At 35.0% G+C, this 72,089-nt stretch overlaps 1 protein-coding gene across 1 annotated transcript; it reads right to left on the reverse strand.

Moving 5' to 3' along the window:
- Positions 1–24,497: 24,497 nt before the first annotated feature.
- LOC126004250 (intraflagellar transport protein 81 homolog) lies at positions 24,498–57,281 on the reverse strand. Its single transcript, XM_049770713.1, is given in 3 exon segments — positions 24,498–24,588; positions 56,552–56,970; positions 56,972–57,281. Coding segments are annotated over 3 exon segments (810 nt in total). The 5' UTR covers positions 57,272–57,281.
- Between the last annotated feature and the right edge of the window lie 14,808 nt (positions 57,282–72,089).

Here is a 72,089-nt window from a genome sequence, read left to right on the forward strand (position 1 = left end):
ATACTACCCAAGAGAGAAACACCCAGTAAAATCACTGAGAAGGCAGATCATGTGAAGATTTCTTTTTTTTTGTCTATCCTTTTGTGATTCTTTTTTTATTTAAACAACTTTATTACATGCATGATTGTGTTTGGGTTTCAGTCATGTAAAGAACACCACCCATCACCAGTGCAACATTCCCATCACCAATGTCCCAAATCTCCCTCCTCCCCACCCAACCCCCATCTGTACTCTAGACAGGCTTTCTATTTCCCTCGTACATTCTCAATATTAGGATAGTTCAAAACGTACTTATTTCTCTAACTAAACTCATCCCTGTTTGTGGTGAGCTTCATGAGGTGAGCTGTAAATTTCAGCTCTTTTCTCTTTTGGGTCTGAAAGTTATTATTGCAAGAATGTCTTTCATTTTTCTTAAAACCCATACATGAGTGAGACCATTCTGCATATCTCTCTCTCTCTCTCTCTCTCTCTCTCTCTGACTTATTTCACTCAGCATAATAGATTCCATGTACATCCATGTATAGGAAAATTTCATGACTTCATCTCTCCTTACAGCTGCATAATATTCCATTGTGTATATGTACCACTGTTTCTTTAGCCATTCATCTGTTGAAGGGTATCTTGGCTGTTCAGAGTCTTGCTATGGTAAATAGTGCTGCAATGAATATAGGTGTAAGGAAGGGATTTTTGTACTGTATTTTTATATTCGTAGGGTATATTCCTAGGAGTGGTATAGCTGGGTTGTATGGGAGCTCAATTTCCAGTTTTTGGAGAAATCTCCATATTGCTTTCCATAAAGGTTGAACTAGATGGCATTCCCACCAGCAGTGGATAAGAGTTCCTTTCTCTCCACATCCTTGCCAACACTGCTTGTTCTCATTCTTTGTATTGTGTGCCAATCTCTGGGGTGTGAGGTGGTACCACATAGTTGTTTTGATTTGCATCTCCCTGATGATTAGTGATGTGGAGCATTTTTTCATGTGTTTTTTTGGCCATATGTATTTCTTCTTTGTCAAAGTGTCTGTCCATTTCTTCTCCCCATTTTTTGATGGGATTAGATGTTTTTTTCTTGTAAAGTTCTGTCAGTGCCTTGTATATTTTGGAGAAGAGCCCCTTGTCTGATGGGTATTGGGTGAATAGTTTCTCCCACTCAGTGGAGGGCTCTTGTATCCTGGGTGCTATTTCTTTTGAGGTGCAGAAGCTTCTCAGTTTAATATATTCCCATCTGTTAATCTCTGCTTTCACTTGCTTGGAGAGTGTAGTTTCCTCTTTGAAGATGCCTTTAGTCTCAATGTCCTGGAGTGTTTTACCTATGTGTTGTTCTATATATCTTATGGTTTCGAGGTCTTTCATCCATTTGGATTTAACCTTTGTACATGATGTTAGCTGAGGGTCTAAGTTCAATTTTTTGAAAGTGGCTAGCCAGTTGTGCCAACACCACTTGTTGAAGAGGCTTTCTTTGCTCGATTTAGGATTACTTGCTCCTTTATCAAAAATTAGGTGATTGTATGTCTGGGGAACATTCTCTGAGTATTCAAGCTTATTCCACTGATATGAGGGCCTGTCTTTATTCCAATACCATGCTACTTTGATAACTATTCTTTGTAATACAGTTTAAAGTTGTGGAAAGTAATTCTTCCCATATTCTTTTTCCCAATGATTGCTTTAGCTATTCTAGGGTGTTTATTGTTACAAATGAATTTCAAAAGTGCCTGATCTACTTCTTTGAAGAATGTCATGGGTATCTTTAGAGGGATAGCAATAAATCTGTACAATGCTTTGGGGAGTATTGCCATTTTAATGTTAATCCTGCCAATCCATGAGCACGGTATGTGCTTCCATTTCCAAGTGTCCTTTCTTATTTCTTGGAGCAGAGTTTTATAGTTTTCTTTGTATAAGTCCTTCACATTTTTAGTCAAGTTGATTCCAAGGTATTAGAATTTGTGTGGCACTATTGTGAATGGGGTTGTTTTCTTAATGTCCATTTCTTACTTATTACTATTGGTGTATAGAAAGGCCATTAAATTTTGTGTGTTAATTTTGTAGCCTGCCACCTTGATATATGAGTCTATTGTTTCTAGACGCTTTTTTGTAGAGACTTTAGGGTTTTCTAGGTAGAGTATCATGTCATCTGCAAACAGCAAGAGCTTGACTTCTTCCTTTACTATCTGTATTCCCTTGATATCTTTTTCTTGCCTAATCACTATAGCAAGTACTTCCAGTGCTATGTTGAATAGGAGTGGTGAGAGAGGACAGCCTTGTCTTGTACCAGAATTTAGAGGAAAGACTTTCAGTTTTTCTCCATTGAGGAGAATATTTGCCTCTGGTTTGTGGTAGATGGCCTTAACTATATTGAGAAAGGTTCCTTCCATTCCCATCTTGCTGAGAGTTTTGATCAAGAATGGGTGTTGGACTTTGTCAAATGCTTTCTTTGCATCTATTGATATGATCATGTGATTTTTATTTTTTCTTGTTGTTGGTGTTGTGTATTATGTTGATAGATTTACGGATGTTAAACCAGCCTTGCATTCCTGGGATGAAACCTACTTGATCATAGTGGATGATCTTCTTGATGATGCATTGGATCTTATTTGCCAGGATTTTGTTGAGGATCTTTGCATCTGTATTCATCAGTGATATTGGTCTGTAATTTTCTTTTATGGTAGCATCTCTGTCTGGTTTAGGTATCAAGGTGATGTTGGTTTCATAAAAGCTATTTGGAATTGTTCCTGTTTTTCAATTTCATGAAAAAGTCTTGCCAGGATTGGTAGAAGTTTCTCTTGAAAGGTTTGAAAGAATTCATTAGTAAATCCATCTGGGCCTGGACTTTTGTTTTTGGGCAGACATTTGATTACTGTCTTAATTTCCTCAATAGTGATGGGTGTGTTTAGATATGCTACATCCTCTTTATTCAACCGTTGAAGATTATAAGAGTTCAAAAATTTATTCATTTCTTCCAGGTTTTCATTTTTAGTGGCATAGAGTTTCTCAAAGTAGCTTCTGATTACCCTTTGGATCTCTACAATATCAGTAGTGATTTCTCCTTTTTCATTCCTAATACAAGTTATCAAGTTTCTCTCTCTCTCTCTTTCTTTGTTAGTTTTGCCAGTGGTCTATCAATCTTGTTTATTTTTTCAAAGAACCAACTTCTGCTTTCGCTGATTTTTTGGATTGTTTTTCAAATTTCCACTTCACTAATTTCTGCTCTCACCTTTGTTATTTTCTTCTGTCTCCCTATTTTTGGGTCCTTTTGTTGAGTACTTTTTAATTCTATGAGCTGTGTCATTAAGCTATTCAGGTATGCTCCTTCTTCTTTCCTGATGTGTGCTTGCAAAGCTATAAATTTTCCTCTCAGTACCGCTTTTGCTGTGTCCCGTAGATTCTGATAGTTTGTGTCTCCATTGTCATTTGTTTCTAGGAAGGTTTTTATTTCCTCTTTGATTTCATCTAGGACCCACTGGTTATTCAGTATTAGGCTGTTTAACTTCCAGGTATTAAAGTTTTTCTTCTGTGTTCCTTTGTAGTTCAGATATAATTTCAGGGCCTTGTGGTCAACAAAGGTAGCCTGCAACATTTCTATCCTCTTGATATTATGGAGGTATGTTTTGTGTGCTAGCATGTAGTCTATCCTGGAGAATGTCCCATGTACATTAGAGAAGAATGTGTATCCAGGCTTCTGGGGGTGGAGTGTCCTGTATATATCTACTAGGCCTCTTTCTTCCATTTCTCTTTTTAGGTCTAGTATATTCTTGTTGGGTTTCAGTCTGGTTGACCTGTCAAGTATTGGCAATGCCATGTTGAGGTCTCCCACAATTATTGTGTTGTTATTGATATTATTTTTCAGATATGTCAACAATTTTATTAAATATTTTTCTGGCCCCTCATTCAGTAAATATATGTTTAGGAGAGTGATTTCTTCCTGCTGTACCTATCCCTTGATTAATACAAAATGTCCATCTTTGTCCCTTACAACTTTCCTAAGTATAAATTTTGCATCATCTGATATTATTATGGCCACTCCAGTTTTTTTTATGAGTGTTGTTTGCTTGGATAATTTTCCTCCAGTCTTTTATTTTGAGTCTATGTTTGTTCTGACTATTCAGGTGTGTTTCTTGTAGGCAGCAGAAGGTTGGATTGAGTTTTTTGATCCATTTAGCCACTCTGTGTCTCTTAACTGGTGCATTTAGTCCATTAACATTGAGAGAAAGAATTGTCCTGGGAGTTAGTGCCATCTTTATATCAAAGTTTGTTGTGTCTGTTGATCAGTTTTGTCTTAAAGTAGGCCATTCAGTTTTTCTTTTAAGAATGGTTATGAGTCTGTAAAGTTTCTGAGCTGTTGTTTGTCTGTGAAACCATGTATTGTTCCTTCAAACCTGAAAGTGATTTTTACTGGGTGCAGTATTCTAGGTGAAGCATTTATTTCATTGAGTTTTGTCACTATGTCCTACCACTGCTTTCTGGCCTTGAGTGTTCTGGAGACAGGTCTGCAGTAAATCTCAAGGATGTTCCCTTGAATGTACTTTCTCTTTTCGATCTTGCTACTTTCAGAATTCTGTCTCTATCTGTGGGATTCGTTGTTGTGACTAGTATGTGTCTTGGGGTATTTTTTCTGTAGTCTCTTTTAATTGGTACTCTTCAGGCATGCAGGATTTGATCGCATGTATTCATTAGTTCTGGTAGTTTCTCTTTAATGATGTTCTTGACCATTGATTCTTCCTGGATATTTTCTTCCCGGTTATTTTCTTCCCGAGTCTCTGGGACTCCAATGATTCTTAAGTTGTTTCTGTTGAGCTTATCATAGACTTCTATTTTCATCTGTTCCCATTCTTTGCGTAATTTTTTCCATTGTTTGATCATTTGCTTTAAGGCTTTTTTCCAATTTCTTCTGCTGTATGGAGTTTATTCATCTCATCTTCCAGTGTACTAATTTTATCTTCACCTGCTGTTAACCTGTGGGAAAGCTCAACCATGTTTTTCTTCAATTCATCTACTGAGTTTTTCAGACTTGTTATTTGACCTGAAATTTCAGTTTGGAGTTTTCTGATTTCTATCTTCATATTCTCTTGATTCTTATTACTGTTCTCTTCTATACTTTCATTGAGTTCTTTGAACATCTTCCATATTGCGACTCTAAACTCCTTATCTGAGAGACTGACTAGTTGGTTGGTCATGTTCAAGTCATCAGAGTTTACATCGTCATTCTCTATGTCTGGCGCTGGCCTGCATTGTTTCCCCATTGTCACACTTGTATTGTGGGTTTTTCTACTTGTTGTGGTTGTATTCATTGGCTCAATAATGTTCACGTCCGGGAAGCAAACCAGAGTGGCCATGCTCCTCTGGCTCCACCCTTTCTGGGCTTGTAAACTCACCTCCAGGAAAGGCTCCAGGGAAGGCGAGCCGTCCGCAGATGAGCCACACACAGGATGAAATCAGGCCAAAAATGGAGCACAGCACATTTACAGGCAGATAGGGGTGCTGGCCCATGTGAAGATTTCAATGGAGATAATGTGTATTCTAAAACTGAAAGGTGTATATAGGTTATTTTAAGAAAAAGGTCAGGGATAAAGATTTAGAGATGAAGAGATTTCAGGATATGGAACAAAATGCTCAGAGGCTCTGAGACTATTTTCTAATTTTTATAGATGATATCTATAAAATAAGTAATACATATTATAATATAATAAATTAAATTTGAGCAACATAATACTCCAGGAAACAAAGAATTTAAAATCCAATAAAGAAACTGATTTTGAGAAGACTTAGGAGTCAAATCATAGGGCATATGGCAAAGGTCTCTTAGGTTTTATGTGATCAGCTCAATCTTTGTGTCCAGTCTCTCTCACAAGTCATATACTCAAATGACTAGTCAGTTGTTTAGATTTGCTAAATAGTTATTTAGTCATTATTTTTCTTCTTCAACTTATTCAAATATTATTAAGGAAATATTTTAGAAAGTCAGTCTGTTTGTATACTCCCTAAAAATATTGGCAACTCAGTGGCCAGGAGAAAATTCTAAGACAATCCAATAAATCAATATTGATTTACTAAATTTAGTAGCACAATATTCTGAAGTCAAAACTATTACTTTGCTATCATGTTATATGATACAAATTAGTAACTATTTTACATTGCAATAATTGGGGAGAGGCAAAAGTAACCTATGCTTCTAGACTACATTGAAAATATACTTGTGAGGCCGGAGAGATAGTATGGAGGTAAGGTGTTTGCCTTGCATGAAGAAGGACAGTGGTTCAAATCCAGGCATCCCATGTAGTCCCCCAAGCATGCCAAGAGTGATTTCTGAGTGTAAAGCCAGGACTCACCCATGAGCGCTGCGGGGTGTGACCCAGAACATCCCAATATATATATATATATATATATATATATATATATATATATATATATATATATATATATATATATATATATATATATATATATATATATATATATATATATACTTGTGGTATATTTATACTTGTGGTCCTCTGACACCTAAATCTTGTAATTTCTAATAGTAATAGCCATATATCCAAGAAATAATTTAGTCACTTATTAATGGCCTCACTTTGGATATTAGAGTACTCAAAAATAAAAATTATAGATATTTAAAGGTATACATACTAATGAGGAAGAAAAGTCATTGGTTATGTTTTCAGGACATAGGGGTTAAAGGTAAAACAGAGCCAGAAAATTGACTCCAGTATGTCAAACAATGCTTCTTATCTGTGAATTAACCACTCTGAGAATTACAGTCCTTTAGGCCCTATAAATCCTGTTTCGCCTTGGTTAACACAGGAATAGAAATCAAGGAATACTTTATTCTTTCTCTGGTCCCTACTCAATGGAATGGTGACTGATCTGGCTTTGTCTCCTCTATCTCACGTTTCAGGATGATTCAATGATCTGGAATTCCAAAGAAACAGTCTACTCCCAACTCTGGTGATCTGTCTCGTGGATTCAACTTTAGCTTCCAAGTCACCAGGGCAGCCTGAATTCCTGGGATTCTCTGGCTTTTCCTTGTCAGAATTTGGTCATGTATTGAAGTGCAATCTCAGCTCCCTGGCAGTTTTCAGTGCCTGCTCCATTTCATCTATATTTACTTCACAGACTTCTGACAGGTCATTCTCTGCACAAAACCACTGGAAACTGGAATCTGAGGAAACTATGAAGAGCTCTCTCTGGGGAATAAAGAGAAACCAACAACACACAAAACAAATCTTACAGCAGAGCATTTGGGGGAATGTTCTTGATTGTGATATTCCCTCTCTGCCATATCAATTCCTTTGGTCTGTCATCTTGTTTCTTCCCAAGGAGATGCTAACTTAGCAATAAAAAGAAACATAAACAAGGCAAGATTATAGATCTTGAGAAATATGCACCAGGCTTCTAGATTCCATATAATATATGATAAGTAGTTTTCTAGTTATATCTAAAAATTAGCAGCTTCTTTTTTGTTTTTGTTTGGTTTAGGGGCCACATCTGGCAGCTCTCAGGGGTTATTCCTGGCTCTGTGTGCAGAAACCGCTCCTGGCAGGCCCAGGGGACACAAGGGATGCCAGTATTGAGCCTGATTCCTTCCCAGGTCTGTCCTGGGTGGGCCACATGTAAGGCAAATGCCCTACCACTGTGCTATCACTCCTGCCTGCAAATTAGAATTTTCTTGATTGCACAAAACTCACCTTTAAAATAGTGTGGAACAAAAAACCATTAAGTGGTATGAAAGGACCAGGGTCTTTCAATTTCACCAAAAAACAACTATGAAGTTATATATTCTTTCCTTATAATCAGAGTTTATAACCTTATAACTTCAAAATCAGAACGCCAGCTTTGCATTTGCGAATACTCGTCAAGATAAAATTTTAGTGTCCCATCATTATTATGGTTCTAAAAATGCTCCACTTTCTCTTGACATCTCAATAATAAAGACAAGAAATTAGAGCATAATTTTGTATAAGAGTATATTCTGGGCTCATCTCAATGCATACTGGTGACATAAGAGAGTCTACCATTGAAAGAGTAAATGATAAAGAAGCTTTCTACATGATTATAAATTAGTTTTTCTATGCTAAAATTGTACTTTGAAGTATAAATATCCAGGGGTTGGGGAAAATATAAATACCCAAAATATAGATAATGATTCCCTTGTGGTTAGGTTAGGGGCTGGGTAGTTAAGTTTGGCATCGGTACTCTCCTTGGGGATATTGTTTCTTTATCACTAGGGATGTCTGAGTTGCTAAGCTCACCCAAGATTAAAAGTGTTTCCAAACAGCCTTAGTGTGCACATAGGTCAGAATTTGTCCCAATGGGACAGCTGGTTTTTAACTTCAACCCTTAATCAGTCTCCTCTGGGGCACTGCCATGTCACAGTTCCATGAACAACATTATCAAGTTTGAATTTTGCCCTATGGCTGCAACAATAGACTTTTGACCTACTACATGTTTTAACTTTTTAACTAAGTCACGTTTTGGGTTTTTGGGCTATTTTCAGGTGAGTTTTTTTTTTTTTTTTTTTTGAAACATGGCATGTACTTTTGGTTTTTGTTTTATGAACATTTTGGTAAAATAAAACCTTGGCATTCACCTTTTCTGACCTCTTAGACTATATTCCCCATTTCTTATGGCCAGGTAACTTCCAGACTTTTGACTTAGAGGAAATTTTAAGAAATATTAGGAGCATAGAGATTGATGTTCAATATTATAGAACTGTTCAACCTAAAATTCTAGGAAGAAGACAACAGAGGAATAAAGTTCCTCTGCTAATGTTCCTTAAAGATTCTCATTTCTCAAGAAAACATGACTTCCATCTATTTGAGAACATCTATTTGAGAAACTCCAGTTTTTTCATTATATAGCTGTTCCATATTTTAGGTCTTTCAATAAAATTTATTTCGGGGTGTTAAATCAAAGTGATTGGGTGGGCAGCCTAACTCTGACATCAAGAGACAGGAGAATAAGTTTGTTTAAATCTGGAAGTTGAAGTTAGAGTTTTTAATTATCTGAAAATTATTTTATGATTAATCCTTAACTGGAAATTATTTGAAGAAAATATTCAAATATACATTAGAGTGTGGAATGTAGTAGTTTGATAGTAACCAATGAAGGAAGGACAGAAGACATTAGAGGGGCTAGGGTGCCTTGGCTGATTCCCATTCTAAAATATTTAATAATATACAATTATTTATAATCTCTCCATCATCCCTCGGGCTGGAAAAACATGTGTCAAGTCATTGCTAGCAAAATAAATGATAGATATCGAATATATAGATATATATAGATGACACATACATAAACATATGGCAAATCAAACCATATATTTAAATAAAATATCTCTTAATTCATTTAAAAAGTGTAAAGCTCTACATATTTTCGATTGGAAAAGGCAAAGTAATAAATGAGAAAGGGTTGATTAAGGTCATCAGATTGAGATAGTCTCTCAAGCTGACTTGCATAATTTCATTGATGTCAAAAATCAACCTCTAATTCAGGAAATGGTTAGAAGATGAAATTCAGAAAGTAAAGCTGTTGAAGTTGCAGAAATTCATGGCATCCCATTCCTAAGAACATTGGGTCATCACACAGACAACAGGAATTTTTTTTTCTTCACTCGATCACTATTTTTTTCCCTCTCTGCTAGGTCATCTCTTTTTGGAAATCCAATGGAACTTCCTTTAAAATTTAAAACATTTGTCCAGGGGGCCAGAGTTATAGCACAGTGTGTAGGGCATTTGCTTTGCACATAGTTGATCCCCAGCATCCCATATAGTCCCTGAGCCTGCCAGGAATGATTTCCGAGCACAAAGCCAGAAATAACCTGAGCACTGCTGAGTGTGGCCCCAAAACATTAAAATATTTGTCTAGATATATTTCTGGTCTTTATTCTAATTTAAAGATAAGCTTTAGCAAATTATCAGTAAACCGTTCCTATTTATTCACTCATCACCACCTTGTCACCTTTTCATTAGTACAGAATCTTTTCACTATTGTCAGTGACTTCTACAAAAAAAATACAAAAATAAACAAACAAAATACAAAAACATGTGTCTCTTCAATTCTTTTTAGAATTTTGTGATAATGTCTTATGAATAAGACTTTCCCCTCAGATTCTGGTCTCTCTTAGCCTGTATTTTCGTTCATTACCTAAACTTAAACAGCTTGGTCTTCCTCATGATTTTGTTTTGCACTATACATCTTTCTTTTATACAAATTCTTCTAATTACATTTACTAATTCCTCTTTCTTCTTCTTCTTCTTCTTCTTCTTCTTCTTCTTCTTCTTCTTCTTCTTCTTCTTCTTCTTCTTCTTCTTCTTCTTCTTCTTCTTCCTCTTCTTTCTTTTTTCTTATCTTTCTTCTTCCTCCCTCTCCCTCCCTCCTTCCCTCCCTCCCTCCCTTTCTTCGTTCGTTCATTCGTTCGTTCGTTCGTTCCTTCCTTCCTTCCTTCCTTCCTTTCTTTCTTTCTTTCTTTCTCTTTTTTCTTCTTCCTTTCTTCTTTCTTCCTTTCTTTCCCTCCCTCCCTCCCTCCCTTCCTTCCTTCCTTCCTTCCTTCCTTCCTTCCATCCTTCCTTCCTTCCTTCCTTCCTTCCTTCCTTCCTTCCTTCCTTTCTTTCTTTCTTTCTTTCTTTCTTTCTTTCTTTCTTTCTTTCTTTCTTTCTTTCTTTCTTTCTTTCTTTCTTTCTTTCTTTCTTTCTTTCTTTCTCTTTTTTCTTCTTCCTTTCTTCCTTTCTTCTTTCTTCTTTCTTCTTTCTTCTTTTCCTTCCTTTCTTCCCTTCTTCCTTCCCTCCCTCCTTTCTTCCTTCCTTCCTCCCTTCCTTCCTTCCTTCCTTCCTTCCTTCCTTCCTTCCTTCCTTCCTTCCTTCCTTCCTTTCCTTCCTTCCTTCCTTCCTTCCTTCCTTCCTTCCTTCCTTCCTTCCTTCCTGCCTTCCATCCTTCCTTCCTGCCTTCCTTTCTTCCTTCCACATAGTTCCTAAATAAGCAAGCAACATTTTTTTCAACTTTCCACCTAGCCTTGCTCCTATCTACCACTCATTTTTCTTTTTCTTTGGGACAGAGTTGTTCCTAAATAATCTTTGAGGTCCAGAGGGCTGAGTGGTGTGGCACTGCCAGCAATCTTTTCTAGCCATGCCATTGTGAGGGTTAGGGTGGTGTTGTATAGATACCATGTACCCAAGTTATACTCAAGGGATCATTTGATAAATATATGGTAGGTATCAAACTAAGGTAGGACACATGCAAATAATGCACATTAAATGCTTCACAATCTCTCTAGCTTTGGTCATTCTTTTAATTCTCAATGTGTGCATCTTTTTCTAACAACACTCACCATCTTATTCTAAATTACTAGAATAATTTCCTAAACTTATCAAAATGTATCTAGCTCTACTATTCTTTCTGATCTAATCTTTGCATAGCCATTTGAATGGCTGTGAAAGAAATGTAGCTAAATAAACTTCTGGTTAATCTTCAATGATATCTTTGGCCAAATTTCTTAACACAAGCTACAGAGTACTTTATTATTTATCTTTTTCCACTTCTCCAGCATATCACCTCACAGAAGTACAAAAACTTGAAGGCTTCTTTAAATCCTGATTATTTACCAAATATCATTTTCAACAAGAATAATGGTGATCACCAGACAGAATCTTTTGGTGATCTTTCCAGCATCATAATTGTGAGAAATAAACATTTCTTTTGAACTAAATAATCTACGGCATTTATTTTATTTCAGGGACTCTGATACAAGGTTATTTTCAATTTATTTCACTAAACTGTACACCGTACTCCTAATTAAGGATTAGTCATATTGGTATAGCCACAAATGTACCAAAAAAAGTACATGGTACTACCATACAGTCTCAACAACATATAAATACTTGTTAGATGAATAAATAAAAAGTGTCTTAAAGTTTTTTTGGCTTGTTTTTGTTTATTTATTTTTGTTTTTTGGGCCACACCTGGTGATGCTCAGGGGTTACTCATGGCTATGCGCTCAGAAATTGCTCCTGGCTTAGGGGACCATATGGGACACCAGGGGATCGAACCATGGTCCATCCTAGGCTAGATCATGCACTCTGGCCCCAATAGTGTCTTAAGTTTTTAAAAAGTATCACAAAGTAGTTTTATCTTTTAAGATTACTTTAAATATTTAAGGTGTTTTTATACATTATTATATTTGATGCTCCTAGAGATAAGAATGAATAAAATGATTATTTAAATTTATAGAATAAATTAACTCAAATGGCTTCAATTACGTAAATATGATTACAGGGCTAGTACATTTTTAAAATGAGAATTATACTGCACACAAATGTATCAAATAATCTGGTTTTTATGAATAAGCATACACATAATATATACTTGAATGCAGGCATATCAATTAGTAGGATAAGCATGGTAGATATTGTCATTCATTTAATCCAGAATATAGCTTTATAATATATATAATCATAGTTTTATTCATTCAAGAATGATGAAATTATATATTTTGTAATCTATTGAATTACAAAGTTATTCATGATAGAGGCTCAGGCATACAATCTTCCAACATCAATTTCACCATCTGTGTCCTCTTTCATCAACCAATATTCCTAGTTTCCCTCCCCAACCTAAAGTACCTCTAAGGCAGGCATTTCCCCCTTTAGGCACTTCGGTTTACAATACTGTTACTCATATGGTATTATGCATGTCACTTTTCACCTTTGGCACATAATCCAGATTCAAAATGATGACTTACCTCCATCAATGTTAGAATAGTCTCTTTTCTGACTTAACGCATCATTCCCATTCTCACCCCAGTGGTAAGTTTTCTATTAAGGACAGTTTTCCTGCTCTCGATTTCCTATTGCCTTTAGGATTAAGTTATTTTCCTCTTATGTTTAATTATATACAGAATACAAAAACAGTCCAGAGACTGGAAGACATTATTTTCCCATCACTTATCCAAAAATGGGTTCAAATCTAAGACAGACAAATAAAACACTGGTAGAACTTTACAAGGAAAAGGCATCCAACCCCACCAAAAAGTACTGAGAAAACAAGAACTTTTTCAAATAAGAAATACAAATGGCCAAGAGCCATATTTAAAACTGGTCTATATATCTAACCAACAATGGAATGCTCAATTAGCAATAAACAGCTTATAAACCTTTAGACAATAGGGTTGTTGTGAGATACAACGCTTTTCAAAATTTTTCTTTTAATGAAGTTTTTCTATAATTCCATTCCCATTAAGTTACACCAAGAAATAGTAAATAAATTATTCTTACCTGCCAAGAGGCAGTCTTGGGATCTTGGGAAACTGGAGACAATGGTAGAAGGACTGTTACACTGGTAGTGAGAATGGTGTTGTAATACTAAATGCTACAAATTATTATGAACAATTCTATAAACAATGGTGTTTAAAACATTAATAAAAATGAGAAAATTTTCTCACACCACAGAAATTGGAACTCCTCAAAAAGAATCATGGCTAGTTTTCACAGAGAGGCTGGAGAAAAAGAACTCATATTCACTGCTAGTGAGAATGTTGACTGGTTCAGTCTTTTTGCAAAATAATATGGACATTCCTCAAAAAAAAAGGAATTGAATTTATATATGACCCAGCAATTCCACTCCTGAAAAAACACCCTGAGAGTCATTGCAGGAAAGAGATTTGAACACTTATGTTCATTGCAGCACAATTGGCAATAGTCAAATTCTTGAAACAACCCAAGTGTTCAATAACAGATAACTATGGTATATATACACAAAAGATAGTAGTAAGAAAAGATAAACTCATGCAATTTGTTGTTTATCAATAAAATTGGAGAATATGATGCTGAGTGAAATAAGTCAGAGGAAGAGAGACAGAAAACAATGATTTCACTCATATGAATAAATTAACTTTGGTTGAGATAATTTCTCCAAAAATATATTTAATGTAGGATAACCAACTCTAGATTTATGTGATTTTGCATTTCAAATTATTATGCCATCTCCTAGAATTTTGTCTTTTTTAAAATATGGAGATGTGTTATAAGTACAAAATATTATAAAATGACATCATAATTATGCCATTCTTGATTTATGATTAAAAGATTAATCAGAGATGAAAAATTATGCCTTTTAAGTATCCTATCATTTCTCTTTATCTCACTAGTACAGATAGCTAATTTATCATTTCTATGTCTGTATGCATTCCTAAACTTTACTACATATGCATATAGGTATTGTTGCTAATGTGTTATATAATCTTATCATACAATCTAACTCATCTTTGTAAATTCCTTAATAGTTCAAGATATGCATATTTGTGAATATATTTTTCTCATTTATTTTAGCAGTAATTTTAACGTAAGTCTGTTTTATTTTTTTCAATATGTGCATTTTTAAGTTTATTTAGAAAGTATAAAAGCTAAAAACTATAGTATACAATATGATGAGAAATGCAAAAAATCTTAATTGTACACGAATTGAGAATCATTAAAATGAGATGTATGTTATGTGCTTGTGTTTTAGAATTGGGAAAGCAAAAGAGAACTATATTAAAAGAATATTACATGTAATACTATATATAAGAATTATATCTCTAACCTTTTTTAATAAAAATATTTTTATTTATGCAATTCTTTTTTTAATATATTTTTATTTAAGTAACATGATCATATTTGGGTTACAGTCATAACTAGAACACCCCCCTTCACCAGTGTAACATTACCCACTCCCCTTTCTATCCCCTGCCTGTATTTGAGACAGGCATTCTACTACAGTAATTTGTTTTTAAGTTCAGTAAGTTGTATTTTTTTTTCCTTAAAGGATAAGAGTAAAAAAATATAGTAAAGGTGTGATAGTGGCAATCGCCGTTGTTTGCATAGGTCCAGAAAAATGGGGAAAATGGAAAAAACATTCTTGACCTGATTACAAAAAGGCCTCACCCCAGAAGTTTATTGGCATAAGACAGACTCTGGGTTCCAGGCATACCAGTCTATCCAACTCCAGTCATTCTCAAGGTCCTGGTGAAACTTTTTCACACTTTAGCTACTGTTGGTATCAGATTCTTATATTTAAAGACTCTGGATTCTGTGCTTTTCTTTCATCGATGTCAGGCTGATGTGGAGCATCCTCTAGTTTCAGCATTAAATGCGGAGCGATCTGCCCTGCATGCAGCATAAGTCTGTTTTATAATAAAAAAATGACAATTGCAATGTTTGGGGGGTTAAAATGTCTCTATTATTCTAATGACCTTCTAGCCTTATTTTCTGCTATGATACCAATTCTACCAATTCCCTCCATTTTCATGGTGTAGACCCTAATATACATGACTTTTACATTGTAGTCTCCTTGTAATATTCTAAGATCCCACAGACAGACCTAATGGATTCTATCTGGAAAACTTTGTTCTTACCCTTGAGTAAAAAAAAGTGTAAGAGGAAGTATAATTTATAATATTCTACATTATCCCCCTCAATATATTAACATAGCATTTGGGCTGAAATCATGTTATTGCCTGTTTATTGTCAACACTGATTCTAGATTTAATGGTTAAAAATTTGACATTAAGCAGACCTTTGGAAAATGTCTAGCAATCCAGAAACTTCGCAAGGTTCGCTGATGTAAGCAAGAGTCCTTGTGGGGATAAAAATCTATTTCTGGCATATTATCTTAACCTCATATACAGTCAGTCCAAACCCTGATAAGATTTTGAAGGTAATATTTTTCATAATTCTTTAAGGTTAAAAGCCTTTAAATGAGTCTTGCTAACTTGTCAATTAAATAATTGCTGCAAATAATCAATCAGCGGGAGTGTTTTGACCAACTTAAATTTTCAGAAAAATGTGAGTCAAAGAACCAAGGTTGTCCTTGTGACATGCCTCAGAAAGCACCAGAAAAAGCAAAATATATTATTTTTATAGAAAAATAAATGTATAAAATGTATGCACCTAAATTCTCCTTCAAAAGTAGAATCTGAGCTCTGGAGATATCATTCATTCAGAAAACATATGATACTGCTTCATGCATAGGTTAATCAACAAATATGTTATCCCTATTTCTATTGAGTAAGCTTTGTAACATTTTATCTATCTGTCTATCTATCTATTATCATCATCTATCTATATTTGCACATGCTGGTCCTGTTAAGTAAAGACAGTTGAATTATGATTACTTGTCATTATCTTAGCTAATTGGCAGTATCTTTGTCATCAGGCAGCTCTCTTACATTTATATATTTGTAAAATATAAAGATTAAAATTAATTATGAGCAATTTCTTTTAACTACAAGCTAGAACTAAGCCCTGTTTGGATTTTCAAAAAATTGCCTTCACTTAGCATAGTAACATTAAGTTTAAGTTCAGATCTGTCACAAAAGAAAAACAAAGAAAAGAGAGAAGAAAAATTTCCACCCACTTTAAGTAAATTAATACCAATATAAGGAGATTCCAATATGAATATTCCTCTAAGGAAATGTACCAAATTGCTGTTTAGGGCATGTCTCTGGAAAGTTTTTTAAAAGTTAAGGAACAAACTGACCACGGGAATGGAGACATGACAAGAAATTCTGGGAAAGTTCAGGGCTCTTCCTAAATATCCCCCAAATCAAATAATGAGAATGCTTAATTCCAAAGAGTTGCAGGTGGAAATGTGAACTGACATTGGGCACCAGTGTTTGCTCTTGTTTGGGGGCTAGTTTCACACTTAATTCCCTAACTTCTTCCTCCATAATTGGCCCTCACCCTCTCCCTATTCCATGCAGTCAAAAAGACTAATAATGGAATGTTGATTCAGTGATCTCATTTCAAGGCTTGTCTATTTAGACACAATAATTTGAAGAGGAAATAAAACTAGTCATATTGGGAAAGGAAAACTAATAAAAAGGTTTAAGTCAGTCACTTAAAAGGAATAAACTGAATTCAATCTCTGTTTCATTCCCAAAATGGTTTGTGCATGTAGGCCAAGTCTGGGTAATAACACAAGTCCAAAAATTAGGATTCTGTTCTTGAGTGACTCAACATTAAGTTGAAAATCTCTCATATTGGGGTCTTTCACTAATCGCACATTTGCAGTCATTCTGAAATAGAATGTTGGCAGCTGTCTCACAGCTGGTTACTATCATGGACTGGTGATGACACAAGGAAGTGGCAAATAGTCTTAATGAATTTCAACTGTCAGTTTGATGAGGGAAGAAGAATGCAGCACAAAAAACATCCAGGTTGGGGAAGAAACTTGAGTTGCTTCCTCAGGCATATAAAATAATAACCCACAACCTGGGTTGATTCTCTTATATTCACAGGAAAAATGTATAAAAGTCTTATATTTTAAAGACAAAAATTTAGCTTTTATACATTTTTCCTGTGAATATAAGAGAATTAACACACATTGAACATTCACTGTGTGTCAACCATGGTGCTGGAAGTTTCACACATATTTTCCTATTAGATTAGGGCAAGAATCCACTCATTTTGGATTCATACTCAGATGAACAAGGTTAATTTTTAAAAGGACAACCTGAGATTAACTTTGGTGATCAAATGTCATAGAAAATAGGTAGCTTTTCCAACATTCATACATAGAAATGAAATTTTGAACTTGATATAAAATGACAATACTTATTGGTGAGAGGGACAAAAATTTCATCAAAGGTAGTAGACTACCTTTGACTAAAATTAATTTAAAATATTTACTCTGTGAGACACTGGTACATCTGATATCCAGATTGTTATATTTCTTTCAAAACAGTTTGTTATAAGTATATTGTTTAGGATTCATATGGGAGATGACAGTGATGGAGAAAAAATAAAGAAGTAATGGGTCTTTTAAACCATCACAATTAAAGTAAAGGAGGAGGAAGGTTATAAACAAATAACTTGTAACCTTTATAGAAATTTTCCAATAAAAGTTCCTAGTCAACAATTATCTAGTAATAATTCTGACATTTAATAGATAAAATAAACTAGGTAAAGAGACTTGCCCATTTTATATATCTAGCCAAAATCTGGATACTCTTTCTTGAATTCAATGTAGATTCTTCTACACCACTTGAATCAGTAATGTGCCAAGCTAGTTCTCAAAACAATTCTGACAATTAATAATTTCATTAAAAATGTGCTCGAATGTATTTTAATTTTTTAATGTAATGGTTGACCAGTTGTTTATTGGCTTCTATCAGGTCTTTTGGTCAGCTTTATGTAGATATAATCTCTAAGACTTATTTCATCACATAACTAATAATTATGTAAATGTGCATTATTCAAAATAATTTATTTGAGAAGAGTCACTCAAAATCAAAGATTGTAAAGATTCTAGTAACTAAATTTGATGACAGTGTCAGCATTTTAACAACATGGTTGTGAAAAGTCACAGGTCAAATCATCTCAAAGCGAGTTAGATAATGAAAAAGGGTATGCGGTGTTGACATGCCTATAGATTAAGATAATCTTTATTAAAATAAAAACCAAAGGCATTAGGAAATATTTATTAGTGGCTATTATGCAATTTATGCCTTGGATTTTCTCCCAAACATTACACTATCATTAAAGTATACTCAAATTGCATAGATGGAATATTTTTGCAAGATCAAAAATTAGTGTATTTTGCATTTTATATTGGAACTATTGCCCGTGTTTTAAGTATGTTGGTCTCTCTAAGTATGAAGTAGATGCACTTGTATACTGAGACTCTGATAGATTTGAATGAAATAAACATTTGAAACTTCACCTAGCCCCTTCCTATTATCCTTGAAACTGTTCACTGACTCATGATTTTGGACTATAAATCAGGCAACTTTGCTAAAAAAAAAATCGATGTCGTCTGAATGTATTGGATAGTAACTATTATCTTGTATAATTATCTTAACTGTCAACAGTCTTTGATACTAAAGGCCCTAAATTCTAAAGTTGCTATGATTTTAAGAGACATAATTCATTGCAGAGACTTTTAAAATTCCTTGGAGAAAATATAAAGTGAAGTGCTAGAAGATTAGTTATCTAAGTAAAAGACAAATTTATGCCTCTGCTAATAACACAAGCTAAATGCTACTTGGAAAGAAATGAATGACTACAAAGAAAGGTAAGTTTTTAAGCAATGATTTTGTTTAGGCACTTTAATTAAAAAGTTATCCACAATAGAGTTTCAGGCATATAATATTCCAATAGTAGATCCACTGTCAATGCCAACATCCCTCCATCAATATTCTTGGATTATCTCCCATTCCAGCACAATATATTGTATCTATTACTTTATTTAAAGACCATGTATTCTTTATTTAAAGAAATGCATAGTTACACAGAATAAATTTACCAAAATACCATAACAATGTAAAACTCCTTCCACCATTACCCCAGATTCCTACCCATTCTCAAATCTGTCTTCTTGGCAGACATAAAATAATATTTTTAATAATAATATATTTTAATTTTTAAATACCATAATAGTGAAGTTTGTGGGGCCGGGCGGTGGCGCTCGAGGTAAGGTGCCTGCCTTACCTGCGCTAGCCTAGGAGACGGACCGCGGTTCGATCCCCCGGCGTCCCATATGGTCCCCCAAGCCAGGAGCGACTTCTGAGCGCATAGCCAGGAGTAACCCCTGAGCGTCACTGGGTGTGGCCCAAAAAACAAACAAAAAAAAAAAAAAGTGAAGTTTGTGAAAATTAATGAATCAAGGCCATTAAATTATTGTCAGAAGGTTTGCTAAGTGATTTGTTGTTAGTTGATTTTCTGCTTTTTTGTTTGTTTGTTTGTTTGTTTCTGAACATTTAAATCTATGTTGTAGTCAAAATTGGTTCCTACTGGAATAACAGTACTGAAAATATATGGAGATTTTTTGTGGTTCATAAGCTCTCAGCTTTGTATATAATTCTGCCATTTTTGTGGTGTAGTTACAGCTTCCAGGGCTTCTGGATGTACAAGAAGGCAGGGGGAGGGTATCTGCATCACTACAAAAAGTTCAGGAGATGCCAACCAAAATACCTGCATACGTATAGTTTTGGTCAGTTTGGCATCTTTGGTGAAGAAGTTGGCCCATTGGCGAAGCAGTAGTTGTGGATATAGCTGATATGGTTTCAGCAAAGTGAATACTGGTCCACTCTGTCCTCCCAACATTGCTATATTTAGCTGAATGGCCAGTGTAACCATGATTTTTTACAGCTTGGTTTATATCTCCAAGAATAGAGCATAAGGAGTGGGTCAAAAACAGACATAGCTACTGGATTTGTAAAGCACACTTTTTAAATTAAATTAAAATTTAGGGGCCGAAGAGTTGGCACATTTGCTTTGCATGCGGCTGACCCAGGACAGACCTCATTTCGATCCCCCAGCGTCCCATATGGTCCTCCAAGCCAGGAGTAATCCCTGAGCATCACCGAGTGTGCCCCCCCCAAAAAAAATCCCAAAAAAGTAAATTTAAATTAAATTAAATTGAGTCCTATGCTTACAATATTTAATTATTTAAGTCCCATGATTATAATAGTATGGCACTGTAGATATATACAGTATTAAAGCTTTACATATGTCTACATTATCTAAGACCCTTGATCCATATCTGTTTACATAATACCTTCCATTTTTCTGCTTTCTCCTTTCTTGACCTTTGATTTCTAAAAATATAAGGTCCAAAGATTGCCCTACCTTTGGCACCTTGTATGACCTTCCCTTGTCAACTTTTTTCTATTTTTTCTATCCCAGATGAGATCATCTGGTATTTTACCTACTTCTGACTTACTTCATTTAATGACATTCTCCAAATTCAACCAGATTTAATTTAATTGTATGTTGTTTCTGAGGACTCAATTTACCTGATGCAGAAAAATTTGGTAAAATATACACTTAAAGTAGGGAATACTATCCTTCAAATGGTGAATATTTGAAAGCTATCATCAATTTGGTGAGATATTTTCTTGATGATAGTTTTAAAATAAAATGACAATATGATTGCTATCCATACTAACATTTATTAAAGTTTAGATGATTCCTGAGTTTTTCTTAAAGCACTTTTGGAGAAAAATAGGTCACTAACTGAATAAATGATCATATTGGTCATGTCCTGAATCTGACAAGTATACTAACATTGCTGTGTGCATTTATTTAGCTGCAAATTAGATTAAAAATAACCTAAGTTTTTTAAATTATGAATTAAGTTAACATTGGTTAACTCATTAATAAAAGTAAATGTGATTTAATATTAGTGTAAGCTAACGTATGTAATTAGTATGTTAATGCTATTAAAAGTTAAAATAGCATGCTGGAAGAAAATTACATTTATACATAAATTGTATAAGCTCACTTTTAACTAGTTCTTTACTCACTTAGTACCAGTACTTTCTCTTGCCGCCTACCTCATCATGCTGCTGGATGCCTATTTTCATGTACTCCTATGTGTATTTGACCCTTATTTACATGATCATAAAACATTCTTGAAGGCAGAGTCCATATCTTTTACTTCTCTGAGTTTCTCACATGACTTACTCATTAGAGGATTGGTGAAAAATATATACTGAAATGCATTGACTTGATTATATTTGCAGACAAAAAATGTCAGTTAGGCATATTTTCCTCACTGTTACTTTGATGAGATGACCCAATGTCACTCAAGAATTAATAAAGAGGTATAATGATCAAGATAACTATAATTAAGGCATTAAATCTTATAGGTTGCCATCTTAAGTATATCCAATATTTTGTACTCAGTGAATTATGGGGGGAAAGGACAAAAGTCAAGAATACATGTGGAGCTATCTGTCAGTTAATGGGCCTTGAAATTCGTATTATGACCATGATGATCAAGTTATTTTTTAACGACTACTTCAATAAGAATTAGATTGAAGGGTGGGTATTCAAGTTACAAATTGTATTGATATATCATGAAGGGAACATGCTGCCAAAATATTTACTTTCTATTAACTTATTTGCCTGATTTGATATCAATAATCAGCACTATAACAAACTAAAACTTTGGGGAAATTACATCAATACAGAAAATAATAAATTGGACAAAAGTATTGTTTAGCAGAAGCCACCATGATATGCCACTATCTAGTTGCTAATTTTTTCTCATCTATAAAGAAATAGGTCGATTATCACATGATTGTACTGTCTATCTTATATTTTTGGTAATCCTACCCTTCCAAAATCACCAAAAGCAGACGACAAAGTAAATGACCATATGAAAAAAGTGAGATCAAGAAAAGTAAAATAAAAGGATGCAATTTTTAAGGTAGCAAGCAGTTAAGCCTATGTCTAGCAAATGACTGTAATAACACCCTACCAAAAAAAATAATAAGATGTCAAATTTCTATCTTCAGCTGCCATATGTAAATTTATGAAAGTCAAAATATAAATGTGAAAAGCATATGATAATTTTTGTATGGGAAAAATCTCTTACCTAAATTATTATTTTATCACATAGACATGATTGAAACTCTGGAAAAATAGTACTTAAAGTAATTTTATTTTTTTGAAATAGGAAGTGGCTAATAGCTCATGTATAATGATTTACATATCACTTTTTAAAAAAAATTAAACAGAGGAACATGAATACCATAATACCTGGGTAGCTATCAAGAATATTCTTGCTTTTGTTTTGTGAGGATTAAACAAACAAACAAACAAGTAAAATCTTCAAATAGAACATAATACATTGTAAGCATTCAAGAAAACAGCTATTATTATTCTTGCTCCTTTTTTTTGGTATCTCCATAAATTCCCAAATATTCCCTAGAGAGGTGGATTGAAAAAAACTCTTTCTTATTAACTTCTTTTCTCGAAATTTGCCCTCACTACCAAATTTTCCCTGAAGCAAGTTAAAGCTCTAACTAGAAAACAACATTCAAGTCTTTTTTTTTTACAGAATTTTACAACCAAATTTAGCTTAAGTAATGCATAATTCATTTTAAAATGTTTATATTTGGTCTAAGATAGAAAGTCAGTTACTAGCTGTAGTGATATTAATTATATAAAAAATTACACTTATCTTTCCATTTAGTCTTTTATTGCTAAATCAAATTATTTATTTGTTTAAGTAAATCTGTCTTCTTACTGATGAGAATCAAATACCTTAAGATTAATTGTTTTAAAAATGCTTTTGAATTTTAAATATTTTGTAACCTAACATACAAAATAGACATGGCACTGACAGACCTTAGCAAGACAAAAACATCTACTCCCATCAAAAAATGGGAAGAAGAAATGAACACTTTGTCAAAGAAGAAATACAAATGGCCAAAAGGCACATGAAAAAGTGCTCCACATCACTAATCATCAGAAGATGCAAATCAAAACAACTATGAAGTACCATCTCATGCCACAGAGATTGGCACACATCACAAAGAATGAGAACAAGCAGTGTTGGCAGGAATGCGGAGAATAAGAAACTTATTTATTGCTGGTGGGAATGCTGTCTAGTCCAGCCTACATGGAAAACAATATGGAGATTCTTCAAAAAACTGGAAATTGAGCTTCCTTATGATCCAGCTATACCACTCCTAGGAACACAAAAATACAATTCATAAAACCCTTTCTCACACCTATATTCATTGCAGCGCTATTTACAATAGCCAGACACTGGAAACAACCAAGATGCCCTTTTGTGACTCCACCCCAGATTTACATGTAACTACCTGCAAGACCTGCCCATTCCTAGAGGGGTCTTGGGAAGGTTAGATAAGGCCTTTGACAGAAGGGATTAAAGAATTTGCCAGCAGGGAGTCAGAGGAAAGATGGCTGAAAGAAGTTAAGACGCAGAGCAAGCTAAGAATGGCGTGTGCTTAAATGGTTATAATATAGGACACACATGTGGGTCAGGGCCAATAAAGATGGTATCTCTCTGGAAGCCTCCCTGTGAGTGAGTTCTATACCCGCTGCTTTCCTGGACCCAGATACCCGCCAGCTGAAGGGGGTTGCAGAGCCACGTGGCCTGGGATGGCAGAGAAAGGTCCCTCCATGTGTCCACCACCATCCAAACCCATCCTAAGGGCTGTAACTCTACACCTGGCACCCTGAATGTGGATTTGAATCCTGGACCCAAGAAAACAGCAATTATGGTGAGATTTGTGCTCTTTAGTTTGATTTTGGCTCTTTTCAGATGGAGTCAGCCCAAAGGGTTTGGCCACGTGCAGCCATGTTCAAAGATGGCCGTGACTCCTTCTGAGGACAAAAATATCAGTAAAACAGGGGAAGTGAAAACTTGTGTCACTCCCACCTGAAGCCCAGGAATGAGACTTTGTTACAAGAAAAAAAAAAAAAAAAAAAAAAAAACTCGGACTCCTCAAAGACTGATAAAAAGCCTAGATTGGAAATGGAGAAAAAAGACTGTATTAAAAAAAGGACTGATTTTCTGAGAATGACCTTCAGCTTGAATTTGGACTTTGGCTTTGAAAATGTCAGACTGGACTTTTAGTTTAAATCATTTTGAACTCTACAACCAGACGCGCCTGATGCATGGCCAAAGCGACAAAGAGCTACACTTCTAAATTCTGCCCGCTTGCAGAGACAGCAGCTGTAGCTGGTATCACTCTTCAGCAATTCAGGCTGATTTCACTGTTGCTGGCAGCTGGGTGGGGCAGAGATGCAACTAAGCACCCTAGCTGCAGAGGACAAGCTTCTGCTCAGACCAGAGGCAGCAGCGCTGCGAAACAGTAACAGCGAATACAGCCCCAAAGTAGCTGCAGGACTTGGGACCACATGGTCAGCAAAAAAATGGCTCAAGCAAACCTGCCTGCAGGGGGCTTAGACTCCCTGGCAGTGAAACCACATGGTGAGAGCAGTGTAGGACAAGCTCAGTGTCTGCACATTTGATTTCAGGTGAAGAAATTTCACAATTGGTGTTGGTCATGGGAAAAAATTAGGTAGTAGTGTAAAAAATTTTAAAAAGGGGGAGTAATACAGCCTAGCCCAAATAAAAGATCTGCTTTCTAACCACCTACATCTAACTTTATTTTGATTAAGTCATTTTCTTTGTGATTTAAATGTGCTTTATTGTTTTCCATAGTTAACGTTTCCATTGGTATAATGTTTTACTGTGTATTTTAATGTATTAGTCTGTTTTCAAAATGTATGTTCTGTATTTATGCTTTTGTGCTTGTGTGTAGGGAAGGTTAATAGGAACAAAAAGTTCCCCCAAATAGTTTAAAGGTATAGGAACAAAAAGAAGTTCTAGGATAGTGCTTGGTAAAAAGCATTGAAAAAAGAAATTTTTTAAAGTTACAGGTGTATGGTATATTTTGAAGAAATGTTATGTTTTTGAAAAGGGCTGGTATGTTAATTTTCACTTTATTATATTGTTGCTTTGGAAATATTACCCACCTTTGGCTAAAGGTAGAGTCAGGATTACAAAACCTTCATTTACATTTCAGAGAAGGGGGGAGATGTGACTCCACCCCGGATTTATGTGTAACTACCTGCAAGACCTGCCCATTCCTGAGAGGGGTCTTGGGAAGGTTAGATAAGGCCTTTGACCAAAGGGATTAAGGAATTTGCCAGCATGGAGATCAGAGGAAAGATGGCTGAAAGAAAAAAGACACAGAGCAAGCTAAGAATGGCGTGTGCTTAAATGGTTATGATATAGGCCACACACTTGGCCCAGGGCCAATAAAGATGTTATCTCTCTGGAAGCCTCCCTGTGAGTGAGTTCTATACCCGCTGCTTTCCTGGACCCAGATACCCGCCAGCTGAAGGGGGTTGCAGAGCCACATGGCCTGGAATGGCAGAGAAAGGTCCCTCCATGTGTCCACCACCCTCCAAGCCCATCCTAAGGGCTGTAACTCTACACCCTTTAACAGAGAAATGGCTAAAAAAAAACTGTGGTATATATACACAATGCAATATTATGTAGTCATAGGAGAGATGAAGTCATGAAATTTTCCTATAAATGGATGTATAGGGAATCTATTATGCTAAGTAAAATAAGTCAGAGGGAGAGAGATAGACACAGAATAGTCTCACTCATCTATGTTTTTTAAAAGTAAATACATTATTGTAATAAGCCCAAAGACAATAGAGTTAAGGGCCAGAAGGACTGGCTCACAATATGAAGCTCACCACAAAGAGTGGTGACTGCTGTTAGGGAAATAACTACCCTAACAACTAGCATGACAATGTTAATAAATGAGAGAAGTAGAATGCCTGTCTCGAATACAACAGGGGAGAAGGAGGGAGATTGGGGGTGGGAATATTGCACTGGTGAAGGCGTGTGTTCTGAAACCCAACTACAATCACGTTTTTATTTATGGTGCTTAAATAAATATTTAAAAATAATATATTTAATAGAACATGATTTAATATAGTAAATGTGACCATTCTTTAATTCCACTATATACAGTACCTTCTATAAGAATAGGTATTGTCGATGGAGATAGAATTAAGTTTTGTGGGGCTGGAGAGAGAGCATGGAGGTAAGGCATTTGCCTTTCATGCAGAAGGACAGTGGTTCAAATCCCGGCATCCCATATGGTCCCCTGTGCCTGCCAGGGGTGATTTCTGAGCATAGAGCCAGGAGTAACCGCTGAGTGCTGCTGGGTGTGACCAAAAACCAAAATAAAATAAAATAAATTAAATAATTTAGGTTTTTGATGCTTGGATATAAATTTCTAGGAGGAATCTCTGAAAGTGAAAAACCTTAGATACCTACCACAATATTCTCAAGCTTGTAAAAACTCAGGACTCAGTAAGGTTAAACATAAGGTCCAGAGTTGGGTCCCTAGAACTTATGCCCCTTCAGCAGTGCTGTGGTATTGTCCTGTTGTGTCCTAGCACCACTGGGCCCTAGAAGTTTAAAAATCAAGGCACTTAGAATACAGACTTTTTGCAGTGGCAACTAATTCCCGATTTTACAAACAGATACTCCAAACTTGTCTCCTTCAGACAGAACATATAATTTTGACCAAGCCACATAGCTTATAGTGCATCTTTCAATTATGCTACATTATATTTTTTAAAAAATTATCATTTGTCTAATAATTATTTTATGTGTTTTGTTTTTGTGCATGCGTTTTGTTTTTGTTTTATGCCTAGTGATACTCAGATCTTACTCATTGTATGTACATTTAGGGGTCACTCCCAACAGGATCCAGGGGACCATATGTGGTACTGGAATCCAATCTGGATTTCCTGCATGCAAAGCAAGCTGCAAGCCCATTGTACCATTTTATCCAACCCCAAACCTATTCATCTAAATTGCTTGTATTTAATTATTGGCAAAATGATGTCTTCTTCAAAATTCAACTCAAAATCTTCTCATCTATGTCTTTCTTTTTTTTCACCTTTAGGCAGTATAAGTGATATGTAATATTTCAATTGTTGGGCTAAAGAAATATTACAGATGGTAGAATGCTTGCTTTGCATGTGGCCAATCTAGGTTCAATTCTCTGCATCCAATAACCTGAGCACCTCCAGAAATAATTCCTAAGTGCAGAGCCAATAATAATCCCAGAGCATCATGCTTGTGGCCTAACAGTAAAAACAAACAAACAAACAAATTTCCAATGTTGAAATATAACAAAATTTATATGCCTACATTTCCCTTTTTATACATTATCAAATTTTTATGCATCGTATTCTAATATTACATTGCCAAAGTTTTTACATTTACATTTTTTGTCATTGTCATCCCATTGCTGTGCAAATGAATGCCCATACTAAAATGTATTCCACATTCCCAAGCAATTTTTAGATGACAGAATTTTTCGCAGTCTTTGATTCATTTTCTTTATCATTTTGGTTACTGAAATTTGTAAAGGAGATTTCTTGTTTTTGCTTTTGTCTAACCCAACAAGATTTCATTAGTCCTTGCTTATTTGAGAATATTATTCTGTAGCATCCATGTGAAACCAGATTGTATTTAGGTATAGAATTCATCCATCATATTTTTGTCTCAGAATTCTAAAAAGACAACAAGGAAGCTGTGAGACATGATCACACTAAAATAAGTCAATGGGTACTTCTGTTAATATTTTGTTCGGTTATGCGCTAATCATATACCAGAAAAACTTGTCTTTATTTGCAAACATCTGACTTCTATTTAATCTTTTAATTATATTTTCTATTTACATGTGCTCTAAACTTCTTATTTAGTAAGCTTGTAATTGTTTGACTTCCTTTATCTACCATAACTGAGTTCTCAATATTTTACAATATAACACCCTCAAACCGGAATAACACATTACTGACAGGGCATTTTTTAGGTTGTAATATGTTTGAGTAATATACATTCTGCTTTTGCTGAAGTTTGTAATATAGTCTATTTTTGTTTGTTTGTTTTGGGCCACACCCAGTGGGTTTGTTTTGGGCCACACACTCAGGGGTTACTCCTGACTATGCACTCAGAAATCTCTCCTGGCTTGGAGGACCATATGGGACGCCTGGGGGATAGAACCACGGTCCATCCTAGGTCAGTGGCATGCAAGGCAAATGCCCTACCACTGCGTCACTGCTCGGGTCCTGTAACATAGTTTATTTTTATACATAGTGTTATATTTTTTTTTTTTTTGGTTTTTGGGTCACACCCGGCAGTGCTCAGGGGTTATTCCTGGCTCCAGGCTCAGAAATTGCTCCTGGCAGGCACGGGGGACCATATGGGGCGCCGGGATCCGAACCGATGACCTCCTGCATGAAAGGCAAACGCCTTACCTCCATGCTATCTCTCCGGCCCCACATAGTGTTATTTTTAACACACCTTCCTCCTACATTTTTTCAATGCTCTTCATATCTTCTAATATTTACTTGTTGTCTTATCTCTATTTACTTTTAGGTCACATTTTTTTCTTTTAAAAATATCTATTTCACTCCCCCTTGTTCAGTGAAAGCATAAAGAAATTTTTTTTGCAAAATTTCTATATCTTTATGTATATATTTATGTCCTTCTAAAAGTACTTTGATTTTTTTTTTTTGGTTTCTGATTTTTGGGCCACTCTTGGTGGCACTCAGGTGTTACTCCTGGCTCTGCACTCAGAAATTGATCTAGGAACCATATGGATGCTGGGGATCAAAACTGGGACTTTGAATTCTTTGAATATAAAATGTTTCATTCTTTTGATATTTTTAGTCACATTTGTGCAAACATAGGTTGTGTTCTGGTTCCCTCAGCTTATCATTCACCTTTACACATTATCAGCGATTTATTTTAATAAAAGAAAAATATGGAAATGAACAGGTATTTGGCTTGTAACAACAGACTTATTATATTTGAATTCTTTATTACCAAATTTCTTTGTTTTCTATCTAGATAAAATCTTTCTATAGCATATGGTATCCCCAAAGCAAAGGTCCTATAAGTGGTGATTTAATGTTTATTATTTGTCAGTACAAACACAACAATAATAATTTTATTTTTCTTCAAATTTATGCAAGCACTAAATAAATTTTTCAGATGTCTCTCTGGTCATGTGTCACCTACATCTATGCTTTGCTTATGACACAGAGTGGTATATATTTGCTTTCAATGTCTTCCTCTCCATCTGATCTAAGTCCCACGATATTTGATATTGGCTATAATTCACTGACAGTATTTAGGGATTTTTTAGTATTTCCAAATTTCAATGAAAATAAGATTTTATAATCTTAACTTTAAACTGCTGTGTTCATCAAATTTCTGGAAGACAGTAAAAGCAGGATAAAATAAATATGCCTTTATTCCACCATGTTTTACAGTAAATCTTTCTACTCAAATTGTGTGACAAGAGAATATATTAGGTATTTTAGTCTCACATGTGTCAATCATAAATCTTTTACAGAATCTTATTCAAAAATGAGACTCTGTAAGTTACAGATATCTAACACCTATTTTCCATATCTCTTTCAAATCATAGACATGCTTTAAGTATTTCTGATCCTTTAAAAACTACATTTTAGGATCAGAGAGATAATACAGAGGTTAAGGCCTTTCATGTGTCCTTCCATGGTTTGACTTTTATCACCTCATGAGACTCTAAGTACCACTGTGAGCTTAAGAGTGGAACCTCACATCACTCACAGGAATGACAGCTAACAACACTTTCTCCAAATTTACATTTTTAGGGAAATATGGTAATTTGTAAAAATTTAGGAACATTCATGTATAAGAGAGTTTAAACCAGATACAATTTCATGACCATGTAGCCTGGATATTTTATCCTTAAATGAGTAATACTTAAATTTTAACATCTCTAAATGGAAGCATGGTTAATAATTGGTGATGTGATAATTTAATGACTAGCATGCATAATGCACATGATCATTAAAATAATGGTGCATAACTTGCCTTTCTCTTCCTTCCACGTTTCTACAGGTCTCCATTTACTCCATTTATAATTTATTTTCTTATCTCCAGTCAATATATTTCCTAACTCAAAGAATATTGAAGCATTATGAGAGATATTATTTGAAATAATACTTCTGTTCAAATGGGAAAAAAGAGCAAGATATTGTAGAGTCAAGAAAGATATTGCTTATAATTTAGTTTTTTTTTAAATGAAATAAAGAATAAGGTTTAGAAAACCAATTTATATCAGTTGTTGGGCAATACCATTCACATGCAACTCTCCTTACATCCTTCCCAAATTAGCTACTCTGACGACATAGCTTTTTCATTCATGTTCTCTAGAGTATTATCTGCAATATTTCTTGTTATAACATGGTATTTCTGTGCACTTCTTATTTGGCCTAGAGTGTGAGGTCCTTGAGGGCAGAAATGCTGTGTTATCATTGTTTCCATAGCATCATGGAACACAGAACTTGCTGACTGAGTTATTTTTCAATCAAAATACTTTGGTCAGCTGACATATGATTACTCATAGTTTGAAATAAATCACTTTATCCATTTATTTGAAAAGTATGTGTGTTTATACATATGTTTAGAAGAGAGAGACTGATCCGATACTGGTTTAAAGAAAAATATGACCTTGAGATCAGAGCTAGAGATCAGTGGATAGGCACCTACTTACCTTGTCCAAAATAAAGACTCATTTCAGAAGCAAACTGGTATCTTTTAAATTTTTGCTTCCACATTCTTCAACACCACATTTATAGGGCTTTCTTAACTTTTCTTATGTTGCTATGTGCATAAGAGCAGTGGTCTATTTTCAAGCCTCCTTCTCTGAACTATATTTTGCCTGATGGAAACTTTCAATATATCTCACCTTGGTATTTCCTGCTTCCTTTAGACTCTTGTCCTATTATGATCCTCAACCTTGAGATTGCTTGCCAGCCTACTCTATTCCTTTATTATCATGTTGGCTATTTATTTATTTACTTATTTATTTATTTTTGATCAAAGTGGATTACAAATCTTTTCACAGTAATATTTTAGGTACATAGTGATATTGGATCTGGGGCATTCCCACCACCAATATTGTCCTCCCTACACCCCTGTTCCCAGCATTCCCCTCCCCCCCCCAGACTGCTAGTATTGGTGGCCCACTCTGTGTCTAGTATGTTGTAAACTGGGTGTTGACTCTGTTCTTGGCTTTGGATTTGGTGCTTAATTTTGATCCTTTTATTTCTACATAATGTTCATCTGACTGTTTGGTCTGGTTACCCTCCATTATTTCCCCTTCCATTAGTGGGGCGAAACAAGATGGTTCAAGTTGTGTGGTTCTGCTTGAAGGAAAGATAAAAATAAATAATAATAGTAATAAAATGGGGCAAAAATCAAACAAGCAAAAAACAATGAGAGGAGTCCTTCTAGAGAATATATCTATCAGGTTAAGAGCAGGGAAGGAGAAGGAAGAAAAACATAACAACAATACAAAAAATAAATAAATAAATAAAATAAAAGATTAAAAAATCAAACAGAAAACTCTAAAGGCACCAGGGCAATATAGGCAGCAACCATACAATAACAAGGGTCCTGAAATAAAAACAAAACAAAGCCCATAAGAAAAAAAAAAAACAGCAACATACAACAACGCTATGACAACTAAAAAAAAAAATTTTTTTTTAAATTTGATTTGTGCTTCTCTTTTTTTTCCTTTGCATAGGCACAGTAAATGTTGGGGAGATTTGAAAGGGAATTCCCTTGGTCTTGCTTCTGTTTTCTTTTCTCCCTTAACTCCACTTGTATTGGTTCTGCTTGATACAAAAACTTACATGAAAAAGTCTTACCTGGGGGGCTGGTAGGTGGCACTAGAGGTAAGGTGCCTGCCTTTCCTGCACTAGCCTTGGACGGACCGCGGTTCGATCCCCCAGTTTCCCATATGGTCCCCCAAGCCAGGAGGAACATCTGAGCGCATAGCCAGGAGTAACCCCTGAGCGTCACCTGATGTGGCCCCAAAAACAAAAAAAAAGTCTTACCTGGAATAATAGCTCAGGTCAAAAGCAGGGCACAGAGGGGAATGGAGCCTGACACTCTCACTCCCAAAAGCACCAGCAATAAAATATAACACCATGTCTTCTTGCAAAGGCATACTAAAGAAGGGGAAATAGTACATATAGAAACAAGCTCTTATCTACTAGGGCTAAGAACTTATACACTTTACAATACAGGGGCACCTCCCACCTTGAACATATGTCATGTGGTCCCAACTTAGTCTCCAGATGATTGGACAGTGACCGTCCAACCCTGTACCCAAGATCTCAGTATTAGAACCGATACAGCCACAGCTCCAGAAACCAATCTCCCTCTGAGACATTCCTAATACTGCTCTGACACCAGCATATGCCGGTTTTTAGATGACATCCTGACAACGAGGAAATGGCAACAATTTGGTCTAAGACAGGTAGTCTTACCTCACCTCCTAAAGATAAGATGAAATCAGAAGACATGTCATCCTTTAATTCGTACAAAAGTCAAGTTTGCTATCTACAAAAGACTGTCTCTGATAACCATGGCTGGGTAGAACTCATCCCAGGACCAATAAAAAGAATCCTAGTCTAGGCCCTGGCCTATGAAAGGTACAACAACCAAGATCTCTAAAAATATTCCAGAGATCTGAATGAAACAAATGCAACCTAGCAGATCATTGGGAAACAATGAAAGACTTGATCCTAGATTTCGTCCTAGGATCGAAGCAAAACCAAGAGCACCAATTACAGAAGACTGATTAAAACAGTTGTGATGGAACACAACTCCAAGAACTGTAAGAAAGACTTCATCCTAGCTCTATCCTTTGTCCTGTGTATATTGGCTATTTCTTATAGTCTCCTCCAGTACTGGTTTCTACATGTTCTGGACCCCAGATATTTGTAGCTTCTAGTTTATTTCTGGCTTTATACCTCACATCTTGAGCAAATTTTAAATAAACTATTATCATAAATAACATTTACTTCTTTTAGGGGGGGCAGATATTAGAAACTTAACACAAAATAGTTCTAGGTTAGAGATGATACTCCTTAGAATCTAGAATGCATTGCTTGCCTTAAGAGGTCCTGTTGGAATATGGGCAAAGGGTCTCTAACACTGAATGAAGGGTGAAATATTGCTTGTCTGTGGAATTCAATACACAAAGTCAGATAGGTCATTAGAATTGGCAACATTTGGGTGGGAATGGGAGAGGATGGGGCTGAATTGAAAGCCAGGCAGATTTTCCCAATTACTATTGATTCAAACATGACATAATATGGGAGGAAAGTCTGCAGAGAACAAAAGAATTGGAAGTAGAGAAAATTATGGAGATACAGAAAACATGTCTGGGGATAAAACCTAAATTAAATAAACTCTCTCCAGCTGCTTTTGACTTGGTGCCAGCTGCTGAGTAAGAAGGAGACTTTTTTAGGGCCTGGCTAATATCTTGACACCTGGACATTCTTTCAACTGAATTTCACTTTCATAGAAGTGTTTAGCTCTACTCTCATGAATCCCTATGTGATATGAAAATATAAAATGAAGAAGGACCAAGAACAAGGCCATTTGTGGTTATTTTTATATAGTTAAAAGGTTTTGGTTATTTTTTCCCAGTCTAACATCCAAGGCCAATATAAAATTGTCTCATGGTAATTTAACTCATTTTGCTGAAGAGGATTCTTTAGTTCTACATCATTAGGCAGCTGCCACATCAAGGGAAGTCAGCCAGGTCATCAGCAGCTTATTTGGCCTGTGAACAGTCTACAGACACATCAAATTCAGACTTCTACAAGGAGACATATTTGAATCAACACCCCAAATTAGTGTACAGTAATACCTGTCAAATTTACAGAAACCTAAATCTTTGAGGACTTGTGCACAATGACGATTAATTCCCAAGAAAGCCAAAGAAAACATTTAGAAGCCTTGAAAAAAGACATGGGTTATTTTTTACTCACAAAAGTGGACCAGTTAGACAGAGGGCTGGTCCAGAAATTTTACCTCTTCACACTTTTAGGATTATATATGAAAGCATTCAAAGACAAGCAGCTGAGTGCTATACCTTCCTGTTAAAGAGGCTCAGAAGCTACTATCCTTTTCATCATATAACCCCCGACTCTCCAATATGCACACTGGTATCAAACATTATTTTTCTCCATGGTGCTGAAAAGTTTCTCTTCAAACTTAATATCAACACATTTCTTCCTCTTTCATAGCAGTTTTGCTAGTGTTTTCAAATTTTTCTGAAAATGATGCCTTCATTGCATGCATGGTTCAAATACAAGGTACAGTTAAGTTTTCTATTCATGGGCACAAATAATATTTGGGGGAATTTTCAGGGGCTATCTTGGCAGTGGTCAGGACTTACTTCTCACTCTGTGCTCAGAGATCATTTTGAGTGGTGCTGTGTAGACTTTCTTTGGTGCTGAGACTTCCACATGCAAAGCAAGCACCTTTCCTCCTATACTATGGGGAAAACACCAATGGACTCTAACAGTCTAAGAGCACCATTGTCTCAAATCAAAATAGCCATATGAGATTTAATCTTTTTGTAAAAGAAATGGGTGCATATACACTGTGTATGAGAGAGGAAAACACTTCTTCTCTAAAAAATTCTAATGTAAAGATTTTTGTTTGTTTAAAAGTATTACTTTTAGCTTTCAGAATTTGTTATGCTAAAAAAAGCATTGGGGAAATACTATCTCAAGTTAGTTAAAGTAAAATCTAAAGGAAGATTATAAAAGTAACAAAAGCATACATCTTGCCACCTAATTTTCCATTTGCTAAAAAAGTTTGAAATTATTTTCTATAAAGGATACTTGCAGCAACAATAATCACTATAGAATTATTATTTGTTTATCTTAAACATGAATAATCTACTCTGGACAATATTAAGAGTGCATGGATATTCCACAACAACTTTCCACCATTACTAACATTTTATATATAATTTGCTTATATTTTATGGTCACTATTGGTAAATTAATTACAATGAACTGTAATTCTATTTGTTGCATTTGGTGCCACACCTGTCAGTATTCAGGGTTTACTACTGGTGGGTTTCCAAAGGAAAACATATGCAGTGCAAGACACTAAACTCAGGTCAGATATGTGCAAGGCAAATGTCTTAACCACTACTAAATTCTGATCCCTATAATTAATTTTATTATTCTTGTAATTTTTGTTTGAGAGTTATACCAGTGGTACTCAGGGGCATCACTCCTGGTAGGATTCAGGGACCATATGGGTAAAAGGAACTGAGCAAGTCAAGTACCCTACGCACTATATTTTTGTTTTGATCTCTTTATGATAGTATTATAATTAATGATAACCATTCTTTTACATTAATAATAAGGAAAATTTAGGTAATTTAGATTTGCTTTGTTTTCCCTACACTCCTTTCCTATACCAGAAAATCATTCAGGATGGCATGTGACATTTAAAGCAATTTGTCCTCAGGCTTCTCTTGGTTTGACAATTTCTATAATTTATCATTGATTGAAATTAAATTTCAAGAACTTTCTCCTTGTAACCTCATATTTAGTAATTTATCTCTGGAAGTTCGTTTTATTTTACTTATTTTAAGTTATAACCATCATCTCTGTTATCACACAAATTATCTTATGTATATAATATGAATTTCTTCAAGGTGACTTTGTTGTACTCTCACTATTGTTTTCTGCATGTCTCCACTTTGTGTCACTGAAAGACTATTCCAGATTCATCACATTTTTCCGTGTGTGTGTGTGTGTGTGTGTGTGTGTGTGTGTGTGTGTGTGTTTTGGGTTTGGGCCACACTTGGAAATGCTCAGGGGTTACTCTTGGCTCTGCACTCAGCAATTGCTCTTGGCAGGTTTGGGGACTATATGCGAGGCAGGGGATCAAACTCGGGTCTGTCCCATGTTAGAAGCATGCAAGGCAAACACCCTACTACTGTATTATCAATCTGGCCCCACACATTTTCCTAATTCAAGACTTTGAAACAGACATTTATCTGCTAAATCTGAATCTTTTAAGTAGGTGCATACTTGGAAACAAATATCTAAAGGATCAGCATTCTTTTTACTACTGGGAAGTTATTAGTGCTTAGTAGCAGACTCAAAAATATATGGTAGCATTTTAATCTATCTATCTATATATAATTATATATATGATTCCTATTTCCATGTATATTAAATCCATAAGTTTATATTGAATCATCTGATTTTAATCCAAGATTACACATTCTCCTTAGTTTTACATCCACTGCTCTTTTTATTTATTTGAAAGTTCTTTCTGACATGAAACATGACTTTAATTATAATATGATTAAATTTACTTATTTATTCAATGCTACAATGCAGCTAAAGAATTAGCAGAATTGCTAATCCATTTGACTGTGAATGACAAATTTATTCAAGATTTGCATGTAGTTCTTTCATTTAGATTTATAATATTTAGTTTAAATACTGTTTTTGAAGGTTATTTAATTCTTTTCTTCCTTGCCCATGTTACTGTGTTGTTTTTTTTTGGCTTAATTTTCAATATGGTGAAGTTTATTTGTTATTGTTTTGATTATTGGAGTGTCCAACCTTTCACAAAAATACTAGCTATAAGCAGGTAATTTCTGTATTTCTTTGTCACTATAAATTATTTTATAGGAAATAAAGATATATAAATCTCTCTACATAGCACATGATTATCATTATTGTAAATGTCTCATCTCAATGAAGTTTGCATGAACAAAGTTTTATCTGATCAGAATATAGAGAGAAATTATACTGATATGTACTCTTTTAGTCTTAGTAATTTAATCACATTTCTTTTTATTTTTTAATTTTTTATTCAAATAATTGTGATGTATAAACTTAGTGAGTTTTACAAACTAGTTGAATTTTAGGCAGATACTATTTCAACACCAATCGCCACGAGTGTCTATTCCCACAATCAGTGTTCCCATACTCCACCTCCTATTTCCAGCCCTGTGTCCCACCTTGAAAGGCACATTACAAAGTTTTGTAGTCATAGCTTATATCTCATATTATTGTTGTTTCATCTGTGCTTTAGGTTTTCAAATCACCAATATAACCAAAGCCACAATCTCTGTTCCCCCACTAATACCCTTTCTAATTCTCTTCCTGCCTTGATTTCTTTCCTTCTCTGTCCTCCCTAAAATCTGGGGTAAAGGATTATCTAGATATTTACCCTTTTACTACATTACATTTCCTTTTTCAGTTATTTTTATAATCCACAAATAAGTGAGAACATCCTGTGTTTGGTGAAAAGCTGAAAGTATTTCCTCTGAGATTAGGTGCAAGGGCAGTATATCCATTGTCTCTACTTTTATTCATTACAGTGTTAAAAGTCCTGGCTACAACAATCAGCCTAGAAAACAAATGAAAGGTATCCACATTGGAAGAAAAGTCAATCATCACTATTTACAGATAATGTGATAATATACAGAGAGAACCAAAAGAGTCCACAAAAAAGCTCATCCACTGAGTATCACTGGATATGGCCCAAAATCAAAAAACGAAAACAAACTTAAAAGTGAAAAAGTCAATTATAAACAACCACAAAGAACTTAACACTGCATGTCAGGATAAATAAATACCAGTAAGTTATAAGGGTAAACTACATATTCATATATTTATGCATTAAGAATCATATTATTGGGGCAGGAACAGTGGCACAAGCCTTAAAATGTCTGTCTGCCTTGTGCACGCTAGCCTAGGAAGGACCACGGTTAGAAATCCGGTGTCCCATATGGTTCCCCAAGCCAGGGGCCATTGCTATGCGCATAGCCAGGAATAACCCCTGAGCATCACCTGGTGTGGCCCAAAAACCAAAAAACCAAAAAAAAAAAAAAGAGTCATTGTACTATTTTGGGGTTGTTGTTGACTCAAGGCAGAGTTCATGCTCCTATACATCATCCTTTTCTTTATTAAGATAAAGTCATTTCTTCTTATTGGGAACAATAAAAAAGTACAATTTAGTGACTCCTCTGGATCTTATCCAAGACCATTGAAATGTGCTCTCCTTTGGTTTTTTTTCTTACTTGCTTCTAAATGCTACTGAATCTGTCTCCTATATATATAAATCATTGCATTTTACTTCTGTATTTTTTTTTATTTAGAAGCAACTCTCCAGAAACAAAGTAAAGTTAGTTTGATGTTTATTCTAGTTGTGTCTAAAGAAAGTCAATTTCAGAACAGTTTGTTCTCACAATTTATTTATTGTTTTAAATTTTCTTTCAAATGAGACATCCTAGAATATTCAATTATTAGAATAGTTCAAACTTTGAGTATTCTAATATAATGTATATATGTGTACATATATGCACATACATATAAACATATCATATGAAATATTGTTCAAACAGTCCACATTGGTTTCATACTTCATGAGGTGATTTTTCTTTGGACATTGTGACTCAGGGTATTTCCATCTTGTGTGCCATTTCTCTTTGGTCTTTGGAGCTTTCTTTATGTAAGTATAAAAAAGAGAAAGAAAGTGGAATATTGCACAAGGGAAGGATTCATGGGTCAGTTCTGGAAGTACCACGTATTATTTCTGCCCACATTCCATAGCAGAATCCAGTCACTTGGGCACACCCAACTGTAGAGAGAATGAGAAACAAGTGCAGCTAAGTGTCCATTGGAAAGGAGAAGTGGTTTGGATAGCACGTCTCTTTCCACCATGACCAGCAAATTCACATTTAATAAGTTCCTTTTATTTATTTTTAATTTATTTAGGAGAGCAACTTATTGGTGTTCAGGGTACCATGACGTACTGCCAGGGACCAAACCTAGGACACTTGCGTTGAAAACATGGACTCCAGACTTTTGAGCTATTTGCCAGTCCATCTAATTAATTCTTATATTTTCACTTAAATTTATTTGATTTGATATTTTGTCACTTACAATTAAGGAGATAGATTCACACAGATACTTAAGCATAGTAAAATAAATTTGGACAGAATGATTCTAAATTCCCTAGGTATGCACAACAGCATAAAATATTTATTTTATTCCTTATTTGTATTATAATTTTTAAAACAAAGATTCAAAACAGAATATAAAACAAAAGAGGTTGGTAACTAACTTTGCAAAGGTAACAATATTAAAAAAATATTAACAAATTATCATTTGTTACTTTTTTCTCTAAACATTTATGTTTGGTGCTATTGTATGGAGTGGTATATTTAAATTAATTTTATATTGAGGTCTAAATAAATATAGATTTTATGAGGTTGTGTAAGCTTTTCTTGTTATCCTCTGCAAGTAATGTCATTAACCATTGTTTCAGAGTTGGCCATACATCAAAATAATTTGAATGCATAGACGAAGACCACATAAGTGATCAATTATTAACATAAATAAGACTTATAATTGTCTTTACCTATATTTACTTAATGCTACAAGTGATACTTATGGATGCCTAATTGGGAGACCAACAATCATAAGGCCTTTGAATACATGGAAACATTATCTGAGTATTTCCAACATTCCTCAAATTAAAAGAGAAATCTAAATCCTTTTAACATTGGACTATAGAGAAGATAAGAAAACACAAAAATATATGAAGAATAACTTGATAAATAAAGTGGTAGATATCTTGAGCTTAAAGGAGTTACCTATAGCTAGCCTGAATTCTGCAAGCTTCATGGGCAAAGTTATTTGATCTGGACTCTGATAAGTAGGTAGAATCCGATGATAAATGGGCATGAGAGGTCATTCCAGGCAAGTAGAAGCAGCAAGAACAAACTCACAGTTGGGAAAGCTCCACACACAGCCAAGGAATAATAAACTGGTCAAGTATGATTTGAACTAAAACAATGAAGGGAAAATTCAGGACAGTATAACTTAATTTTAAATCATACACTCTGAGCTAAAGTATTATGGAAATTCCAAAATGAGAGTCATTAGAACTTAGAACAGCCAAGAAGATTTCATGAAGAGAACTTGAGCTGGTTTGTGAAGGAAAAAGATGATCTGTGAACAGAGAAGGGGGAAAATCATTTTTATCTTGACATTTGACACAGAGAAATTGTATATAAACAAATTTTCTATTTTTTACATAATAAAGGTAGTTTTACATTTCTGTTTTGAGACCACTGAAAAATATTTCTAGTTTACTAATTATTAAATATTGAAATGCATCCTACAAAGGTTTTGGGTCAATTTGGGGAATTAATTACAATACAATGCATAATACAATTTTTAATCTAAAATTAAAATTTTTGTTTTTAAATTAAATTAGTCTTAAAGAAATACAACTGAACATATAGATAAATAAATATAAGAAATAAGTAGATATACATAATATAATCAATTTATGATAGCCGGAATTGTGTCTTACAGCTACCTAGAAATAAAAGCAAGCACAGAAATGTGTTGTCACATAATTCACACTATAAAATAATCTAGGAAATTATGCTACCCTGTAATAATTTTGTTGTTGCTTCATTTTGAGCTATACTCAGTGGTGCTCAGGGCAACATGCAATGCTGGAAATAAAATTCAGCACTTTCATGGGCAAAGCATATTCTTAAGTCTTTTGAATAAATTTTCTCTCAATCTTACTCCCACTGGAATGAAATTCTAGTCTTTACTTAACATTAAAAGAAAGATGTCAAATGCATTTTAAGTATTGAACAATGTCCTCACCAGAATTTAGCCTGTGTTCTTTAGTGGGAACACCGAAGATAAACAAATCATACAAGTTGCCCAATTGATAGAACCATTGCAATCTCCTTGGTGAACTCCATGCCACATCAATTGCTCACACACAGAGAGCCAAAGTAAACCTTATTTTCAAAAGATTTTCCCTACTGCAGACCTTAAAACTCTAGCAAAACAAGGATCATCAGAAAGAAATGTTTCTAATGTGTCTGTATAAAGTTGGTTTAGCTTCTTTGATTTAATTAGCCACTAATCAATTCAATCAATTAACAATTTGACTCCATGATAACATTCCATCAAAATTTAGTAAGATAAAAATAAAAGATCTCACTAATAATCTAGATATTATCTAGTCAGGTGACCACTTAGGCTATATAAAGACAGCATTTTCTATTTTTCTTTTTTAAACTTCTATTTTTGAGGAGTGACTAATAGCTAATGATAATTACTTACATCTGCATAATGCTTTCACAAGTTCATGAGTATAATCTTTGTTTTTTGGTGGGCTTTCACTCATGAATGATGAAGTTCAGGGCCAGATAGATAGTACAGAGGGTAAGGTCTTGTATGCAGCAAATGTACAATTGGTCCCCATCTTGTCTTATGTTCCCCTGAGGACTGCCAGGAGTGATCCCTTAAAGAAGATCCAGGCGTAAGTCCTGCTGGGTGTGGCCTAAAAATACAAAAATAAAGAAAAAATGTAATAATTTAATTAGAATCTAATATCTAGTTGGTTATTAGAAAACCGCAAGGAATTATTATATTGTACAAAGAACTATACAGTACTGATAAACAGGTTTGTTGTCCAGTTCCTGCACTAACAGTTTGATATTGTCTAATTCCAAATATTTTATTTCTTTTTATATAGTCATTGTGGAATTATAAAGTTACTCATGATTGGGTTTCAGGCCTATAGTGTTTGAACATTTCAAATCAACTTCCCTCCAACAATCCACCAACCCCTACCCATTTGCCTCCCTTGCCTCTACAAGAGGCACAATTTTTAATTATATTTTGGATTCTAACCCAGCAGACTGAGTATTCAATTTTACTCTCACTTGAAATTTAATATATGCTTTATTTTTACTGTTTATCATCAAGTAAATTTTTGTTTCAAAATCTGTTCTTTTTTGTTGTTGTTGTTTGTTTTGTTTTTTGACCATACCCATTGATGCTCAGGGGTTACTCCTGGCTATGCGTTCAGAAATCACTCCTGGCTTGGACAGACCATATGGAATGCCAGGGGATCGAACTGCGGTCCATCCTAGGCTAGCACTTGCAAGACAGATGCCTTACCTCTAGTGCCACTGCTCCAGAGCCCAAAATCTGTTCTCTTATGTTAACAAAATAAACTTGTCAATCTAGGGTTGACTCTTAGATGGACTATCTCAAATTTCACAAATATATCAATATTTAGGAAAAGCAACTCTCACTGGCAGTAAGAAAGAGAACAAGAGTTATATAAAATAATAGCGTACAAAGGAAGATGTGAACAGTAAAAAGGATTAATTTTTCAACATATTTTGCACCATAGTACATAACAAAATTATTAGACCCATATCCTAGAATAAGAAATTATTTTTTTTTATTTTATTTTTTTTTATTATTTTAATTATGACAACAAAGATGCAAAGAAAGAGGACAGGGTAAAGTTACAGTGGAAGCCCAATCACCCATAAACAGGATTCTCAGTAGTTCCATTGATGATATCCCAGCCTTGAACTTTCAGCCAAAGAACATTAAAACAAAACTGAACCCATGTACAATACAATTACTTTGTCCCTCAAATCCCCAGTTGTAGTACATATTGTTTCTTAGCAGCACACCATATAATCTAAAGATATTAGACTTATGTAACTCTTTAAACATTGAGGGCAAAGTACATTTATCTAGTTCCATGCACATGCTTACTAGTTTAAGTTAACCTCAAAAGTTTTAATGGGTTGTTTTTCTTAAGGATTGGAGTCAAGAGAACATAGTAAAAAACGATATTAAAGTGGCATTTGTTTGCATAGGCCCACCAAAACATAAGGGACATGGAAAGACAAATTATGGTCTAAATACATGGAGACCCTACCCCTGAAGTTTCCTGGCACAGGACTGACTCTAGGCTCCAGGCAAACTAGTTTGTCCAATTCAAGTCATAGTCTGTAGTGGCAATACACCTCCATTCCTCACATAGTCTCTGTTGTTGGTATCATTCTTCTGTATTAAAGATCCTGGAGTCTGCATATCCCATATTGCAGTCAGGATGGTGCAGAGCATCCTCTCGTTTCACCTCACACTTAAGGGGCAATAGAGAGAACCATGTCCTGTAGAGCAGGTCATCGTTGTTGTCATGTCTTCTCGCAGGTCATTGTTGTTGTCACGTCTTCTCAGTGTAAACGGAAGTGTCTTTTTAGGAGGTCGATGTCACACCCTTGGTAGTGTCTTTCCTGGTAGAGGACTGCTTCCAACTGTTGCTATAAAAGACCTTGGATGTTTCGTAGATAGCTTGCCTGGTTCCAGCGTGAATGGAGAATGCCCATTCAACTGGGGCCTATGCCAGGTCATTATATCAATATTCAGGGTGTAAGGTACATTGTAATGAGATTTATTAGATAATAACTAATCTGTATGTATAGTGTTTTCCCATTTTAATGTGTCTATGCAAACAAGGATCAATGCCATGAAGCGTTATTGGTGCATCTGGAGGCAATAGGAACAAGACCAGCAATTTCCATCACATAGTTCAATCATAGGCATCAAACTGAGGGACAGTTCCACCACAATCCTTACTGAACAGCTTACAAAGAAAAGACAAGATGAAAAGTGGATAGAAACATCATGGTAGAAGAATATATAGAGAGTTACAGCAGTTAAAGAAAATAATCATAAAATATTCAAAAGATATATGTGTTCAATATGTGTTCGATTTATGTCCTTCTAAATAGTTCTGGGATTTGTAAGATCTACTGTATGTCTTTGGTCAGAGATTGAAGCTGTGTGTTACTGAAGTTAAGAAGGGTAAATCTGGGGTACTGATGGTTGGGAGGAGCATATGATCGCGCGGGGGGCTAGCCCACGCGCGGTTTCAAAATGTAGACTGGTATGAAATTGCCAGTGACAGCCTGAGTATAGCTGAGAAATTATCTGCCACCCCCCAGATCAAACGCCACCCCCTGATCCAACCTCTGGAGCCGGCCTGGGAGTGGGGTAAACCCAGGGTGCCCCATGAGCTCCTCCCAGAAACCCACCTGGAGATCCGGAGGAAAGGGGGAGAGGGGGTTCGGGTGACCCAGGTCCGGGCCCCCCACCCTAGGCCAGGCCAAAAGGCCGCTGGCACATACGGAGGTCTGCCAGCTGCCCGCCCGTGCTGCTAAAAATCCAGCTCCAGGAAGCGAATAAGAAATTATTTAGGTGAGTTTTAAGTTAAAGCTATAAGGTATGTATCATAAATAAACAACTTATCTCTACTGTGTAATCCCCCAATTATTAACAAATCAATTTTGATCAGAGGGAGGCTTATATCTCCAATCTTATTGTGGAACCAGAATTTAGGCACGTGTTTTGATTCCACTGAGTCTGACTAAATCTCCAGCCATCTAATATGGTCTCCAACCCTGCCAGGAATGATTTCTAAGCACAAAGCCAGAAGTAAGCCAGGAGTAGTAGGGGGGTGGCCTAGCAATAACACCCTGCATAAAATGTAATCATGCTATGAATTACCTTGTGGAATAGACAGAAATATATGAAAATTAGTCCGTTATTCCAATATGGCAATTGGAATTCTATTACTGGCAAATATGTAAATAATTGGCAAAACTGTTTTTTCCAAATTTTGCCTCTAATTTATTGACAAGATTAGATAGGATATCTTCATTAGGGTGTTATCAACAAACAAATAAACTGATTAGCTCTTGATGGTAGCAGAGACATAATAAAATAACATAACAAAATAGACATAACAAAATAAAATTTCTTAGAGCTCTATGTATCTCTCATTCGGGTTGATTTATAAACTTCCTACAGAAGTAATTTATTTAATTAATAGAAGGACTGATAAATATACCAGCAGATAATATTGTGGGTGATGACCCAAGCTATAATGGTTTACAATATCCATTAACCTGTATTCAAAAAAAGACTAAACTTGCATATGTGTCCATCTTGCATTTTGGTGAATTTGGTTACCTTCAGTAAAAAAGAATGTAGACACACATGATACAAATATATGAAATTCAACAAAGAAAACCATTTATAAAGTAATAATAAATAATAGATGATAATGACCATAAAATATGAACATAACTGCTCTTTACTTCTCCTTGAGTTTTACTGATTTTCCTTTAGAAGATGTATGTTATCTTCCTAAACAACTTGTTGTTCAACCACTTTCAGCAAGTCTTACAGAGATCCTGTGTTAACTGCTGCCAAAACACAAATAGAAATGTCTTATTTTCTTCAAAGAGTTTTATGGTCTCATCTACTACACAAGCAACTCTTACCAGTAGTATGAACTTCCCAGGACTCCTACCAAATTGCATCTCTTCTACTGATTAATTTTACTCCTGTCCTATTGTCTCACTTACAGACGTGGCAGCTCCAATCATTCCTGGATCACTTCCTCTGAACCTTTAAGAGTAAAATGTAGTTAGGAAGTTCCTCAAAGAAACCTACCAGGGGAAATAAAGGTACATCTTATTTCATTTTAAAAACTGGTTGTAACTAAAGACCAGAAGTTTGTATGCAAGTTGGCAATTAAATCAGGAATATGAGACTTAGCTGCAAGAGTGAAAGTCAACAATGGCCCATCCCTTGGTTGCCCTTGAGAAAAGTATCAAGGAGCTCCAAGAACCTTGTTCTCTCTTTGATCTTTGCCAAAGCTTTAGCGCATTTAGGGCACAATTTCTGACAGACTTTGTAAGTGACAGAAATATCAGTACAGTATTTCAAGGAAGTTAAGCTCATCTATGACCTCTGCTTACAAGTCCTTCCAGATAGTTCTACTTGCCTCTGGCCATGATGAGAAGGTCAATGAGCTCACTTCTGGGCAATGTTTCTGTGGAACAGAAACAGAGTCCACTGGGGCTAGCAAATATGTGAGGGAAATTTCAGAGCCTTATTTCCTTAGAGAACTGGAAAATACATTATTAGGTGCTAAGAAGAGTAGTCTGTGTTCTTTTAAAATAAAATAATAAAGAAAGACAAAATAAGAATCTCCCCAGGAAAAGTTGACTTGGCCATATTCTTAGTAGGTGGAGTAGAAGAAACAAGGCACTGATCATATTAGCCAGCAATGAATAAAATTAAGAAATAAGCAAAGATCCTCATGTAGACTTTTGCTAAGCACCTTCAGTCTCTGGCCTCCCCGGTGAACCATTCAAGGTTTGCCTCCCAGGGATACCACATCCTGCAAAATTAATGAGCTAGTTTACTAAGTTGACTAATATGGTAACCACTTGCCACATGTGGGGATTCAGCATTTGAAATGTAGTTAGCCTGAATTGAAATGTGCCAAAAGTACAAATACATAATGCATTAAAACATTTCATACAATAAGAGTAAAATATCACATCAATGTTTTATATTGATCATATGTTGAAATGAAAGCAGTTTAGCTATATTAGGTTTACTAAAACACTATTAAAGTTAAATCGTTTTCATTTATGATTTTTAAACCGTGGTTACTATAAATTTTAAGATTACATTTGTGGCTTTCATTTGTGGCTCACATCATATTTCTATTGGCCCGCACTGTTCTCTAGTCTCCGGATTCTTATTTCTAGTATGATAAATTGACACTTGGCAATGACAAGAGTGAACCTTCTCAAACATTCTTGATTTTTATAGGAGTTAGTAGAGAGACTTGGTGAGGAGAGCAGGTAATTCCCTCATTTTGCTTCTTCTGTTAGCAAGAAAAATGTTCTTGACTATCGCAAACATTCAGCATTCCATGCTAACTTCTCCCACAGCATTTCAGTCATATCATAATGCCCGTGCCTCCTCTTGTATACACTATTTCAAATATTCAAATATTTCAAATAACTGAGTCATTAATTTTAGTAATAATTATAAATATAATAATGCTATAAGAGCCATTCTAAAAGTGTATATTCTACCTTAATTTATTCATTTAAAATAGAGTCATTCATCCTGAACTCAAGTCATGGATCTTTCTAAATCATTTAACTAGCAGCAGAAATCAGACCTCTTGATTTAAAAAAAAAAAGTCCTTAATTATGGGTTTTATAGTGAGTTTTCCTCCTGATGAATTTTCATCACATCTTAATTCCAATGAAGTTCACCAAGAAACAGCTGCCTTAATGGTCTTTGGACTCAGAGCTCCAGCCCTTTATGTTTCTGGGTTTATCTCCTTGTACATCTTATACAAAAGACAATATAGGCTAGTTTTATTCCCTCTCCTTGTATTGTTTTCTATCCATTTTGCTGCTGTTCTCAAGATTCAATACTAAATACTCTTTTTGTATCATCCCTGTAAATATTCTGATGCTTCCAAATGCAGTGTTTATCATTTTGTTTGCACATCGGTTTCCTCAAAACCAGTGGAATATGGAATTCATTAGGAAGATGATGAAACTATGTTCCAAAGACTTAATGTTTTAGCACTGATTATATTCTTGTCCATTTTGATAATGGAAGAATTGTCTAAAGAATGACAAAACCAGCCTTCCAACACATCAAAAACAGGCTTTAATTTTGTTAGTCATGTAGAGCAGTATTTTGTATGCTGTAAGAAGAGCAGTCTCCTTTATATTGTGAGAGTCAGAACATTGCCTAACTGGTTGAGGTATTTCCCTTTTGTCTAAACACCCTGGAGAAAAGTGGGGAGCCAGCTGTGCTCCTGTAACTAACATTTCCCTTTCTAAAGGTTGCTATGTGAGCAAACCACACTGCTTAGATAATGCTCAACAACAAACACTAAGTTGGTTAATAAGATATTAAGCCATTTTGAGAAGTATTGCACTCTTTTTGATCTTGTGAAGATGGTAAAAATATACTGAGACTCTTGACTAAAAATATACTGAGACCATTGACACAATTGATGCAGACCTTCATGTTTTCAATATGAGAATGCTCAATTTTGGAGTGTTAGTTTTGTCTTACTTGTTTAATTTATAATTTTACAATCCAGTGGATAGTTTAGAGATAAAAGTTTGGACTTTCTAGTATGAGCTCAGACTGCCCACTTTGTTTGAACAGGATGGACCACATCTTCCCTTTTCAGCTTGGATACAAGTTCTTCTGGAAAGTTTTTAACTCCCCCTGAGAGAGAGAGAGAGAGAGAGAGAGAGAGAGAGAGAGAGAGAGAGAGAGAAAGAAGTAGAGAGAGATAAAATTTTATAGCTATATTCCCAGATTAAGTTCAGTGCCCAATTTTTATTGGAATACAAGAAATTATTTTTGAATAAATAAATACTTAGACATATATCAAAGTCACTAATTTATGTAAGGTTGTGTGCTCATCTAAAACATGAAGTTTTTTTAATATCAATTCCACAAAGCTATAGACATAGTATCATCGATAGGGAGCTTCCCCAGCACTATAGAAGACCACTGAGCAATTAATGGATGAACCCTGAGAATAAAGCCAGGAATAAACCAGAGCATTATCATATATGACATGAAGGGAGGGAGGAAGGAAGGAAGGATGGGATGGAGGAAGGAAGGAAGGAAGGAAGGAAGGAAGGAAGGAAGGAAGGAAGGAAGGAAGGAAGGAAGGAAGGAAGGAAGGAAGGAAGGAAGGAAGGAAGGGAGGGAGGGAGGGAGGGAGGGAGGGAGGAAGGAAGGAAGGAAGGAAGGAAGGGAGGAAAGAGGAAGGAAGAGAGGGAGGAAGGGAAAAAGAGAAAGGAAAGGAGGAAGGAAGTGAAGAAGGGAAGGAGGGAGAGAGGGAGGATGGAAAGACTGAAGGGAGGGGACGGAATGAGGGACAGAGGAAGAGAGGGAGAGAGCAAGAAAAGAAGGATGAAAAGAAGGGAGGGAGGGAGGTAAAGAGGGGGAGAAAGGGAGGAAGGAAGAAGTGAAGGAGGGAGGTAGATCAGGGAGGGAGGGATGGAGGGGGTGGAAGGGAGGCAGAGAGGGGTTGAGAATAGGAGGAAAGGAAAGAAGGTAGAGGAAGGGAGGGAGGAAGGAAAGAAGGAAGGACAATTGTAAACTAAAATATACTTTAAAATTAGAAGCTATAGGTTTCAACTATGTTTTCTTTGAAGGTTTAAAATGTAATGATACAAATGAGCAGTAGAGACACAATTATTTGAAATGCAGGTTGCAGAACCCTATCACCATTTTATGTGGTAAATGCACTTCCATATTGAGCTGTACATAGTCTACAGTGAGATATAATGAATTTCTTTTAGCACTTCAGATAATTTCGTGTGGGGGTCCTAGAATCGGAGGAGTAGTTAATGGACATTTGTCACCTTAACTGTCCATAGTGAAGTTTCACTGAGTTTTGAGAACTGAGGCAGTAGATAAATTCTTATATCTAATGTTTTAAAAGCTTCAGAAAATAATTGGGTTGAGTGAGAAATTAAGTTTTTTTTTAATCTTGCCTTCCTGAAATGTTTCAAGCAAATTGAGATAAATCTTTTGAGTGAGTTTTAATCAGAAGAATGAAAAAGAAAATAATAGAAGTTTCTCTTAACTCACTGAACTGTTTCTTTATTGCATTCACTGTAAGTTAGAAAGGAAGATGAACTTGAAAGAAATAGAGAATTACATGTGAAAATTTTTATTTTCATATTGTACAAAATAAATTTATATTTACATGACTTCAATCCCAATTTTATTATCAGTATTTATTAAGTCAAAACTGGGTTTAAAACAGAGCTAAGTGTGAAGACAGCCAAAATCAGAAAACCAAGTCAAGATTCATCATCCAATTTGTTATCAGTTGTCTGAATTAATTTAACAAGCTGTTTAATTTCTCATGCCCAAGCATCCTTAAATGACAGATGAAAGATAACTTTACCAAGTCCAATGAATTTTTAGTAGAAGGGATTAAGTTCTCCCTAGTGTAGTTAACATCAATGGGATGACTTGTAGCAAGGAAAAACAACTTCACATAGAAAATCTTTGTCCTATCAGTAAGCACAAATTGTTTTATGAGTAGTCTAGAGAAGAAAATGATTAGGGCATGCCAGGACAATAATTAAAACTAGACTTCAGGGTCCATATTTCTTTTTTTTTTTTATAAACGAGCCTCCCTCTGTTTTCTGTTTATCCTGATTAACTTCCTTTGTTTTCTTATGTTCCAACATGAGATTTAAAATCACAACTTTCTAACATCTATGATTGCTTGCACCTCCCCTCTTATCCAGCCAGCTGTAGACATCAAATTCAGAGCCACATGATAAAGAATAGTAGGGGTCCATTTACAGGCAAAAATTTTAAAAGAGGAATAGATTTAGAGATGCCAAATATGTGGGTAACTTACTTTAGACTGAACATAACTTTGGCCTTACAAATGTGATGAGCATGTAGAGGAGGAAATGGAATGAGGAGGAACATAGAGGAAATGTTCTTTACTTAAGACTCAAGCCAATAATGATGACAGCCAGTGTAGATCGATGTATGAAACATAATCTCCTTTCTTGGTATTTCTTTTTAACGGAAAATAGTGATTTCAGTCTTCTGTGAGTCACAGAAAGAAGAAATCTCTTCAAGAGAGCCTCCAATTATGGTTTAGTAGAAAAATCTTATTTAAAATATCTGTGCCTAATTTTCAGTTTATCAGTCAGTATACTAAACATATTATATTAGCCCTAGTAACTAAAATATTAATGCGCTCCTAGATTTTAAATGCCTTTTACTTGCCTAGTGTTTTGCCTCTGCTTGCCCATTGCTGGGTAGATAGGGTGACTCATGACAAAAATACAAATGAAAAAAAAAAATCCCATACCATAACCCACTCACCTTTACCCAGCCCTACTTCTATCATTCACCACAAGAAATTCGAGCTAATTGGAATGTGTATACACACCCATTTCAATCCATATTTTCTCTGACACTATTACCCACTGGCCACTCCTATATCATGAAAACAGCCATGGCCTACTCATTCTTATGAACACAGATTAGGAATCTGAGAGGAGAACTTAATATGCATTGGAAACTGACCTATTGTCTCAGATACCTAAATCTATTTAAATTAGAGGCTGATCTTACCTGGAAGAGCTTCCCAGCTCTGCCCACCCCTTTGGAGAGGTTTCTTTAAAAAAGAACCAAACCTAGAATAGAAACTTTTAGTTACTGAGGTCTTAAAGCAGTTTTAAGTTGGAATGTTAGGAAATACCTTAGGACTTTTTTCACCCACATAAGTATTGGGCATTGGAATTAAATTTCTTCCAAATTGGAGGCAAGGAAGAAAGAGATTGATCTTTAGTTTTTTTCTTCCCATGGGTTAAAAAGGAAGAGAAATATCACTCAGTGAGACTAGTATAACTCTAAAGAGTATTTTCAAAGTGAAGTGGTAGAGCCATTTTCCCATAAACCCCAAAGATGTATTGCTTCATCATAATAAATTGATCATACTTGAAATCAATATCAATATTGAATTCAATATCTTCTGTTTCTTAACTATTTCCTCTTTTTGCTAGCCTTCATTACTCTGTTCCTTCTAACAGTACCATCGATGTCTCAAAAACTTTTACTTCATATCCCTTTGCTTTCTCTTTTCCACTCTCCAAAGTTGAATCCTGTCACAAAGTCCCCTTGACTCTTATTACATCAAATGTACCTCTTTTTTTCTACCCCTGCAGTAGAGATGTAGTTTTGACCTTCAATGCTTCCTGTCTAGACAATTACAATAAATTTCAGTCAGTTTCCCACTCAAATCCAACCTAAACAACAAAGGTCCGACTTGATCTTCTCAAATCACAAATCAGTTTACAGAACTTCCCTTCTTAAAAAGCGTCAGTGACTCCTCATTTACCAAGAATGCATCCAAATCCTTTAACCTGTTATTCAAGTCCTTTACAACCCAGCCCTACCCACATTCTCAATAGCAATTACTGTTGTTTTTGTTGTAATTATAAAAACAATCCCAGTTATCTTAGAAAATGTGTGTATAAAGACATTGGCAGAGGGTATTGGGCACATTTTTGGTGAATATGTGTGGTAACTATATATCAGAACCATAGACATTCTATTGTTTCCTTACCTATAATAAAATTAAAAATATATAATAAAACTCATATAAATCATCAATGGGAGGGGCAACATCTGGTTTTGTTCAAGAGCTATTCCTGGCTCTTTTCTCAGTAGTGTCCTCTAGTTATGGTCAGGGAACCATATTTAGTGCCAGGGAACCATATTTAGTGAAGTTTATTTAGCCTCTTTTTATCTTATCTTTCTATTCTTAAAATTTATACAAATTTTAATGCTAATTTTATGATTCCAAATATTTTAGTGTATTTTAAAAATGCCTTATTTATAACGATGAAAATACTCATTTGAAATATTTGATAATATGCTTATCATGTTTCAATGCTTGAAAATAATTTATACACTGTTTTAATACAATTTGCTATACTGACTCAAAAATATATATATGTACGTCTATTAATTATTATTTAATTTAAAACTGTACAACATGCAGATAAGTATAAATAGGAAAACGTAAATTTATTCCACGCTAAAACCTATAACAAGCAATTATTGACATTTTAATTTGTATAATTGCTGTCTATTTTATTTAGTTATTGTCCCATGATATCCAACTATGGTTATATTTTCTACTTTTCTATGACTTAGAAGACTTAAACTGTTTTATTGCTGGTAATTGTTAAAATATTAACTTCTATTTTAAAAATATATTAGAAGCTAGGTTCGCAGTTTAGCATCAAAAAGAAAAGTATTTTCTTCACATTATAAGAATAATTTTAATTTCTTACTCTGATTTTCTTACCAGTTTCCAAAGACATTTATACAATCTTTTGCTAAATTATATTGTCATCACTTTTCTGTTCATAAATTCTTAAGAATGATTTTAAGGTGGGGTCAGACTGATAGCACAATGGTGGGATGTTTGCCTTGCACACAGCCGATCTAAGACGGACCTTGGTTCAATCCCCTGCCATCCCATATGCCCCCCCCCCACCAGCCAGGAGCAATTTCTAAGTTCATAGCCAGGAGTAACCCCTTAGCATCACAGGGTGTGGCCCAAAAACAAAAACAAAAAAATATTTTAAGGTGAAAACATTAACCCAGCAATAATTATTAATTTAAATAATTCTATTTCTCAAGATCAAATTATTGTAAAGCATGGTTTTCTAATTCTTGAGAACATTTTGTTTTAATTGTCGATTGTCTTTCCAACATGTATTTTTAAGTAATTTCTTATTTAACAGAGATATTTAAATAAAATAGCTTCTGAGGTCCTACAAATCTAAGAATTCTTTCATTTGAGTTTTATCACCTAAATATCACCTAACTCATTATTGTTATTTCTTCTATATTTTAAAAATGCTGGACCTATTTAAATAAACTTTTATGCTATTAGAGTTATTAATGTTGCATTGATTTAAAAAATTAACAAATAATATCTAGTTATTGGTACATTTTCCTTAAACTCATCTCACAATTGATGAACATTGTCAAAAGCATGTCTTCATAAAAATTATTTATTTTATTTATCTATTCTTTTTTTTTTTTTTTTTTTTTTTTTGGTTTTTTTTCGGGGGCCACACCCGGCGGTGCTCAGGGGTTACTCCTGGCTGTCTGCTCAGAAATAGCTCCTGGCAGGCACGGGGGACCATATGGGACACTGGGATTCGAACCAACCACCTTTGGTCCTGGATCGGCTGCTTGCAAGGCAAATGCCAAACGCCTCTGTGCTATCTCTCCGGGCCCTATTTATTTATTCTTTCTGTTTTATACTGTTATTCTTTCTTCAATGCATATATCTCCCCTGTTACTATTTAACTTTCTTTTTTTTTATCTTTTTAAAGAATTACCTTGATTATCTCATATATTTTGAGAAATTTTAAGTTTCAAACATTATTAAATTATCATATTCAATTTCTCTCTGCCTGTCTTTTATTAAGCATTTTTAAAAAATTCCATGAAGTTTTTTTTGATTTCAGAATATTCATTTTTATAATGGCTTGCTCAATTTTCATAGCTGTGACAAATTCTTGAATCATGTTAATTATAGGAATGAGAACATTTCCATTTTTTTGTTTTTTATCAAGAGAACAATGTTTTACAAGACTATATGTTCTAGGAGTACAATTCCACACCTCCTCAAAATATATGTTACCACATCCACAGTCTTTACCTAAGTACCAATAATCTTCAACAGCCTACTGGACACCCTTCCCTTTAAATCTCCCTTCCTCCCCTCCTACTCTGGTAACCCCAAGGATTTGTTTTCTATTTGTCTGTTCCCTTGCTTTGCTCTTTATACCTCACATGAGTAAGGTCATGCAAAATTTGTTTTTCTGCTACTGATTTATTTTATTCAAATTGAAGCATAAGCTGTGTAGTAGTCCATTATCCATATCCATTACCCATTATCCAGTTTCAGGTTCTTTCTTCATTGATGTCATAGAATACTTGGACACGTTACAGATCTTGGTTATTGGGAATAGCACTGAAACGAACATAGGTATGCATTGGTCATTTGCAACTAATATTACTGTGATATTAAAATAAGTACTTATGTGTGGGATTGCTGGATACTATAATGGATTCATTTTTAATATTTTGAGAAATCTCTATCCTGTTTTCAATCTTAAACCAAATTATATTCCCACTAATATTTCTTAATGGGTTTCTCTTTTCTCCACATCCCATTGAACACTTGTTTCTGACCCTTTTAAATGTTTTTTTTTTGGGGGGGTGTCACACCCAGGGATTACTCCTAGCTATGAGCTCAAAAATCACTCCTGGCTCAAGGGACCCTATGGGACTCCGGGTTTCGAACTGAGGTCAGTCTTGGATCAACCAAGTGCAAGACAAACACCCTAACACTGTGCTATCTATCGCTCAAGCTCCAAATGTTATTCTCATGAATATGGGGCAATTTCTTGCTGTCATTTTGATACATTTCTACACTCCCATGATAATAAGCATATTTAATCTCTATTGGAAATCTTTCTCATTGTTCAGTTCTTTTCACTTTCAAAGTAAGTTTGTTTCTTTGCGGGGGGATGGGGTGGGGTGGGCAGCACCTGTCATTGCTCAGGGTTAATCCTGGCTCTGCACTCAGAAATTGCTCCTGGCAGGCTGGGGGACCATATGGGGTGCCCAGAATAGAACCCAAGTCTGTCCTAGGTTGGTCCAGTGCAAGGCAAATACCCTATCACTTTGCTATGTCTCCAGCCCCTCTTTTTTTTTTTTATTATTTTCCTTTTATGTAAACCCTAGTTACACAGTTGTTCATGATAGTTTCAGTCTTACAACACCCTTCTCCAGGAACCCTAGCTCTGCCTGCTTCTGAACAGGCATTTTACTTCTATTTCTCTACTTCTCTCTCCCCCTTTATTTCCCTTTAGACACTATGATTTGAACTAGTGTTAATAAAGTGATACCGTGCTTATAACGTATCTCCATTCAGCACCTTATTCTTCTTTTTATTAATAATATAATTTTTATTTTGATCATAGTGGGCTTACATATTGTTGACAATAATATTTTAGGTACATATTTACATAAAATCAGGGGGGATTCCCATCACCAATTTGTCCTCCCTACACCTCCGCTTTTGTCCTACCTCCCATATGCTCTTCCCTCATCCCCAGGGCTGCCAGAATATGTGGTCCCCTCTGTACCTAGCCTACTACTTAGTAGTCTTGCACCTGTTTGGTCCTGGTGCCTCCCTTTTTTCCCCCTCTAACTGGGGGGCAGGACTAGCTTGTTCAAGTTACGTGGTTTTGTTTGAAGAAGAGAAAAGTAATAAACTGGGGTAAAAGTCTAAGCAGCACCTTATTCTTGTCCAGAGTTATGAGTTCCACTATCATTGTCAGTGATTCCTTCTCTATCCTAATTGCACTGCTACACTATTTGTAGCAAGATCCCTACCATGGTCTTGTCCTCCAAGCTCTCATCTCTATTGTCTCTGTGTATTTGACCATACTACCTTTTTTATTTCTTATATCCAAAAATTAATGAGATTATTTTATGTTTATCTCTGTTCCTGACTCATTTCACTCAGTATAATACTCTCCATATTCATGCATGTATAAAATTTTTTATGAATTCATTTTTCCTATCACCTGTATAGCATTCATTCCATTGTGTACATGTAACATAGTTTCATTAGCCATTCATTTGTCCTTGAGAACTTCGATTTTTGTTTGTTTTTTTTTTTTAGATTCTGGCAATTGTAAACAGTGCTACAGGAGTGCAGAGAGCTTTTTTGTATTGGTTTTGTGTTCAAAGGGTACGTTCTAGTATTGCTGGGTCTCATGAAAGATTTTTTGAGGAATATCCATATTGTTTTCAAGAAAAGCTGGACTACTCAGCATTTTCATCATGGATTCATCATTCCCACCAAATGAGAATCCAATTCTCCCCACATCTGAGCCAGCACTAGTTGTTCTTGTATTTGTGATATGTGCCAGTCTCTGTGGTGTGAGATGATATTTCATCGTTGTTTTTATTTGCATCTCCATGATGATTAGTGTGTGGAGCATTTTTTTTCTTGTTTTTTTTTTTTTAATTTTATTTGCAGTCTCTGTTCTGCATGAAATAGCTGATTCTTTTGTTCCTGTTTCTGTTGTACCAGAAATTCTTCTCTCTCTTTTTCAACTCTAAGTTGGCTTGCTATTTTAAGCATTTGTTGATGATTCTGAACTGTCTCCACCCTTTTCTTCATACGTTCAACTCTCTTAATGAGCTGATCCTTTTCTTCCTCCATTGCACTGATATCCCTTCTTATTTCTGCTGTAGAAAATCCAGATGTTTTAAGCTGCTCACATTCTTTATGCAAAGTTTTAAAAGCTTCCATACACTCTTCATACTGTTTATAAGTATCAACTACAGTTTCATCCTGAAGGAATTCACTTGGTACTTCAAGTTTTACTAAAAAACGAGCTAAGTACGCTCTTTTTTTCAATTCATTAGTCCTCTGAAGAAGCCAGTGTAGCACTTGGGTAAATGACAGGCTTACTTCCAATCACCAGACCCTGACGAAAGATACTTATGTCCTTTGCATTTCCTGGAGGTTTGTATTTAAGGATACCAAGAAGGTTCAACATCCTTTTGGCTGTCTGCTCTGGCATCTCCTCTCTGATATCAACGACTTGCTTTGGGTCAATCTCAGACAGAACATCATTGAGAACTTGTAATAGTTGTATAGGCTCCAAGGAATCAAAAGTGATTAAGTTATAATTCTTCTTAAAAGGCTCCTTATTAAGACTGTCCACAATGTATTTGATTTGGTCACTCATAATTAGGCCTTATAACTCCAATTCTCCTCCCGAAATCACTTCCCCGCCTCCCCGCCCCGTGTGGAGCATTTTTTTAATGTGCCTTTTGGAACATCTGTATTTCTTCATTGAGGAAATGTCTGTTTTTTCCACTCTCGATTTTTGGATGGAATAGATGTTTTTTTGTTTTTTTCTTGCTGAGTCATACCAATATCCCCAATATCCTGTGTATATTAGGTGTTAACCTCTTATCAGATGGGTATTGGGTGAAAAGTTTCTCCCATTCTGTAGTTAGTCTTTGTATCCTAACCACCATTTCCTTTGATGTGTAATAGTTTCTCAGTTTAATGTGGTCCCATTTGTTTATTATTGCTTCCACTTGCTTGGCCAATCGAGTTGTGTTTCTCTTATGAAGATGCCTCTAGCTTCAGTGTCATAGAATTTTCTGTCTACATTTTCCTCTATGTACCTTATCTAGTGTTTTGCTTACATTTTTCTCCATGTACCTTATCATTTCAGGCCTGAGATTCAGGTCTGTAATCCATTTTTATTTGACCTTTATGCACAATGTTAAAATAGAAGTTTGAGTTTGCTTTTTTTGATACAGCAGACCAGGTTTATCAAAACCACTAGTTTAAGAGGCTCTCCTTGCTCCACTTTGTATTTCTTTCCCCTTTATCAAAGATTAATTGATCAAATACCTGCTGTTCCATCTAAAATATTTAAGTATATTCCATTGATCTGAAGGTCTGTATGTAGTCCAGTACTATTTTAATAACTACTGTTTTAATAACTACTATTTTATAATTCAGTTTAAAGTTGGGAAAATTGATGCCATCTTCTTTTTGCCAAGGATTACTTTAGCTATTCATGGACATTTATTGCTCCACATAAATTTCAAAAGTTTTCTATCTTCTTTAAAAAATGTCATGATGATTAGAGATGGGGAGCATTTTTTCATGTGCCTTTTGGCCATTTGTATTTATTTTTTTATCAAAGTGTATGTTCATTTCTTCTCCCCATTTTTTGATGGGATTAGATGTTTTTTTCTTATAAAATTCTGTCAGTGCCCTGTATATTTTGGAGATTAGCCCCTTATCTGATGGGTATTGGGTGAATAGTTTCTCCCACTTAGTGGGTGGCTCTTGTATCCTGGGCACTATTTCTTTTGAGGTGCAGAAGCTTCTCAGCTTAATGTATTCCCATCTGTTGATCTCTGCTTCCACTTGTTTGGAAAGAGCAGTTTCCTCCTTGAAGATGCCTTTAGTGTCAATGTCACGGAGTGTTTTACCTACATGTTCTATATACCTTATGGTATCAGGTCTGATATCAAGGTCTTTAATCCATTTGGATTTTACCTTTGTACATGGTGTTAACTGGGGGTCTATGTTCACTTTTTTGCAAATGGCTACCAGTTCTTCCAGCACCACTTGTTGAAGAGGTGTTCCATGCTCCACTTAAGATTTCTTACTCCTTTGTAAAAAATTAGGTGTTTGTATGTCTGGGGAACGTTCTCTGAAAAATCAAGCCTATTCCACTGATCTGAGGGTCTGTCTTTATTCCAATACCACGCTGTTTTGATAACTATTGCTTTGTAGTACAGTTTAAAGTTGGGGAAAGTAATGCCTCCCATTTTCCTTTTCCCTAGGAGTGCTTTAGCTATTCGAGGATGAACTTCATAAGTGTTTGATCCACTTCTTTGAAGAATGTCATGGGTGTTTTTAGAGGGATCGCATTAAATCTGTATAATGCTTTGGTGAGTATTGCCATTTTAATGATGTTAATCCTGCCAATCCATGAGCAAGGTATGTGTTTCCATTTCCGTGTGTCCTCTCTTATTTCTTGGAGCAGGGCTTTATAGTTTTCTTTGTATAAGTCCTTCACATCTTTGGTCAAGTTGACTCCAAGATATTTGCATTTGTGTGGCACTAATGTGAATGGGATTGCCTTCTGACGTCCATCTCTTCCCTATCATTATTGGTGTATAAAAAGGCCATTGATTTCTGTGTGTTAATTTTGTAACCTGCCACCTTGCTATATGCATCTATTGTATCTAGAAGCTTTTTGGTAGAATCTTTAGGGTTTTTTAAGTAGAGTATCATGTCATCTGCAAACAGTGAGAGCTTGACTTCTTCTTTTCCTATCTGGATGCCCTTGATATCTTTTTCTTGCCTGATTACTATAGCAAGTACTTCCAGTACTATGTTGAAGAGGAGTGGTGAGAGCAAACAGCCTTGTCTTATACCAGAATTTAGAGGAAAGGCTTTTAGTTTTTCTCCATTGAGGATAATATTTGCCATTGGCTTGTGGTAGATGGCTTCAACTAAATTGAGAAAGGTTTCTTTCATTCCCATCTTGCTGAGAGTTTTGATCAAGAATGGGTGTTGGACCTTATCAAATGTTTTCTCTGCGTCTATTGATATGATCATGTGATTTTTATTTTTCTTGTTGTTGATGTTGTGTGTTATGTTGATAGATTTACGGATGTTAAACCAGCCTTGCATTCCTGGAATGAAACCTACTTGGTCATAGTATATCATCTTCTTGATGATGCATTGGATCCTATTTGCCAAGATTTTGTTGAAGATCTTTGCATCTGCATTCATCAGGGATTTTGGTCTGTAATTTTCTATTTTGGCAGTATCTCTGTCTGGTTTTGATATCAAGGTGATGTTGGCTTTATAAAAGCTGTTTGGGAGTGTTCTGTTTTTTTAATTTCATGGAAGAGCCTGGCTAGGATTGGTAGTAGCTCCTCTTGAAAGGTTTGAAAGAATTCATTAATAAATCTATCTGAGCCTGGGATTTTCTTTTTAGGCAGCTGTTTGATTACAGTTTCAATTTCTTCAATAGTGATGGGGGTGTTTAGATATGCTATATCCTCCTTACTTAACTGTGGACAGATATGTGTCCAGGAATTTATCTATTTCTTCTAGGTTCTCATGTTTAGTAGCATAAAGTTTCTCAAAGTAGTCTCTGATTAGCCTTTGGATCTCTGCAATATCTGTCGTGATCTCCCCCTTTTCATTTCTAATATGGGTTATCAGGTTTCTCTCTCTCTTTCTTTGTGAATTTTGCCAATGGTCTATCAATCTTGTTTATTTTTTAAAGAACCAACTTCTGCTTTTGTTGATCTTTCAGATTGTTTTTTGGTTTTCCACTTCATTGAGTTCTGCTTTCAGCTTTGTTATTTCCTTCTGTCTCCCTATTTTTGGTTCTTTTTTTGGTCATTTACTAATTTTGTGAGCTGTGTCAATAAGTTATTCAGGTCAGGCCCGCTTTAGCTGTGTTCCATAGATCCTGGCAGTTTGTGTATTCATTATCATTTGTTTCCAGGAAAGTTTTGGTTTCCTCTTTGATTTCATCTTGGAGCCACTGGTTGTTCAGTAGCAGGCTGTTTAATTTCCATTTGTTAAAGTTTTTCTTCTGTGTCCCTTTGTAGTTCACATATAATTTCAGAGCCTTGTGGTAAGCAAAGGTAGCCTGTAAGATTTCTATCCTCTTGATTTTATGAAGGTATGTTTTATGTGTCAGTATGTAGTCTATCCTGGAGAATGACCCATGAACATTGGAGAAGAATGTGTACCCAGGTTTTTGGGGTGGAATGTCCTACATATGTCTACTAGTTCTTTTTCTTCCATTTCCCTTTACAGGGCTAGTATATTTTTGTTGGGTTTCAGTCTGGTTGACCTATCAAGTGTTGACAGGGCCGTGTTGAGGTCTCCCACAATTATTGTGTTATTATTGATGTCTTCGTTGAGATTTGTCAATAATTGTATTAGATAATTTGCTGGTTTCTCATTGGGTGCATATATGTTTAATAGTCTGATATCTTCCTGTTGCGCATATCCCTTGATTAGTACATAGTGTCCATCTTTGTCCCTTACCACTTTTCTGAGTATAAAGTTGGTGTCATCAGATATTAATATGGCCACCCCAGCTTTTTTAAGGGTGTTGTTTGCTTGGATGATTTTCCTCTAGCCTTTGATTTTGAGTCTATGTTTGTTCTGATTATTCAGGTGTGTTTCTTGTAGTCAGTAGAAGGTTGGATTCATCATTTTGACCCATTTTGCAACTCTGTGTCTCTTAGTTGGTGAATTTAGTCCATTGACATTGAGGGAGATGATTGTCATAGGATTTAATGTCATCTTTGTAGATAAGTTTGCTGTTTCTTGGTCTCTCTTGTCTTAAAGTAGACCTTACAGTTTTTCCTTTAAGGCTGGTTTATCATCTGTGAAGTTTCTGAGCTGTTGTTTATCCATAAAGCTATGTATCCTTCCTTCAAACCTGAACATCAGTCAGGCTGAATGCAGTATTCTCGGTGACGCATTCATTTTATTCAGTCTTGTCACAATATCCCACCACTGTCTTCTGACCTGGAGAGTTTTTGTGACATGTCTGCTGTAAGTCTTAAGGATACTCCTTTGAATGTAATTTCCCTTTTTGATCTTGCTGCTTTCAGTATTCTATCTCTATCTTTGGGATTATTCATTGTAATGAGGATGTGTCTTGGGGTATTTTTCTTCGGGTCTCTTTTAGCTGGTACCCTTCGGGCATGCAGGATTTGATTGCATGTAGACTGGATTTCATCAGGGTTCCTGCCTGTGATCCTCCTTGCTACAGAGTTCTTGGCTGGCTCCGCCCTCTTGCTGTGCCTTGGATGACCCTGAGGACTTGAAGGGAACTGTTTGTTTTGCTTGTCTGTCTTTCCTGAATACTTTAAGCTCTCCTCAGAGGCCTAGGAAGTGCACCCTCCAAAAAAAAAAAAACTGTCATCTAGAGGCTGCAGAAGAGCATGGCCACTCCGTTTTGCTTCACGGCCATGCTCTCTTTCTAACAAATGAACCCCACCACAACACGCAGAAAAAATCACACTACAAGCGTGACAATGGGGAAACTTCATAGGCAAACACCATGCATAGAGTATGAAGACGATAGCTTGGAGGACCCAAAAAATTCCAACCATCTGATTAACCTCTCAGATAAGGAGTTTAGAATAGAAATATGGAAGATGTTCATAGAACTGAAAAAAAGCATAGATTGATCTGAACTGAACAGAAAAACAGAAATCAGAAAACTCCAAACTGAAATAACAGATCTGAAAAACATGGTAGCTGAACTGAAAATCTCAGTGGATGGCCTCGCCAGCAGGGTAACAGCAGCTGAGGACAGAATCAATGTGCTGGAAGATGAGATGCAAAAAAATTCAACACAACAGAAGAAATTGGAAAAGAAGAACCTTAAGACAAATGATCAGGCAATGGAAAAAGTATTCAAGGAATGCAAACAGGTGAAAATAGAATTTTTTGATAAACTCAACAGAAACAACATAAGAATCATTGGAGTTCCAGAGGCCCAGGTAGGAGATCTCCAGGACGAATCAGGTGCTCAGTAGGTGCTAAAGTCTATTTTTCTATTTATATCTATATTATCACACTTGTCTCCTCAGGTCTATCAGCAATTATTTTATATTTTTGCCACCCCTTGGTGCATATATGTTGATAGAATCAAATCCAGGAGCCAGAATGGTGGCACAGCAGTAGGGTGTTTGCCTTGCATGCAGCTGACCTAGGATAAACCATGGTTCGATCCCCCAGTGTCCCATATGGTCCCCTAAGCCAGGAGCAGTTTCTGAGCACAGAGCCAGGAGTTAACCCTGAGCGTCACTGGGAGTGACCCAAACCACCCCTCCCAAAATAAATTAAAAAAAGAATTAACTCCACTTACACTATTGTTTCCTTCACCAATGTGTAATGTCTGCCTTTGTCTCTTATTTCTCTATCTTGAACGCCAGTTGACTTGATACAAGTATGTATATTCTTCCATTTAGCCTGTGTAATTTTTTTCCACCCTTTTACTTTGAGTCTGTATTTATCATCAGAATTCAAGTGTATCTCTTGTAAGGAACAGAAGAAAATTTAAATTTGTTTCTCGATCTATTTAGTCATTCTAACTCTTAGTGGAAGACTTTAATCCATTGCTATTTTTAAAAATTACTGATAAAAAGTAATTATTGCTATTCATTTATAAAATTTTTGTTGTTTTTGGTTGATTTTTATGAGATTATTCAGTATCCATAGAAAAGGAAATTTGTAATGTGATGTTGTCTGAGAAGTTTTATATCATTCTATAAAATTTGATAACCTCAAAGTATAGAGGATACTTAGTAAAATCTATTTTTATTCAATAATTTGAATATATTATTCAATCTCCTATTGTTTGTGAAATATTTTAAAGAAATCCAATGTGAATCTTATGTTTTCTCTGTTGATTATGATCCTGGTTTTCTCTCTTGCCACCTAAGAAAGTCTGATTTTTTGTTTTTGTCATTTTTATTAGTGTTGTAAGAAAATAATTTTGCCATTCCAATAAATATGGCAGGAATCAGAAATGCTTCTTGAATCTTAATTATAATTTCCCTTGATATTATTAGATTTTTGTCACAATTTGGGCCGTCTGTCTCAATGTCCCACTCTCCTTCATATTAGAATATTTATTTTTAATAAAATTATTTACTAAAATACCTATTTTCCCCTTTTACTTTTTTATTTCTTTCAATTCTTCTAAATATCTAATATAGCATGTTATATTTTATAAATTTAAAATAAAATTTAAGCAAAAATATAGTTCTTCCTTATGTCATAACTGTAACATCAGCCTAGTCTAGAACATTAAATCCTGAGCCATCATGATCTCGTTTGTTATATCTAGCTGAAATAAAGAAAACTATGTAGCAATTAATGTCTGCTAACCAGATTAGTTGCTACTACAGATGGTAAGAGTTAAAATAAAAAACCTTCTGAAACATAAGTTGAATAAGTTGAGGGCCAGAGTGGTAGTACATGGGTTAAAACCCTACCTTACATGCTGTCAACCCTAGTTAATACTTGATACTGCCCCAGCCACCACCAGGAGTAGTTCCTAAACACATACTTTGAATTATTCCCCAATTGCTGCCAGGTATGGGCCCAAAATCCATGTTTCAGAATACTTAAATTTAAAATAACATAAAATGCATCCATGGTTTGAACTCAGCAAACTTATTTTGCTAAGTTAACATACTGCTTAACTGTCAATATTTATATATTTGATATTTCACACAAAAATATAGGTTTCAATTTCCCTTTTAAAAATCTGAAGACTAGATAAAAGCAGACTTGTATTTCGACACGAAAAAAAACTACTCAGGCTGATTAGCAGTAGAAATGATTGGTGCTTCCAACTGTGGGCAAGAGAGTTTGGAACATAAAACACTTCAAATATTTGTTAGAAGTAGAAAGTATTCTTGGAAAAACTTTCATTTTAAATAGGAAAACTAGACTAGAGATGTCAGGTCATATAGCTAGTTAGCAATCATGCTACAGAAGCTAAATATTTTGATGATTTGAGCCTTCATTCTGATTACTAGAAAAGTTCATAATGCAATAAAGTCCTCAAAGAAATTTTTATTTTGTATTAAAAAAGTTTAAAAATAGGAGTATGTGGTTCTCATGTTTCTTTGACATCTCTTCTATTAGCAAATTTGTAATTAGTTAATTACAAATAAGTGTTTTGAAATAGGGAATATCAGTTTATTTGGATAATAAAATATTAAGAGTTCTGAAACTAGGATAATGTATAAGTTTCAACTTGTATAAAATATTTCCTCATTTTGCCTTATTATGAAATATAGTATTTTGTTCATTTATTTGGAAAATATTTGTTGCCCATCTACCATGTTTTTTGTTTTGTTTTGTTTTTATTTTTTTTTTTTTTGATTTTTTTGGGCCACAACCGGCAGCGCTCAGGGGATACTCCTGGCTCTATGCTCAGAAATCGCTCCTGGCAGGCTCGGGGGACCATATGGGATGCCGGGATTCAAACCACTGTCCTTCTGCATTTAAGATAAGCGCTTTACATCCATGCTATCTCGCTGGCCCCATCTACCATGTTTAAAGAAATATATTGAGTGCTTTCTGAACACAAAAATTGAGCAAGAAAAATAAGATATCGACCTTCATAGTCATAAATTAGCAACTTTACTATATCATAATCGTAAGCAGTTAATATTATTATACATTTCTCTAGACCTAAAATTATAACTTTATGTAGTAATTATAACACTAATAATCAGAGACTTTTAATAAGCACTTTTATCTGTGCAATATTTGAATCAAATTTCAAAAAAAGGTAGTAAATTAATCAAATAATATGATAAATTCTCTGATATAGGTGAAAATATTAACTAATGATAAACATTAATGTGGTAGAAATAATTATCTTCTAAATATGTATGTTAATCAGAAATATCAATTGCAATTGATAGCAGATATAAGAGAAACTAACAGTTTTTTTATCATTTTCAAGAGAATAGATCTCTTTCTACATGATATAGTACAATAAACATACACTGAGCACTATGAAGCAGGCAGTATGTTTGACACTGGGAGGTTAGAAATATGATTATATGATATTTACTTTACTATATTAATCACTAACAACATAAAATTAAAATTTAATGCATAATTATATGTTGGTTTATAATTAATTTCAATAAAAGACTATAAATAGAGTAGATATTCCAAAAATAATACATCAAGGAAATAAAGTGCATGCTTCAAGGAACAATAAGACTTAAAGGACAGATATTGGCTATATAGTTAAAAGGAGAGATCAGGTATCTCAAAGAACCTAGAGGTTGAAACCTCACTTGAAAGTGTGTAAATATTAATCATTCTTTATATTATAAAAAATAAACCCTATTTATACCCCTAAAAATAGAAGATTGCTAAAACAAAGAATTTTTTTAAATGTTGAAAAATAGATTATTCATAAAAAATAGTGAAACATTAAGAAAGTATTGACTGACTTAGCAATAGTATACTTTTTTTTGGTTTGGGGGCCACACCCGGTGATGCTCAGGGTTTACTCCTGGGTATGTGCTCAGAAATCAGAAATTGCTCTGGGCTTGGGGAACCATATGGGACACTGGGGGATCAAACCGCAGTATGTCTTGAGTCAACTGCGTGCAAGCAATATCATACTTAAATGCAATTATAGATATAGATATATACAGCTCAAGAGAGAGTTTGAGAACTCTTAGAAATAGAAATAAAATAAATTAGAGAGTTAGTACAGAAGGTAAGACACTTGGAAACTGGCCTTGGTTTTATCTTCAGAACCACATATGGTCCCTAGAACACTGCCAGAAACAATTTCTGAGTGCAGAGCAGTACTGAGCACTGCCAGAAGTGTCCCCCCAAAACAATAAATTAAAAGAAGAAAATAATAAAAATCAATTCAGCACTTTCAAAGAATTGAAATCTAAATCCAGAAGAATAAAATAAAGACATCTGTATATTTGTGAAATTCACAAATGGAAAAAATAAATAAATATAAATTTTACAAAATTCTATTTAAGGTGCTAAAAGTATTCTCTTCTTATAACATTCTACAATGTATTGTAGAGAGAAGAATCTCTGTACCTCGTAAGGATGTAAAAGTACAAGTTTAAAAGGGTGAGAAATACAGTCACACAGCTATTTATGAAATAATAGCATTGGTTTTGATTCATGAAACTGTCATTTTTTTAAACCAACATAAAGTAGTAGTAAATTTTAAAGATCAAACTAACAATAAGGAGATACTACAATATTTATTTAGAAAGTCAAATGAATACGTAAAATATATAATACAGTGCAGGGGGAAGGACCAACATAGAAATAAAATCTTGTTAGCATTGGCTAAATTAGCTCTAGGTAGGTAAAATACGTAATTTTGAAAAACAAATATAATACTATAAACATCAGAGACTGTCTTCTCTGCTGTCCTTCCTTATTCAACAGATTGGCACAAGTTGTCAAGAAATAAATAAGAGTATATACTTTTGAATTATTTAAACACCATGGTTACATCATTATTCATAATATTTTTGTTTTGCTTTATTTTGTTTTTACACAACTACAAAGTTGTTTATGATGCAGTTACAGTCATACAATGTACAACAAACACTTTTCACTAATGTACATTTTCCTTTGCCAATGTTCCCTGGGGCAGACTCTCTCTCTCTCTCTCTCTCTCTCTCTCTCTCTCTCTCTCTCTCTCTCTCTCTCTCTCTCTCACTCACTCTCTATCTATCTATCTATCTATCTATCTATCTATCTATCTCTTTTTCTCTCTCTCTCTCACCCATTTTTCTCTATTTGTCTCTCCTATTTTTTTTCCTTTGAGATACTGTGGTTTGCACTGTTACTGAAGAAGAATCATGCAGTTAGTGTATCTCCTTTCAGCACCCAGCTTCTTGTCCAGAGTGATCATTTCCAACTACCATTGTCACAATGGTCCCATCTCTGCCATAAATGCACACCCCAATATTTGGGTAAAGCTTCCTGCCTTATTATTTTAACCCTTTTGCTTGAAATAAGATAGATAAGAACTAAGGAAGGTGGAGAAGAAAGAAGAAAAGAGCTTATATCTCAAACAGAGCAGAGTTTGCATACCTGCTTCAGATTTAACATACAGTGAAAAATAAGCTTCTGTCTTATTCAAGTCACTATTATTTCTGTCCCGTGTTCTCATAGAAAAGTCTACTTCTAAATAGTGCAACTTGAAATGACATTGCCTTTATTTCAGAAAGACTATGACAGAATAGAAAGAACTGTCAGAAAGACTATAAGAGGGTAGAAAAATCTTTTTATTTCAAAAAGACTCTAATAGTGTAGAAAAAAGTGAACAGAAGGATAATCCTATAGAAATAGTCACTTTTAAAATACTGAATGGAAAGAGAAACAGAAACTAACCAAATTATAAGAATAATGTCCAATGGAAACTATGGGAAGTAGAGACTGGAAAAAAATAACCTCTGAATTTGTCTAGATTGGCAGGATGTCACTGGACACCATAGGGATCTATTTCTAAAGAATGACTCAGAAGCCAGTGAAGCAACACATCTCTCGAGGGATTATTGCCACTTGCACGTTTCTTGCAGGGCTTCCAACTCCATGAGAAACCAGTCTGCAAGCAAATGTAGAATTTTCTGGGCTATGAATCATCAAAATAGAGAAATAGACTTTATTCACAATCATTTTTGAGGCCCTTTCATAATCATGGCACATCCAGTAGGAATACAGGAAAACACACCACCTGTTCTATTCTATTAGTCACTAGAATGTTGGTTAACTGGAGTTAGCCTAAGACTCTCCTTAAAAATATAAAAAAATCTATTTTTCCCTTTAAGACTTAAAATCATGCTTTTTATGCATGATAAACTCCATTATTATATATAATATAATACATATATAATATAATAATAATATAATACATATATATTTGTAAATAAGCATTGTACCTCTATTATAAAATGACATATAATCTAAATGTGTAAGTGAAATGTGGATTGATATTGATACTCCCTGTATAAAAATATGAACACCATTAAAAAAGCAGCAGTGGGAATAGACTATAACTTTGAACTTTGAAAAGTGTGAATAATCATTCCTTAATAGACCCAAAGGAGGTGACTTTGTAATTTTTGTAAATTTGTGTGCACAAATCAGCAAACACATGCCATAAAGAAAAATTTCTGCAAGAAAAATATAGGAAATTAATTTAGGGGAGTTCAGTTATTAAAATGGCAATGGTTTACATTCACAGTTTATTAAATTATAGGGATTATATAAATAGGTAGAGTAAGTCCTAGAGTTAGGAAGTGTCAGATCAACCACCAAAGGCAAAAGAGCTGGTTTAAGATAAAGGAGTGTAGTGAGGAAGATTTCTCTCTAGGGAATTATAGCATATGGAAGTGAAAGACTATTTCTGTAAGACTATAAGAAACAAGAAATTTCCAAAATTTCCCTTAGGATTTTCTTCATTTTTACAATACTCCCTTTAGGTAGAGGACCTTTCCCTAAACAATTGTGTTTTTTTTTAAATAATATATTTATTTAAACATCGTGATTACAAACATGATTGTTGTTTGGTTTCTGTCATAAAAACAACCCTCTTCACCAGTGCAACATTCCCATCACCAATGCCCCTATTTCTCTCCCCTCCATGCCCGCCTGTATTTGAGAAGGTAACCTAAACAGAAACAGAAATAAAAAGACAATATAATGGAACCCCTTCTTGAACTAACTATTCTTTTGCATTAAGTGCCAGGGGAAAACTACTTAGCTCTACGGTTTATTCACATTAATAAATTGCCTAAATATAATCACAAGTGTATAAATCAGGATTATTTTACAAATTATATAACATGCCATGAATTCTGCAATTCACTCCATCCAGTCTCATCTCCACAATTACCACTCAACCATTTTTTTGCCTCAAATTCTTCTTTGGAAGAGAAGGAAACTATAAAGAGATGATAAATCTAGAAAAGAAAATTGGAGTTAAATTGTCTCTGTAATAGCAGGAATGAAAACAATTCGATACTTAGGTCCCCAGCATTTTCAGGATCCTATTTTCTTGGTTTGGGTTAGTTTAAATGACAGATTTATCATCAAGTACCTGAATCTTTGCTACTACTCAAGACGGACACAAGATCCAGAATTATTACCTCTGAATCTTTTATCTACAAGGTGCGAGTGTCAATATGTCAATATGTGGAAGGAACCTGCAGCAGAGAAAAGGCCAGTCAGCTCCTACAAAGGGACCCTTGGATTCTTATATCTTGATGTGCGAAGTCATCCAGCACAGCTCATAAACTTCTTAATAACACATCTTGCAATTTTCTGATAAGAAGCTTTCAAGTTATTTTTACTACTGTATATTGGGGTTTTTCTGATATGCTCTGATTAACACATCACTATTTGTTTATGATATGACAATAATGGATCTTCCTCATGAACTTTGAAAAGTAATTATGCATATCATTGTGTAATCTCCCAACACAATTATACAAAGCAATTTTATGAAAACATTTTCTAGAACATCTTTAAGGGCTCAATGCTGTCTGGGATCTCCTGTTTTATAAATGCCCTATGCTCAAATTTCTTCTAAGGATCTCTTTGATCAAATTAAATGGCAACATATCAAGGTTTTAAATCTCAGGTTTGGAGGTTATTTGGAGGTTAGTTTTCATACATTAATTATTCTGTTTAGTTTTTTTGTTTGGTTCCTGTTTGTTTTGTATTTTTTTGGTCACACTGGCAATGCTCTGGTTCTGTGCTTAGGAATCATTCCTGACAGTCTCAGTGGACCATATGTAATGCTGGGGATCAAACTTGGGTCGGCCACATGCATGGCAAGAGCCCTACCCTCTTTGGTATCTCTCCAGGCCCACATGTTTAGCTTTTTTTAATCTACAAACTAGACCATAAACATATAACCATATGAAAAACTATATTTTATGCTATTTGTATATATTCTCATCAAATATAGCTTTTTGATTACTGTTTCATTTGTGACTTATAAGTTACTCAAATTTCATTGGTGGATTCATTGTACTTATATTGATTTCTGCTTACTAAAGAGAGAAAAATAAACAGTCATATAATACATCACGTTCTAGTTTCAATTCTCTCAACTTGTACTAAATTGAATTCTTTATTTGAAAGATTATAATTAGTATTTAATTTTCTGACTAAATTTACCTTTTTACTACAGTAGATTATTTAATACACATTCACATATGAAATAAAAAAGACCATATTATATTCCATATAAATTTTGCTAACCCTTTTATATTAATTCCTTTTAAATTCCCAAAGACCACCTAGTGCTCTATTCCTAAGACTTCCTTTCTTTAAACTATATATATATATACACATATATAGTATAATTTATTGACATTCTTATATGGAGTCTCACTTAGAACTTTTTATTAGAGAAGTTAAAATCACTGGCTTCTCAGGCTAGAGAGAGAAAGGTTAAGGTACTACCTTGAAAACTGTTAACCCTAGTTCGAATCCTGATACTCTATATAGTTCCCAATCAATATCAGGAGTGTTCTCTGAGCATAGAGTCATGAATAATCCTATGCACTTCCAGCTGTGATTCAAAAACAATTTTTTAATTATCAAACTAAATGAAAATTGTATCTTCAGAGTTTACTTTTGATATCTTTTTTCTGGCACTTCTTGCTCACTCTGTGGCAACAAAGCAAGAAAGTTACACAGGTTGATTTGATGCTATTCATATTCTTCCTTGAGGATAGAGTCATGCTATAATTCAACTAAGTCGATGCAAGCAAGTGGCATACCTGTCAGGTCACATAACTTAAATACCAATTAGTTTGAGAGGAAAAAAGCTGATACTCCCACTATAAGTTGACAAATAATATTATAGCTGTCATTGTTTTCTTAGTCTCCAAATCCAGCTGGCCATACTCATCTCAATCATTTATAGGGCTTAAGGTATATATGCCGATAAATTTGATTATCTGGGGGAAATCAGTTTAAATTGGCCTGCACGAAATCTTGACACAAATATCTGGTTTTTTGAGGAACTCATGAATTTATCAGTTGTTTTACTTCATTTGCTTATAAAATTGCACATACAGGGGGCCGGGCGGTGGCGCTGGAGGTAAGGTGCCTGCCTTGCCTGCGCTAGCCTAGGACGGACCGCGGTTCGATCCCCCGGCGCCCCATATGGTCCCCCAAGAAGCCAGGAGCAACTGAGCGCATAGCCAGGAGTAACCCCTGAGCATCACAGGGTGTGGCCCAAAAACCAAAAAAAAAAAAAAAAAATTGCACATATAGGCTTCACCTTGCAAAGATTAGAAACTCAGTAGCTGTCAAAATTAAATTGCTTCTGGATTACATAAATACAAATATTTTATTGAGGTAACTTTGGTTTACAACACAGTACATATATATTTTAGGGATACAATTATCATACCAACAATCAGTGTTTTTCAACCACA

Source organism: Suncus etruscus, chromosome 3 (genome assembly GCF_024139225.1).
Source record: "Suncus etruscus isolate mSunEtr1 chromosome 3, mSunEtr1.pri.cur, whole genome shotgun sequence".
In the NCBI taxonomy this organism is placed as follows: Eukaryota; Metazoa; Chordata; class Mammalia; order Eulipotyphla; family Soricidae; genus Suncus; species Suncus etruscus.